Source organism: Pongo pygmaeus, chromosome 10 (assembly GCF_028885625.2).
Source record: "Pongo pygmaeus isolate AG05252 chromosome 10, NHGRI_mPonPyg2-v2.0_pri, whole genome shotgun sequence".
Lineage (NCBI taxonomy): Eukaryota > Metazoa > Chordata > Mammalia > Primates > Hominidae > Pongo > Pongo pygmaeus.
The window spans coordinates 126,707,929-126,780,017 of record NC_072383.2 but is presented as its reverse complement, the minus strand read 5'-3'; the positions used below and the strand labels follow the sequence as shown (position 1 = coordinate 126,780,017).

The following is a 72,089-nucleotide window of genomic DNA, read 5'->3' as shown; positions in this document are numbered from 1 at the left end:
TGCATCAGCATGACCTGGATGTGAGATATGGAGTCAAAGGTCATTTTTGAGCCTTAAGATTTGACTGCCCCACTGGATTTTAGACTTGCATGGGGCTGTAGCCCCTTTGTTTTGGCCATTTGGAATGGCTATGTTTATCCAATGCCTGTATCCTCATTGTATCTAAAAAGTAACTAATTTGCTTTTGATTTTACAGGCTCATAGGCAGAAGGGACTTACCTTATCTCAGATGAAACTTTGGACTGTGGACTTTTGAGTTAATGCTGAAATGAGTTAAGACCTTGGGGCACTGTTGGGAAGCCATGATTGGTTTTCAAATGTGAGGGCATGAGATTTGGGAGGGGCTGGGGCAGAATGATGTGATTTGGCTGTGTCCCCACCCAAATCTCATCTTGAATTCTCATGTGTTGTGGGAGGGACCCGGTGGGAGGTAATTGAATCATGGGGGCAGGTCTTTCCCATGCTGTTCTCATGATAGTGAATAAGTCTCATGAGATCTGACAGTATTATAAGGGGGAGTTTCCCTGCCCAATCTCTCTCTTTGCCTGCTGCCATCTATGTAAGATGTGACTTGCTCTTCCTGCCTTCCGCCATGTTTGTGAGGCTTCCCCAGCCACGTGGAACTGTAAATGCCCAGTAAATTGCCCAGTCTTGGGTATATGTTTATCAGCAGCATGAAAACAGACAAATATACTCAGTCTAGAGCTAATTCTTTCCTACTATTGAAGCAAGACCTTCTTGAGCACTCTACTCAATGCCCCATGGATTATGAAGTTTTCTGATCTGAGTGTTGGAAACAGGTACTATTTTCACCCTTGAGTGAACACCAGGCACTGCTCCCCCTCATCCTTTTGAATAGTTCTTTCTCCAGGTACAGGAAGGTTCTCCACACACGTGCAGACCAGCAATCCACTCAACATTCCAGGAAGCCCTTTCCAGATCTTCAGGGTCCTCTCCTTGCTTCGTACCCTTTCCCATCAGCTCCAGATTCCTCATGTTTCCTCAGCCACCAGCTCTGTCTCTTCAGCTCAGAGACTCTTCCAGATTCTACCTCAGTTTCCCCTCACATGCTGCAAACTGGGGACACTCTAAAGGCAGCAAGCTGGGGCAATCGCAGGGCTCATATGTTTGTTTCCATATCTCAGGGATCATTGTTTATTACCTGATGCCCAGTGTCTTTCCAGCTGTTGTTTCATAATTTTAAATGGTAGATCCCTCTTAGTTCATCTTGTCCAGAAGCAGAACTTCTTCATTATTTTTAAATGGTGCTGAAATGGCAAACACTCACTGAGACCAGCAGTTCTTCTTGTGCATCTTTCTTTCTTATCGTACTTTATTACCTTTTGGTAGCTGACTGATATTTGCCAGCATTTATTCAACCTTGTCTTCTAATTATGACATGCTGATTTTAATGAATATATGCATTCAGTATTAATCCTATGTGTTTTTATTTTTATTTTTTTCAATCAGACACTCAAACATTTATTAAATATCTGCTCCAGGACAGCCACTGTGCTAATGATAAACTTTTTTAGTGGATAAAACGTTGTATAATACAGCACTCTTTCCTTCCTGGATCATGCAACGTATTTGTGAAATAAATAAGTATAAAATGAGAGTAGGAAGTAGAGAAGATAAAGGAACATTTTTAAAAACACCCTCATTTATTAAAATCAATATTTGAGATAGTGTCTAAACTTACTTGAAATAAAATTCAGTCTGTACAAAAATTAAGAATTTTAATTCTTTATCTTAAGATCCTAGAAGCATCTCTAATTTCATAATTCAAGGCCTATGGAAGACAATTTGGATTGAGCACACCAGAATTTATTTTTTCTTTCCTCTTTTCTCCTATTATAGAGGTTGAAAAGCCAAAAACGTAAACAACATGAAAACAAAATGCTTCACAGGTTTTCTTGTAACTGTGAGTCACCATATGATTCACTTTGAGCCAGTGACCCCCAATGACAGCAAAGTGGAAATACTTAGAACAGATATCTGTCCTCTCTGTACCCTGCAAAACAACAACAACAACAACAAAACCCAAAAACCTTTTTGTGTAAAGTGTTTTTTTTTTTTTTTAATATACCACCCTTTTTCTTTCTTGGGATATAGCTGTGATGCCTGGAGAGAGAGGTGCCATTTTGTGGCCATGAGGGCAAAACATCACATGCTGATATTGATTGAGGCTAAAGAGAGCTGAATACTGGCCTCTTGATGGCGACATTGAGCCACATCAACAGCCAGAAACTGCCTCATCTGATAAGACAGAACTCCTCCACATATTTATGCCGCTGATATAGAGATTGATGTTATTTTCAACCAAACACAATACCTCATACTATTATGTATTCACTTACAAAATATTTCCTTTGTCTTAACTGTCAGTAAAGCAACTCTTAAAACTCACACCTTTTTTTTCCCCTATGTACTTTTCACATCTTTAAGGAAAGGATTCTACTTCCTACTGGTAAAAATAGAGGCAGTGGGGTATAATGGGAAAACAATGGGTTTTAGAGTCCGATAAATGCAGGGGACTCCTGGATCAGTGACTTTTAGTTGAAGCAGAGCTTCTTTGGTTCCCTTGGAGCGTCTGTCAACCTCGTGTAGGTTACTTCATTTCTCTTTTGATTTCTGTCTCTGAAATCACATTCGTTATGGAAATCAAGAATAATTAAAAAGCCTAGTTCACAAAACATGCAATTGTGGTCTTCTAGTCCTCAGAAATGACATAAGAGAATCTTCATACCATGTGGTTCTCTTACATGACTCTGCTCAGGTGAGATGAGCATAAAGGTGAAGGAAACACATTTTCAGGTAGACTCTAGTCTATCGTCCATTGCTGGGGCTCTTTGTTCTTGTTCTTGGAGCATTTACTGGAAATTAGAGGAAGGAAGATTCTTAGGTGGAAGCCAGTAACACTCTACAGCTGCATGTGAAACTCTGGTATGTGGATACTAGTCTCAGAGATGGTCTATGATTAAGAAGTTAAGAAAACAACCATGCAAATTTCACTCATCTGAGCCCCAGCAAAATTATGGCTTTGCAAAATAGCATTAAACTGTCATAGCCCAATCGTCCCCATGATTATGTAAAATACTTGAGCTATGTTTGTCTAAACCAGTAAAATAAACTTGTTATGTGAAAACTGTATTGATTAATGAAAGATGAGCATTTTTAATTCAGCTGTCTTTGCCCATCTACATCCCAGTAACTTTTATTTCTCTTATTCATACAAAGCTTTTTTAAATTTTAGTTTTTCAAATATAATTATGATTTAGTGCGGTCATAGACAGTTAGTGAAGAGAGATGCTGATCATGTTTTTTTCCAGTTATGATTTTTAAAAGCCATTTCATTAAAATCCGTTTTGCACCAGGGTTCACCCAGTGACTCGAATCTTTGACAACAGAATAATGTGCCACTTGCTCATAGCATAGTTTTTGGGTTTTTTTGTTTCTTGTTTGTTTGTTTTGAGATGGAGTCTCGCTTTGTCGCCCAGGCTGGAGTGTACTGGAGCGATCTCGGCTCACTGCAAGCTCCGCCTCCCGGGTTCACGCCATTCTCCTGCCTCAGCCTCCCGAGTAGCTGGGACTACAGGCGCCTGCCACCACGCCCGGCTAATTTTTTGTATTTTTAGTAGAGACGGGGTTTCACCATGTTGGCCAGGATAGTCTCGATCTCTTGACCTTGTGATCCACCCGCCTCGGCCTCCCTAAGAGCTGGGATTACAGGCGTGAGCCACCGCGCCAGGCCAGCATAGTTTTTTGAACTCCTTGTACATAGTATCAATTACTGTTTCTGGAAAACATCATGGTTTTCCAAATGCAGAAACAACTTCAGCACAGAAAGTGCACATAGTTCTTTTTAAGAGCTCTTTAAACCTTCTGATTTATACTGAGAAAAATAATGAAACCCTCGGCATCCCAGCAATGGCTTGGGTAAAAGAAAATGGCCTCTGAAGAACTCTTTTTTGAGGTCTTTTGTTGAAACTTCGGTCATTTGGCCTGATGCAATGTACCGAAACAGCCCCATCTTCACCAGCTTCTCCTCGTGAACATGGCAGGAGAAAGTACTGGGAAGCCCCTGGGGAGAGGGCACTGTGAGTTATGAAACAAACATCGTTTACAATGAATAAAAGTCCTTGTGGAGGCAGGTGGTTTATCTGTGGCATCTTACAATGTGCACCGCATACACTTAAATGGAGTGAGGGAACCATAACATAACATTCAATTTCCCTCTAGTTAAAAAATCACTTGCAATAAATTCTTTCTGTAGACTCTCTCTGACTTTATATTCCCAGTACAACATTTTATGCAAAAAGCTCAACAAAGAGGTTGCACTCTTGAGCACTCTTTTCCGTGGTTCACATTTGAAGTTTTCTCCGAAGTATTATTGCATCCCTGTAACTAGCAGCCCCTGGTGAGTAGAAAGTGACAATGGGAACTGCAAGATGCAGGATGGTGTTGTCTTCTCTGTGTAAAGAGAATCATGGAGAAAACACACACTTGTATTGCTTTTTGGAAATGAGTGGGCTGGGTTTGCAAGGGACTTATCTTTGAGCTACAGGGGGGAAAGTCACAACAGTGAGTTGTGTTGCTTCCTGCCTTGTAAGTGAAGTCAGATAACTTCTGCAATATTGGAGTTACAGAGCAAACTCAGGGAGGTCACAGGCTGCCAGTTAATGATCACAATGTTGAAGGTTAAGCCAGTTTCTCATGGAGCATGCATTATTTCATAAGGGATCAAATGTATTTTTTAATAGAAGGCATCTTCACAAACACAGTGAACATTCATAGTCTCAATATTATAAGGCAGTGATCCTGCAGCTATTAATACAAACCTTTTCATATCCAGGAAACCTCTTTGCCCTTCTCCATAAATGATATACATTAATCTCAATTTTATTATGTATATGTATGATATATACATCAGGTCAAGATTCAACTTAAATGTCTTGATAGCTGGTATATAAATCTTCACTAGCATACTCCTTATCTGTATATCATGATGGGAAGTATTCTTCCCACCAAGCACTTGAGTCCACAGGTCCCTTAATAAAACGATTAACTGAAACTTCTTGCTGTTGGCTTCAGCGCTACTTTCTAGCCAACACCGAATTTAAGGAAATGGAGCAAGGCTTGTAATTTTCAGTTTTCCCAAAACTAAAGTATCACCGAACAAGATTTTATAGACTTATCTCTCTGAAAATGTCACTTTCATTTTTGCATAATGCCTGAGATTTCTCCCCTCATTGAACAGATGCTTCCGTCTTCATATTAGAGCGTTCCTATTAGAGCGTAGACACACACATAGATGTGTGTGTCACAAAAACCCTTGTCCCAACCAGTCTCCACCATGTGGCCCTGGTCAGTCACTAAACATCTTTAACACCTATTTTCCCATCAATAAAATTATAGTAATAACTATGCGGTAGGGTGAGAAGATTAAATAAGGAGACGTGAAAATTCTTAGCGGAAGTCCTGGTAATTGGTCATGTTTAATATATGTGAGTTGTGTATGGAAGTTTTTGTCTTATCCTCACATTCCACAGAAAACACTTGGTGGGTCAGGTGCAGTGGCGGTCGCCTATAATACCAGCGTTTTGGGAGGCTGAGGCAAGAGGATTGCTTGAGGCCAGGAATTCGAGACCAGCCTGGGCAACATAGGGAGATGCTGTCTCTACAAAAAATAAGAAAACAAAGAAAATTAGCTGGGTGTTGCAGCTGCACCTGGAATTCTAGCTATTTAGGGGCTGAGGCAGAATTACCTGAGCCCAGGGGTTTGAGGCTGCAGTGAGCTGATCCTGCTTCTGCACTCCAGCCTAAGTGACAGGATAGCATCCTGTATTTTCAAATAAAGTAAAGAAAATGCTTGACTAAGTTTAACAACCTGGATGACCTGAAGTACAGGTGCCTTGGCCTTCTCAGACATGTGGGTTGAACATAAGACAGAAAGGAGCTGCTTTTTGACAACCAAAAATAGATTAAATGTGACTGTTTATATATAGATTTTTAAAAAGCACTATTTCCTCTTTTATTGTGGCAAGAACACTTAAAATGAGATCTACCCTCTTAATAGATTTTAGGTGTAAAATACAGCATCATTATCTATAGGCACGGCACGGTGCTGTGTATTAGAGCCTGGGATGGATTCTTCCCACAGAACTGAATTGGAACCTCAAAGAGATGCTAGCATCCCCGTGTTATTGCAGCATTATTCACAGTAGGCAAGATGTGGGAACAACCTGGATCCTGAATCCACAGATGAGTAGATAAAGAAAGTGCTTGTGTGTGTGTGTGTGTGTGTGTATAAAACTTTCCAACTTTTGAAATGACAGACATGTTCAGGAAAATGGGCTTTCAGGGACACTCTTGAACCTGAGCGTGGTAATGAGTGGTGGTCATATGAACACAGTCCACTGCCTGGACAGGTCTCCTGTGCGGAGCAGTTTGAGGACAGCTGCCCCAAGAACCAACTCCAACACTAGAAGGAGGCAGATGATATCCTCGGTCAAACGTGGTCCCTCGTTATCAATATGGTGAAGAGAACACAATCTCTGCTATTAAAATGACCTCAATTCATACTTTGGCCTCATGACTCACTACATGTGTGACTGACAAATGCATTCAGCTCTCAGCCTCTGATTCCTCATCTATAAAATGGTTTGACCCCGCCTAATCCTTAGAGGTGCTTGTGTGGACTAAACTTAACTGTCACACATTGGAGCAAGAGTTTGATCATTTTCTCTCACCCCTTGCTCCTTTACCTATCATCTCCGCCATCCCTGAGTGATCCTGTCTCTGCCTCAGTTGGTCTCAAACACAGGGTAATGTTACCACCTCCTAGACTTGGGTCCTTAAAACCCAGTGACCTCCTGCTTGTCCTCATCCCAGCTCCACTCTCCTGTCCCGCCCTAGTCTATGGCCATCCGGGTGCCTGCATGTGACCTCTTTCCCACCCACTTCCCAGCAGCAAAGCCAAGGACAACACTGACAAATGCCAGGAAACTTAGACTTTTAAATGTGAACAGACTTCAGTTTTTATTTTTTGTTTGTCTTCTAAGCAGATTCTCCAGAAGTAACAGCTGCCCATAGGACCACGATAAATCAGATATAAGTACAGATATTATCACTCATTTAAATAGCTAGCTAATGAAACAATTTCTTAGGACATATATTTGACAAAAATTGACACAAAATGTCACTCCATTACTAATTTGAATCCTCGATCACAGTAGTTTTATTCCTAAATTTATGCTTTATTTGGAATACTCCAGGAAAGATGGATTACTGTGACCTATCTTGCTAAGTGAAAATTATTGGCCAATGAAGATGGGTTTCTTAGAATTCTATTCCTTTCTTGCATCAGATAGGATTAGTTTGGCTTCCTATTAATAGACAGATTTAAAACAAAGAGTGGTTTAAATAAGATAAAAGTGTATTTGGTTCTAATATAGTAGAAGTCCGGATGGATGCTGCACAGGTCTGGTATGACAGCCTAAAGGACATCAGGGATCAGGCTCCTTCAGACATCCTCCCTCCCTAACACTAGACAGAGCTCTGCCTTCCCTTGTCCACGACAGTGGCTGGAAGTAACCATCACACCTGTTTCAGGTTAGCTAGAGGAGAAAGGTAGGCGAAAGAAGACAGAAAGGGGAGATGTCAAAGGCTTTTAAGAAAAGTTCCTTGCAGCTCTCATATTTGGTTTCCCTGAAATATATGGTTGGAATTCTTCTGGAGACACAGTGGGCAGATTTGCATGAGGACCAAGGAGCATCCAGGAGTGAAGAAATAAAAAATTTAATCCCTTTCCTTTGGAGTTCTTGGAGGAAGTCAGACACCATGAGGGATAGGACAATCTATAGAGAGGATGTGGTAGGCAGAATAATAGTCCCTCAAACTTGCCTGGATCTAACTCTTCAGAAAATGAATATATATTGTCTTACCTGTCAAAAGGAACTCTGCAGATGTTATTAAGGTTCAGAACCTTATGATAGGGAAATGATCCTGCTTATTCAGGTGAGTGCAATGTAGTCACATGAGTTTTTTGTTTTGTTTTGTTTTTTCTTGACGGAGTCTTGCTCTGTCGCCCAGGCTGGAGTGCAATGGCACAATCTCCGCTCACTGCAACCTCCACTTCCCGGGTTCAAGCAATTATCCTGTCTCAGCCACCCAAGTAGCTGGGATTACAAACGCCTACCACCATGCCCGGCTAGTTTTTTGTATTTTTAGTAGAGATGGGGTTTCACTATGTTGGCTAGGCTGGTCTTGAACTCCTGACCTCGTGATCCACCTGCCTCAGCCACCCAGTTTTTAAACTGAAGAACATTTTCAGCTGTGCATGGAGGGAACTGTGAGTGCAGAAGGCTAATGTGAGAGATGGCCACATAGGGAGGCCTCATGTTCCTTCTCCACTCCCGCTGCTTCACTTGACCAGCCTTAAAAAAAAAAAAAAAAAAAAAAGCAGTACTTATGTTAATTTACAGTTGCTGACTTTTGAAGATGGAGGAGGAGGGCCAGAGGCCAATGAATGTGGGTGACCTCTAGATGCTAGAAAAGGCAAGGAATTGGATTCTGCCTTAGAATCCACAAGTTAAACTGCATCCCTGCCAGCTCCTTGATTTTAGCCCAGTGAGACCTATGTTGGACTTCTAACCTACTGTGAGATAATAAGTGTGCAATATTTTTAACTGCTACATTTGGGATAATTTGGTATAGTAGCAATAGAAAATTATTACAGGCACTGATGCCCATCAGAGATGCAAGCTGTCATATGGAGTTCATAGTAGTGTCCTAGGGTCATCTCAACAAAGTGCAACAAACAGAGTGGCTTAAAACAACATAAGGTCATTCTTTTATAGTTCTGGAGGCCAGAAGTCTGAAATCAAGGTATCAACAGGGCTGTGCACCCTCTGCATGATCTAAGGGAGAATCTGTTTCATGCCCTTCTCTTAGCTTCTGGTGCTGTCAGTAGTGCTTGGTATTCCTTGCCTAGGAGATGTATCACTCAAATCTCTGCCTCTGTCATCACTCGGCCTTGTCCCCATGTGTCTCTATTCACATCATTTTCCTCCTGTGCATGCCTGTCTCTGAGTCTTCTTGTTCCCAAGAGGACACCAGACATATTAGATCAAGGACTCACCTTACTGCAATATAACACGTTTTAACTAATTAGATCTGTAATGACCTAATGACCTTATTTCCAAATAAAAGTCACATCCTCAAGTTCCAGGAAGAATGTGAATTCTTGGGGGACACTCTTCAACTCTACATAGGTGGGTGAGATGCTTCTAAGCACATCATGATATGGCTGTCCCATGAGAAGTTCTTGCTATGTGTGCAAATCGAAAGAAACGTATTGCCAAAGAGCAGCAATGAACAAGTTTTGTTTTTTTTTTCAACTACCCAATACTCTAAGAAAACCCTGCCAGGCTGGCATCTGTGGGGTATGGCTCTGTCCACACAGTATTTCCTCCCAGGGACAAAGATGTGTGGGACTTCTAGGCCCACTGGTTTTAGTAGAAATACACTTGCACATCATGATGCTATTCAGCCAGAATTGCTACTTATCCACTCACCTTGTAGGAATTTATTTAGAAATACAAATGTGACATTCATTTGCTGTGCATCAGTGCTCATAAATATGTGTGCCAGTGATCAGCGTAGATCTTTGGTAAAGGACCTAATAGTAAATATTGTAGGTTTGCAGACCGTGTGGTCTCTGATGCAAATGCTAAGCTTTGCTACTGCATTGCAGTCATAGATGATATGTAAACGAGTGAGTGTGTCTGTGTTCCAACGAAAACTGAATTAACAAAAATAGGTAGCAGGCAAGATTTAGCCTAGGCACCGTAATTTACTGAGCTCTGAAGTAGGCTGATGACTAAACTCTGAAGCTGTCTAGATCATTCCTCAGGGAGCAAATTCTAACCCACATTCCTTGTGCCGGAGCATGGTTTTAATCCTGCTTGTCTCTTGGGAAGGCTAAAAAAATCTATTAAACAGATGCTGCATTAAAAAGTACAGTGTTAATTAAGATACAAAAAAGGATTATTTATTCCTTTTGATATGAAAAGAGGTTATTTGAGTCTTTTTACCTCTTAAACCCATCTACTTTGCTGGGTGGTTTGTTTTACTTGTACCCGTATAGGTACACACAGAACTCAGGGACAAGGTACTCCTTATCCCCGTCTGGACACTCACTGCTGGATAGTTCTGTTTAGAAGGAAAAGGCCATTTTAACTGCAGACTCAGCACCTGCAGCAGGAAAGGGTCAAGACTACCATCACCAAGAACGTGAAGGAGCTCCAACCTTTAGAAAAACCCCTGAAAAAGGACCCAGCTCTCATCCACTCTTGCTGTATTTCACAGCCCTTGTTTCTTATAGTCTTCTCTTGTCCAACATGGTTCAACACTTCCAAGACAAATCTAGTGAATATTCAGATTCTTCTTCTTCTTCTTCTTCCTTTTTTTTTTTTTTTTTTTTTTGAGACAGGGTCTCACTCTGTCACCCAGGTTGGAGTGCAGTGGTGTGATCATGGCTGACTACAGCTTTGACCTTCTGGGCTCAAGTGATCCTCCCACCTCAGCCTTCCGAGTAGCTGGGACTACAGTTGCACACCACTACAACACCCAGGTAATTTTTGAATTTTTTTTTAATAGAGACCGGGTCTTGCCTTGTTGCTAAGGCTCATCTCAAACACCTGGGCTCAAGTGATTCTCCCACCTCGGCCTCCCAAAGTGCTGAGAGCTCTACTTTTTTCAGAGACTATTTTATCTTCTATATTCAAGTTTTAGGTTTAAAAAAATGAATTTCAATCCAGGGATTGATCCATAGCAACATAATATCTAAAGTTTAGGATGTACCAAAGTTTCTTCACATGTCAAATAAAATTAATTGTGAGAAATTATAGAAAATTACTATGGAGTTGCAAAAATAAATATCAATTCAAGCTCAGAACACATTACAAATGATTCACTTGCAACCATAAAATCGCACAATTAACCCAAAAGAAACTAAAAGTTGATCTATGTCAGCCCACACTCTCCTTTGTGGGTAACAGGACTGAGGATCAGAGAGGACAGTAATCGGCTTAGGGTCCCACATCCAGATATTGGCAAGATTTTCCTTTTGCTTTATTATCATGATATTGCTTTTATCACTGTAGGCTTCTAGTATATGCAAATCAGCAGGTGATGGTGAAATGGGAAGGTTAATGTAATCTAACTAAAGGAAATAGTGGAAAAGGCTGTCTATTGTCTTATTCATCTCTACAATAATCAATTTAGAGGCATCTGATCATGTCCAGCCCTTTAAGGACTTCAACATTTACAATCTTTTTTCTTCTTTGGTAGGGATATAAGAAGACTCAAATTTCTTTGGTCCTGTAGAGGTACAAATGTCAATCTACAAGCTCAAGTATAGAGAAAAGATACATTTCTTTTTTTATTTCAGTAACTTATATTACTCTTTTTTTTTTTTTGAGACGGAATCTCACTCTGTGGCCCAGGCTGGAGTGCAGTGGCACGATCTCAGCTCACTGTAAACTCCGCCTCCCGGGTTCACGCCATTCTCCTGCCTCAGCCTCCCGAGTAGCTGGGACTACAGGCACCTGCCACCACGCCCAGCTAATTTTTTGTATTTTTATTTGAGACGGCGTTTCACTATGTTAGCCAGGATAGTCTCCATCTCCTGACCTCATGATCGGCCTGCCTTGGCCTCCGAAAGTGCTGGGATTACAGGCGCGAGCCACCGCGCCCGGCCTTATATTACTTTTTATAAGTACCCTTGCTATTAGATACCTGAATGTTACTCTCCATCAATTCAGAAATCCCACCCGCAGTAACTTCCAAAGTCAAGACTGAGGCAAAGGTTAGATGTAACTAACCCTTCCCACCAGAGCCTCAGTTTCTTTCAGGTCCTCTTTTTTCTTTGTATCTTGCCTGGTCTTGAAGACAGAAAACCTTCCTCGACTTTATCAATTTTTAAATGATATGTTCTGAGTTATTTTAGAATTCAGAATTTTAAAATCCAGGAGGCTTTCCTTTGACATATCACGTCTTCTCCAATGCCATGAATGCTAGGTGAGTTGACCTCACAAATGTGAAAAAGAGTGAAGAGTAAGAAGAAATACCAAGGAAAAATCAGTTAATGTTTCAAAACATGAATTCCCCACAAATCCATTTTTAATGTCATGCTTTTATCTGGATCAGAAATACAAGTAACAGGCATAGGTGGAAGGGCATTGTTATAATCTCTTCCTCCCAGTGGAAGGAAGAAAACCTCCCAGCAGTTCTCTTCCAGTTTGCAATGGACATCCATGTACTCAGGGCACTTAGAATGAGACTGGAGTCTTCTCTGACCCATCCACTCCTTTTAAGCTGGGACTCAGTTTTTGCCTTGATAAAATGTGATAGCTGAAGAACATGATTTTTAAATAACAGGTGCTGGTGAGATTGCAGAGACAGAAGAACACTTAAACACTGTTGGTGGGAGTGTAAATTACTTCAACCATTGTGGAAAACAGGGTGGTAATTCCTCAAAAACCTAAACACAGAACTACCATTCTACCCAGCAGTCCCATTGCTGAGTATATACCCAGAGGAATATAAATTATTCTAATCTTAAAGACACACACATGCTAATGTTCATTGCAGCACTACTCACAATAGCAAAGACATGGAATCAACCGAGATGCCCATCAGTGGTAGACTAGATAAAGAAATGTACATATATACCATGCAGTACCATGCAGCCATAAAAAAGAGCAGGATCATGTCCTTTGCAGGAACACGGATGGAGCTGCAGGCCATTATCCTTAGCAAACTAACACAGAAACAAAACCAAATACAGTATGTTCTCACTTATAAATGGGAGCTAAATAATGAGAACACATGGACACATAGAGGGAAACAACAGCCACAGGGTCCTACTAGGGTGGGTGCAGGGTGGAAGGGGGGAGAGGACCAAGAAGAATAACTAATGGGTGCTAGGGTTAATACCTGGGTGAAACAGGCATACCTAGATGAAATAATCTGTACAACCAACTCCTGTGACACAGGTTTACCTATATAATAAACTTGCACATGTACCGCTGAACTTAAAATAAAAGTTAAAAAAAAGAATGAAAAAAATTTAAAAATACTTTATTTTTAGGGCCATTTTAAATTCAGAGCCCATTGAGGAGAATGGACAGAAAACTCCTGCATACCTCCTGCCCCAACCCATGTTCGGATACGGCCTCCTGGACTATCAACGTCCCTATAATTGTTTGTTACGATTGTGGTACATTTGTTACAATTGATGAACCAGCACTGATACATCCTTATCACCCAAAGCCACAGCTTACATCAGTAACCCTTGGTGGTGTTCATTCTGCGGGTTTTGACAAGTATATAATGACTTGTACCCTCCATTATATTATCATACAGAGTAGTTTCACTGCTCTAAAAATCTTCTGTGCTCCATATACTTACCTGTACATTTTCCCAGTCTCTAGAAACCACTTATCTTTTTAATTTGCCTTTTCTAGAAAGTTACATAGTGGGAATCATATGGATTGTAGCCTTGTGTGATTGGCTTCTTTAAATACACATTTAAAGTTCTTTAGTAGCTTTTCAGGGCTTGATAGCTCATGTCTTTGTAAAGCTGAATAATATCCTATTGTCCGGATATATCTGTTTACGTATCCATTACTTATTGAAAGACATTCCAAATTTTGTTAATTATGAATAAAGCTGCTATAAACATTCACGAGTAGGTTTTTGTGTGGACACAGGTTTTCAATTTCTTTGGGTAAATGCTAAGGAGCGTGAATTCTAGATTTTATGGTAAGCATACATTTAGTTTTTTGAGACTGCAAAACTGTCTTCCAAGGTGAATATACTATTTTGCATTCCCATCAACAATGAAGGAGACTTCCTGTTTCTCCACCTCCTTGGCAGCATTTGGTGGTTTCAGCGTTTTGGATTTTTGCAAGGCTTATTTTTTGGTACTTTTCTTTTATGTTGCTATTGTTTGGCTTCAAGTAGAATCTCTAGGTTTTCTTGTTTTGAGTGAAATCAAGAAACAAGAATGAGCTGGCACGGTCAATCTGGTTGGCTTATAAGAACTGGAAAACAGGAGACTAGAAGATAGAACCCAAAATTGTGACAATAATCCTATACACACTTTGGTTACTTATCCACCAACTGTTGTCCTGAATTATGATTTGGTTAAGACAAATCATAATTTGTATGTAGAAAGACTCTTTCTACATACAGCATGCACCCCAGGAGAATCTGAATTCACTCCAACTTGAGGGATAAGCTAATTCTATCCTCATTTCCAGTGAGGGTGGAAATGGTTATGTGACCCAATTTTGGCCAATGTCAAGGAAGTTCTGTTTGTGGGTACCCAGGAGAGAAATGTCCAGATTCCTAAGAAAGAGACAGAGGATGAAATGGTCATTTCTTGTGCCTGCTGTTACGTCTGAATGAGACTCTTGGGATTGCTACAGCCATTTGCAGCCCTTGTGAGGACAAAGTCATCACCAAGAATGAAGGATCGGGGAGATGGAACTTGGGGCCTTGGGTACAATATTTAGCCCTTGGATCAACTTCCCCCAAAGCCATTCCTATTTAACTTCTTGTTAGGTGAAAAAAGATGTATCTTTATGGTTAAGTTGAATTAGAGCTCTGTCATTTATGTTGGGAGTTTTCTTCACTTATAAATACTCATGCTTGCTATTTTCTTTGTATGGAGAGTAAAATAATTTAGAAGACTTGAATACTTAATATGGGTCATGAGTAGCAGCGCCAGGGAGAAGGAATTGACTTTCATGGTTCTGGATTTATGTTTAGTGAAGGGCAGAGAGGAAGAAAATTAGGAGAAATATTCTTATATTGGAAGGTTGCTGATAACTAAGAATTGCATTATTTTCTGGTAACAATTAAAAATTGGATTAATAACATTCTAACTTTTATTAGCTTTAAGTCATTCTCTATTCCAGCTATTAGACTCACTTCAAAGACGAAGGTACATTGAAAGATGGGATCCCATCTCTTTGTCTTTTTTATTCTTCTGAGACCAGAAGTCAACTTCCGCTTATCCCCAGCCCATTCTTTCCTGACATCTCTGATTATTCACTAGTCCTAAGGGACTGAGGTCACTGAGTCCCATGCAGACACACAGATTGGATATAGGTCATAGAAGTGTATTTTATGTTGCTGTTATGACAGTGTTTAAAAAACAAGATTTGTTTTCACTTTTCCCTACATATTGAAAGATGTCACAAAAAAGAAGCCTCTGAAGTTGTGTCCCGGGTGCCCCACATTAGGCAGAGCAGAAGCTCCCTTGTTTGCCACAGTCCTCACCACTCCCTATTGCCTTATGATCAACCTCCCAGACCCACTCACACTGCTTTCCTTGACACCTATTAAATTTGAGTTTATTGCCTCTATAATCATTCTAAGCTGGCATCCAGCTTGCTCTCTCATTGGAAGGATTTCCATCACCAAATATTCTACAGGGTAATGTTTTCATTCCAGGCACATAAACATTTGTAAGAAAGAACAAAACAGTGGTGACTGGAAAATTCAAACTTTAATGAGAAAACGAGCCAAAACATTCACTTTATTTTTATAACTATAAGGAAAAATTTAAAAAGAAGAAATAATTGGAGCTAATTTATTTATTTTAGAGTGGACTTTTTGATTTAATTTATTTAACATTTTTTAAAAGTTGACATTTATCTCTGAGAATTATCTCACAGTTAAATATATAATATCTGAAAGGGATCAAAATAATTATCATTTTTAATCATTTTTAATTTCCTGAAAAGAATTACTATGAATGTTGCAAACATCCATTTTTTAATAACTGAACTTGATTACTCTAAAAGTTTGTAAAGAAAGGGTCATCTGCAATTTTTTCTTCTTAATATATTCATTTACAAAAGCAGTAAGAAATTGATATAACATGTCAAAACCCGTTAGATATAGCTAAGGCTCATCCAGCTCTATCTGTAACCAAATCCAGACTCATGGAATATTATGCAGCCATAAAAAAGAATGAGTTCATGTCTTTTGCAGGGACATGGATGAAGCTGGAAGCCATCATTCTCAGCAAACTAACACAGGAACAGAAAATCAAACACCACATGTTCTCACTCATAAGTGGGAGTTGAACAATGAGAACACATGGACACAGGGAGGGGAACATCACACACTGGGCCCTGTCAGGGGTTGCGGGGCAAGATGAGGGAGAGCATTAGGTCAAATACCTAATGCATGTGGGGCTTAAAACCTAGGTGACGGTTTGACAGGTGCAGCAAACCACCATGGCACATGTATACATATGGAACAAACCTGCATGTTCTACACATGTATACCAGAACTTAAAGTAAAATAAATTTTTTTAAAAATGAACTTTTGCACTGTTACATTTTAATATGGAGCTTGAATCACAAGTCATTTAAACCCTATCAACCACCACGAACCTCCACCACCTCAAAGATGCTGGAAATTTAAAATGTGTTTGGATAGAAGTATCTTTAAACCTCTCTCTTGTAATGAATGGATATTCAGTCTATGATTTGTGGGGCTTGCTCCAGAATCTGCCTTAGTAATAGAGTAAACTATAGTAAACTCTTTACCATAGAGTTGGGAGGCTGATTGAGTGAATGAATGTGAACAGAATAATGGGTAAAGACTAAGTATGCCTTACACACAGAAATTAAGGAAGGTTTGGAGCACATAGGATGTGCCAATTAGGCATTCCATCCAGTTGCAGGTAACATAGATCTCTTCTAAAATATGAGTTTATTTCTCCCTCACATATCATGAAGTCCAGAGGTTTAGTAGTAGAACTTGTGCAATAGAAACTTAGTTCCATCAATATCCACCTACATCCTGTCTTTCTCTCTCTTCTCTGCCATCTGTAATCGCTGACTTTTATTCTCATGTTTATCTCAACATCACAACAGAGCATCTGTATACCAGCCATCACTTCAGCATCCCAGACAGGACAAGAAGGAAGGTGAGAAAGACAAAAGAACAATTGCCACCAGAGTCACCACCTCATCTAAGTATTCCTTGTAGATGCCATCCAATAACTTCGTAGCCTTTATTTCCATCTTATTGGCTGCTGTTGAGTCACAAGGTGATGTCTACCTGTAAGAGAAATTGATCCATGCAGTTTTTGTTTGTGTGTGTGTTTAGGTGTATTTATTTTTCCACTTCCAAGAAAACTACAGCACTTTTAGAAAGAAAGGTGAATACACAGTAGACAGAGAGGTCCAATATTAAGATGACAAGGGTCCTGACACACCAGCATGCAGGATCCCATGAATATCACTGACTTATGCACTACCAGCAAATATTGCCACTCCTGAGTTCTGCCTATGCTGTTTCTCAGTATTTGTCTATAAATGGACACACTGTTGTGTTTAAATTCATCTACTTAAAAATGAACCTTTTCTTGAACTCTAAGTGAAAAAAATCACTACATCTTGCCATAAAAATAAATATAATAAAGTTGAACAATTTTAGAGTGCTCTACCTACATAATCATACCTCCAAAATTCTGAACATGGATTTGCTGTTTTAAATAGGAGCTCAGAAAGTGTAAAAAAATGCTATTACAAAAAAAGATGATCATTTTGTATCACCAGAAGGATAAAAGATGCTAATGGGAAATGATTCCTCATAATATTATTTAACATTTTTTTTTTTGAGACGGAGTCTCGCTCTGTTGCCCAGGCTGGAGTGCAGTGGCGTGACCTCGGCTCACTGCAACCACCACCTCCCGGGTTCAAGCGATTCTCCTGTCTCAGCCTCCCGAGTAGCTGGGATTACAGACGTGCTCTAATTTTTGTATTTTTAGTAGAGATGAGGTTTCACCATGTTAGCCAGGATGGTCTGGACCTCTTGACCTCATGATCCACCCACCTTGGCCTACCAAAGTGCTGGGATTACAGGTGTGAGCCACCGCGCCGGGCCATATTATTTAACATTAAGAGTGATGACACCTAAAATTATCTCACATTCCAGTCAAAGCACATGTCTTCTGTACTGACTTTGTCTAACAGTTTCATTTACAGATGAGATAATGAAACCCAAGAAAGGCGTATTTTTTTCCTGAGATTTACCGCAGACAAGGGGCTAGGACATATGTTACCAACCTCTAAGTTTACGATCATTCTACTTCACCTCATCACCTTTTATCAACACCAATACATTCAGGAATTCCGAAGTTCCTGGAACACAAACTTCACTGCTTCAACACTACGTGGATTGGAGCACCTGTGTCTGGTCTTCTGCAAAGCAATGGGTAGACACTGGTTTATAAAACATGTATGCTGCCTGCCCCTGTGGTGCGCAAAACTGAATGCATGATTTATTAGCAAAACAGATGAAAACAAAATGAATTCCAATGCAAAGCAAATGGCTGAGATTATCTTCAAATAAAATAAAAGCCAACTGATAGCTAAAAATGCTTTTTGTGGGTTTTGATTCACAGTTCTCATTCACTAAAATGACCCTGGCTGGAAATCAAGACCATCCTGGCTAACACAGTGAAACCCCGTCTCTACTAAAAATACGAAAAATAGCCAGGCATGCCTGGGACTATACTGCATGTACTATAGGCACGTGTCTGTAGTCCCAGCTACTCGGGAGGCTGAGGCAGGAGAATCGCTTGAACCTGGGAGGCAGAGGTTGCAGTGAGCCAAAATCACACCACTGCACTCCAGCCTGGGTGACAGAGTGAGACTCTGTCTCAAAAAAAAAAAAAAAAAAAAAAAAAAAAAAAAAAGACCCTGGCTGTGAATTTGACTCAGTCCCTTCATCATCAGAGTGCATTTGTTCTTTTCTCTATACATGTTAGCATTTAATTTAACATAAAGTGCAAAGAAATGTTCAGTTGCTTTATTTCTTCATATAGAAAAAAAAGACTCATCTTTAAGTTAAGCTTGATTTTTATTCTGTTATATCATTTAACACATTTCCATGAGTCTATTTAAAGATATGGGCTAGCACATGAAATATTAGCATGTGGCCAGACTGTGAACATTTAGTCTGGACCCCAGGACTTCATTTGCAAGTGTAGATTTCATTAGGTTAATGGGAACAGTGACCACACAACAGCAAGGGAGCCTGTCTCCAGGGGGAAGGACGTTCAGAGGAACTATTACAATCACATTTTCTTACTTTTTTTTTCCTTCTTGAATTCATAAGTCAAAGTTAAGATTTGCTTAAAATGTCACAGAGTTGAGACATTTGTTGAGGGTGAAAATAACTCCATTGTCTTAGATTGACAATTTCTGAATGTGTGGAGATGCTTACCAGACACGTTCTTCTTGCCCATTGCACAGACAAAACCAATTTTCTGAGACTGTGGTATTGCAGTAAAGAAAGAGTTTAACTGACACTAGGCCAGCCATCTAGGGAACAGAATCAGTCTCCCCAAAGGCTTAGATGTTAGGATTTTTCAAAGATGCTTTGGCAAGCAGGAGGCTAGAAAGTGGATGCTGTTGATTGGTTGGATATGAAATCATAGAGGTGTGGAAAATGATACTTGTGTGCTGAGTTTATCCCCAGGTGGGGCCACAGGACCGGTTCAGTCATGACTCACAAGTCCAGATGAGGTCAGTTGATTGCCAGAATGCAAAGGTCTGAAAAACATCTCAAGAGACCAATCTTAGGTTCTACAGTAGTGATGTTATCCATAGGAGCAATTGGGGAAGGCTCAAATCTTGTGACCTCTGGCCACATGACTCCTGAGTAGTAAGGATGATAGAAACTGCCTATATTTTAGCAGAATTCAGACTCCTCCCATGAACCTCATCTTGAGGCCTTTCATTAGTTTTTGGTCCCTGAGCAAGGAGGAATAAGTTTTAGGAAGGGACTATTGTCATTCTTGCTCTAAGTTAAACTCTAAGTTCCTCCCATGGTTAGCTTGGCCTGTGCTCCGGAATGAGTGAAGATAGCTGGCTTGTGAGGCTTGAGGCAAGATGGAGTCAGCCATGCAAGACTTCTCTCACTGCCCTGATTTTTGCAAAGGCAGTTTCAGTGTTTTGTGTGATGTGCCTTCTACTCAACTATCCAGGTTCATTCTTCCACACTTCTAGGCTGAGACATAGGTCCATGACTTAAGTAGCAAAAGATGGTCCCGCTGGGCAGGGTGGCTCATGCCTGTAATCCCAGCACTTTGGGAGGCTGAGATGAGTGGATCACAAGGTCAGGAGATCGAGACCATCCTGGCTCACATGGTGAAACCCTGTCTCTACTAAAAATACAAAAAAAATTAGCCGGGCGTGTTGGTGGGTGGCTGTAGTCCCAGCTACTCGGGAGGCTGAGGCAGGAGAATGGGGTGAACCCAGGAGGCGGAGCTTGCAGTGAGCCAAGATTGCGTCACTGCACTCCAGCCTGGGTGACAGAGCAAGACACTGTCTCAAAAAAAAAAAAAAAAAGATGGTTCCTCTGGCCTTGAATTAGGAGGACAGTAAAAATATTCAGGACCAACAACTGTCACCCCATCAGGCAGAACTCACCACTCACCTGGAACAATTCAATGCAGCTCAAATTCGAAATCAAATCTAGGTTCTTAATGTGCTACTTGGAGCCTGTGCTTGCCCCCAGAGACTTGTTTCTTACCTGCTTTCCCCCTTACACGCTGGCCTGCAAAGAAATGAGGAAAAAAAAATTGGTTGTTTGCTGACATTTAAAAATAAAAGGATCTAAGTCCAGGTGTAATGGCCCAAGCCTGTAATCCCAGCACTTTGGAAGGCTGAGGTAGGTGGATTGCTGAGCTCAGGACTTTAAGACCAGCCTGGGCAACATGGTGAAATCCCCTCTCTACCAAAAATACAAAAAATTAGCCTGGTGTGGTGGGGAGTGCCTGTTCTCAGACACTCAGGAGGCTGAGGTGGGAGCATCACTTGAGCCTGGGAGGCGGAGATTGCAGTGAGCTGAGATCCTGCCACTGCACTGCAGCCTGGTTGACGGAGTGAGACTCTGTCTCAAAATAAATAAATAAATAATAAAATATAAAAAATAAAAATTAAGAATTTAAAAAATGAAATTAAAAATAAAAGGATCTAACAGCAAATGACAGATTTCTGGCACTTTCTGGCAAATCTAAGGGATCTACTACCACATTTCTTTAGAGTAACAACCATGGAGCTTTTAGATGGGTGCCTTCATTTCCTGAGGCAGACACAACAAACTTAACGGCTGGAAACAATACAGGTTGATTCTGTCACGGTACAGGAAGCCAGAAGTTTCGCAGGCAGAGTCACACTCCCTCTGAAGGCTCTAGGAGAGGATCTTCCCTTGCCTGTGCTGCCTCCAGGTCTTCCTTCCTCTGCTGGTGGCAGCTTCACTCTCATCTCCGCCTCTCTCTTCACAGGCCTCCTTCCCTGTGTCTCATATCTTCCCCTCCTTTATTTTATAAGGACACCACTATTTGGATTTAGGGCCCTCCTAAATCAAGGATGGTATGATCTCAAGATCCTTAACTCAATTACACCTGCAAAAATCCTAGTTCCAAAATAAGGCTCACAGGTGCCAGGAGTTGGATGTTAGATGTAATTTTGCGGGGACACTATTCACTCCCCTAGTGGGGTCTCCACTTTCCAGCATCTTCCCCATTCCATCTTGTATATAGCCAAATTCTCCTTGCCTATCTCATTCACCCATGCATTAGAGTTTCTAAACCTGATTTCAGCGTATCTTCCAGCGCACGGTCTTGAATGGAACTGTCAGAACCAAATTGCACTGGGCAGAGTTAAAGAAGGCTTCGTTCAAAGCTACTGAAATACGGTAAAGAGACCAGAACTCAGTTTGAGCACAGCTCCTCTGAAGAAAGTGCATATGTGTGTGTGTGTGTGTGTGTGTGTGTGTGTGTGTGTGTGTGTGTGCGCGCGCGCGAAGACCTGGGGTCAGGGAATTGTAGGCCATCCGTCTTGGTGAATCGGCTTTCCCCCCCAAAAAAGTGAACTTTCTCGTATCTTTACGACAAGAGGGAGTTTTAACATTTGGAGCAAGACTCCCGCTGAAGTTAGGCTCCTTCCCTCCCACAGAGATGGGGAGATAGGGCAGACCATGTTCCTGGATGTCTACATTTCAAATGAATGTCTCCCAGGTCCTTGAGAAAGACAGGTCAGGTTTTTAGCACTGGCAGGAGGATTTGGAGCAGGTTTGCCTCTCCAAGGGGCAGAGAAAGAGCCGCAATGGCAAGTCTTCTAAAGTAAATGCTCTAAGAATAGGGAAACCAGGGACCTGGAGGCAGCAAGAAGAGTTAAGCTGAGAGGAACATTAGGGCTGTCTTGGTCTGTACCCATGCATCTTACCTGAGTCCTTACATTTATTCAAGCAGTTGATTTTCACTTCCCAATGGCAAGCTCAAGAACTATTCTAAGTCAGTTTGTTCACCTGTCGAAGAGGAAAATAAAGTCACCGCTTTGTAGGGTTGATATGAAGAGCAAATGAGACCAACTATTTAAAACACCATGGTGACAGGGGCATATGGACCCGGAGAGCCGGATCCCACATGTGCAGCTCAGCTTCGGAACACAGCCCTCAAATCTCGCCCGCATTGTTGCCAATGCAGAAAATCTTTCCCATCAAGGTCATGCCCTTTTAGGGGTGGCTCATAGCCAATAATAGTAATAATCGTGAAACAGCCTTTGCAAAATTACGACTGAGACCTAACTTAATCGACTCTATCTTGCTTCTAACCTCCAAGCTGTTCTTGTTCATTCCTAGGCTTAGGCTGAACTAACCTTGGGAGAAACTTAGTTTATAGTTTAAACAAAGTTTATAGTTTTATATAGTTTAAACAAAGTTTATAGTGTAAACAAAGATCGTAACAGCCCTTTCTCAAAGCAGACCTCCTTCTTGCCTGGGGACTAGTTGCCTTTGTAGGACTAACATTAGCCACAGGATTAGAAATTATGGTTTAGGAGTCACACAGCTGGAGGCTACAAGATTCTGACCCTCCCTAAGCTGCCCCTAAGATCAGTGCTTGAGATATTTTGCAAACCCTGCACTTGATGGATCAGCTGGCACCACCCAGATAGATAAACTGGCCCATCTGATCTTGTGACCCCCACCCAGGAACTGACTCTGTGCAAGAAGACAGCTTCGACTCCCTGTGATTTTATCTCTGACCAATCAGCACTCCTGGCTCACTGACTTCCCCCAACCCACAAAGTTGTCCTTAAAAACTCTACTCCCTGAATGCTCGGGGAGACTGATTTGAGTAATAGTAAAACTCCGGTCTCCCGCACAGCTGGGTCTGCGTGAATTATTCTTTCTTTGTTGCAATTCCCCTGTCTTGATGAATCCACTCTGTTTAGGCAGAGGGCAAGGTGAACCCCTTGGGTGGTTACCATTGCTAAGGAGTAAATGCCTGACCCGATGGAGCACAGCTCTGACAGGCCATGTGGGTTCCTGAGCACCAACAGAATGGGCTGAGGCCGCCGGGACCACCTCCAAGCTCAACATCCTCTCTGCCAGCTTTCTCCCCTTTCTCCTATAGATGTTTATATCAAGGACACTCCCAAATAAATGTCTTACATGCCAAACTCAATTTCAGAATCTCCTTCCCCCCGAAAACCAAACTGCAATGTATACTCAGCACAGAACTTGGAGAGGGATGCCTCTCAGCCACCCATGGTGACGTCCACCACTGCCAGGGCTTCCGCTGCTGTCACTGTTGACCTCAGCAGCCTTTCCCATGTCAGGCGCTGGGTGAAACCATCCCCCTAGGATTGATAAGAATTGTATACAAGGTTTTGGACAGAAATAGAGTTACGGTTAAGGATGCATCAGGCTGCACTCTGGCCCCTACCTTGTTGCTAGAAACCTAGTAGCACCAGGTCTACACCAGGTGCTTCCCTGTTGTTCCTACAGACAGGATTTAGGACACAGGGTCATGAGACTGTTGAAGGATTGACTTGCATTCCCATTGCTCCTGTCGACAGGACCTCTGACAATCAGCTCATGGGGCTTCTGTTTAAGGATTGCTTAGGATGTTTTTCAGACCCCAAATTCTAGCAACTAGTGTGTAGACCCCCATAGGGGAATGAGATTGTCATGAGAATACAGCTTCTTCCTCTCCCTGGCCCATGACTTTGCCCTGAACTCCAACTGATCAACAATTCCCACCCTTCAGCCCACTCCAAATCTCTTCAAACCTTAGCCCTGAATTCCTGGCAGAGATGGATTTGAGGTTTCCTCCCATGTCCTCCTTCGGTGGCCTTATGATTAAAGCTCTTTCTCTGCTGCAACCCCATGCCTCCAGGTGTTGACTTGCTGCATATGTTGGGTAAGGGATCTATTATGGTTACACAGGGAGGCAGTGGCCCCCTACCATCCTCTTCGCATTCTGCTGCTGAACAGATGCTTCTTACACGGCTGGTAATGTGGGCCCTCCTGTTTCAAGGTCCCCAATTCAGAAGTCTCATTTTCCCAGAGTGTGCTGTCATGGGGCCATGTTCTTCCCTTTGCTCTTGGAGAATAGACAAAGCTACTCAGCCCAGCCACAGCCTCAGAGTCTTGTCCTACCTCCCTCTCCAGCCTCAACTCATTCCAGGCTCCAGTTCAGTATCTGTCTCTAGCCACACTGATTTTCCTTGAGCTTCCTGTGTTTGCTGCTGTCTCTCCTGCCAGCAACATATCGGGGTGAGGCCATAGCTTCTTTATTTACTTCATTTTTTTGTATGTTTCTCATTTGCTTCAATTCGAACATCTTGTCTCAAATGGAATGCAGAAGGAGAGATGAGAATCCTGCTGTCTTCTATTAAAGAAAACATTATGCATAATTGCAAAAATATAGTACAATGCTGCTATCCTCAGAGTAATTTTCTTTTGAAAAGTATATTTTTTCATAAAAATATTTTATCTATATTCACCTTTAATAGGTTTGTTTTTGTTATTTTTAAATGAAATAAATATTTTAAATATCTCAATGTTTAATATTGTATTAATGTTATATATTAATATCACAATAATAATATTACATTATTGCAATAATGTATTAAATACAGATGCATCTGAGGCATAGAAACAAAACATCTTTGGGGTCCTCAGTAATTTCTACAGTGTAAGTCACCAGTGAGAATACCTGAAATGGACAAAACATGACAGATCCTATCAAGCTCAGATGTGGGTGTAGCTCTTTCCATCTCTAGCCTCATTCACCTCTGCCTCCTGCCCCAGTGAATGTCATTCTCCAACAAAGTATTTGAAAAGATATTTTTCTTTGAAAAAAGTACACAAATGGACAGTTAGCAAAGGAAGAGATGCTCAACATCGTTAGCCATTAGGGAAATGCAAATCAAAACCACAGTAAGGTTATACTTCACAACCACTAGGGTGGCTATAATTAAAAGACAAGTAATAACTAGTGTTGATGAGGATGTGGAGAAATGGAAAGCTTCATAATTCCTGGTGAGAATATAAAATAGTGCAACCCCTTTGGAAAACAGTTGGATGTTCTTCAAAAAGCTAAACATAGTTGCTAAATGACCCAGCAATTCCACACGTAGGTATATACTTAAGAAAGATGAAAATGTGTGCACACAAAAGCTTGTACAGGAATTTTCAGAGCAATATAGTCATAATAATCATGGAATGAAAACAACCCAAACGTCTCTGCACTTGAATGCATAAACAAACTATGGTCTATCTAGACAACAGCATAGCACTCATCCATTAAAAAAAATGAATTACTGATTCATGCTACAGCAAGGATGAACCTTAACAACATTATGGTAAATGAGAGGATCCTGTCCCAAGAGATCATCATATGTTATGTGATTGTATTTGTATGAAATGTCAAGAACAGGCAAAATTATAGAGATGAAATGTAAATTAGTCGTTACTTAGCACCCGGAGGGTGGAGATGGAGGGTCATGGGAGTGGCTGGCAATGGGCACAGGGTTTCTTCTTGCAGGGTGAAAATGTTCTAAAATCAGATTTTGCTGGTAGCTGTGAACCTAATAAAACCATTTAATTGTACCCTTTAAATGAACGGTTGTGTGGTCTATGAATTATATCCCAATTAATTTGTGAAGTTGCATTTTCAAACATTAGTAACAGTGAGTTATGTTTAAAATTGATATTTTGGGAAATTCAGAGAATGTCCTGGTTAAACTTTTGAAGTTCTTTACCTCAATATAGCTACCCAATAATACGCTACTAATGAAAACTTAAATCCCATTTGTAATTTATTCCTCCAGAGGAGAGCAACTTTATTAAACAACTTCCTTTTTGTGGGTGAAATAAAAGCATGAAGCAATTCTCTGTCTTCTTCATCTCAGTGTTTTCAATACCTAAATGTCTAAGACAAGTTCATATATATAAAACCTACTTTAGATATCATAGTACGGACATCTTGTCAAGTGATCATGTTTAAATGAAATTAAATCCTCTTTCCTTCTCACAGCCTTTGAGTATGCTCAGTGCGTGCCATCATGGGGCCATGTTCTTCCCCTTTGCTCTTGGAGAACAGACAAAGCTACGCAGCCCAGCCACAGCCTCATAATCTTGTTCTACCTCCCTCTCCAGCCTCAACTATTTCCAGGCTCCAGCTCAAGTCATACATCAGGTAAGTGGCATTCTGTAATAGCTGTCTATTTGATACCCAATCCCCTTTACTTCTCAAGCTTAAAATTGCCCGTTCTTTGTTCGGGCAGTGGTGAGGCTAACTCGAGGTGACTGACAGTCTTACTCCCCTTTTGTCAGGTCGTCTTTAAAGATAAGAGTGATTGTTTGACCTAAGTTAAATTACAAGTCTACATATAAATCACTGTGAGGCATTTCTTGCCAAACTTTTGTTTATGGATAATAGGAGAGATATGGCTGGCATCATCTCTTTCAGATATTTTTGTGTTGATTAGGATGTGATGGCTTGAGATACAGTGGTCATTTTTCAATGATAAGGAAAAAACCAAAGGATTCCAAAACATTCTCTTGATGCCTCTAAACTGCTGTACTAACTCCAGTAACCTCTAGAAATGCTGTCACATGAGGAAAAACAATCTCTAATGTTTAATCCATTACGATTAATTTCACCGTTACTTGTAGATAAACTCAATTCTGCTTGATAGAAAATAAATATCATAATGGTCTTCCTATTTCCTGTTTTTCCATGGATTATACCTTGTGTGTACATCTGCCTCTTCTACTATATTTAAAGCTATCTAGGGATAGATTCAAATCTTATTCACCTTTATGGTCTTCAGAGTGCAAAGCAGAGAAAATTGCTATAGTATACTTGAAGAGGTGGCCTTAAGAATACCACGAGTTATCCCAAAATGTAATGAAAACAAAACTAAACAAAACAACTTCACAAGGACTCACTGTGCCTGGTTCTGAGCATCATTAAATCACAAAATACAATCTCTGCCCTCAAGAATTTCATGGTCTTCTGAGGAGAAAATGAATTTTTCTAATACAGTTAATTTTCTGTAAAACATGGCCATTTACAAATAAGTTGTATCATTTCAATGTTTTCAACTGTAGCTACAGAAAATCCTGGCTCATCAGACTTCTGCAATGAAGGGTCTTATTCTCTCTCTTAGAAAGCCCAAAGATCCAGTGGCAGGGAGTGGGGGTGCTGAGTTGGCAAAGTCAACAGCTCAGCCATGTCAACTTGTCCCAGGTTCCATTCATCTCTCTGCATGGCCATCCTCCTCAGAATGGCTTCTCTCTTAGACTAGTGGTAAGGTAGCACCTGAAATTCCAAGTGCCATCAAATGAGGTAGGAAGCTCCTCATAAAGAAGACAGCAGGTAGCTTCCTACATCTTTTTTTTTAGAAGAGCAAAGCTTTTTACTAGAATTCCCCTAGTAAAATTCTCCTTATAGCTTGTTCGTCTGAGTAAGTTCATAGGTTTACACACTCCTGAACCAATGACTGCAAGGGAACTAGAATACTCCAGGGTCAAGCAGACCTGCCTTGTCCGAGGTTGTGATGGTGAGAAGTGAATCCCTGGAAAATAGTATGGCTTAGCTAGGCAGGCCTCAGCAGGCAGTAAATTCTAGGTGTGTGATCAACACTTTTCACAGAAGACGTAACAAACAATTCTAGAGTCAGCCACAAGTTAAGTCATTCATGAACATTTCAGAACATTTGAGCACACATTATACTGGATCTCTTCAAAAATTACAGAGAAATCCGTTACTTGTATGCCAGACGTGTCCAAGGCTGACCCTTTGATTCACAGAACACATGTGCATTTGTGTGACCTGTAATGGAAAAAAATAGAAGAATATTTGATATTTTTAATGCATAAAGCCCTTGGAACTGAAATACGGATTATTTCAGGAAAATTCAGCTTTCCTCTGAAAGAGGTTTATAAACCTCTTTCCACATTTATTTAACAGAATTTTATTGATTTTCCAGTATGTGTCAGGCACATATCTTCCTTTCAAAATGGAAACATGAAGACTCACATTGCTAGCCATTTCCTCTACATGGAAAATTTGAAAAATCCATGCCATCTGAAACACCACCTCATCCAATACACAGCTATTTGCCATATTCTTATCATTTGACTTTCAGGAGCATCGACATATTTGAGAAATAGACCTCAGTATGAACAAACATGAGGGGTGAAAACCGAAAATAAAATTCTAAGCCCCTCAACCAACTGGAAGGGCTCCCTCTTGGTCAAGGGGATTCTGAAGAAACCCGCAAAACTAGTTTAGGCCATGACTGGGAGGCGGTGGGTTGGACATACCTCGTTATACCGTCCTCCCTTTGAAGTTCAGATACAATTGACCAGCATTAACATTAAAACAGAGATCTCAAGACTGACAGAGCAGAGTCTCTGTAACAATAAGTTACCAGATTCCAACAGGACTTTCATATATCACATGACAGATAGCAGGCTCTGAGGGAAATCAAAGTATTTTACCCCAAAATGTATTTATTTGACATGTTTTAGAATGGCCCTGCACAGTTGTCTCTTGTGAGGGATATTTGCATTCTGTAGCAAATTCTTTCTTTACTAAGTCTTTTCCAGAGAGTCCGGAACATTTTAAAGGTCTGGATAGGAAACATTTGCCATCTATTGCCTCAAAGCATAGCTACCTATGAGACTTCATCTGTGTAATAAGAACCTTGGTCTCCACAACCCCATATCTTCAGTCAGACACTCTTGTATTAATTCCAGGTCTTTAGATAATAACTGTTTCAACCAGTTGCCAATCAGAAAATCTTTGAATCCACCTATGACCCTCAGGTCCCCACTTTGAGTTGTCCTGCGTTTCTGGACCAAACCGATGTAAACTGTACAAGTAGTGACTAATGTCTTATGTCTCCCTAAAATATATAAAACGAAGCTATAACCCAATCACCTTGGGCACATATTCTCCGGAACTCTTGATACCATGCCTTGAGCCAGCCATGGTCACTCATATTTGGCTCAGAATTAACGTCTTTAAATATTTTACAGAGTTTGACTTTTTCCATCAATAATGGTGAACATACATTTGCCCTGAGAGAGGGGAACTTTTTAAGTAAAGGTGTAGTGATTGAAGACCCAGTTTATGGGGAAAACTGAGTATTTAGAATTTAGGAAATTGAGAAGTATTGATCGTACAGAGCTGGAAGGAAGGTTGACGAAGATACTTAACTGCCACTGTCTCAGACAAAATTGCCAGACTATGCCATGTTCAGTTTCCAACAGGGACCTCACCCACACTTAGCACAACTCCAGGGGGCTCCATTTACATAGAATTCATGGGAATGGACTGCTGCAGATGTGAGTGAGGCTGCCCTGGCCCTGCATCTGCACACTTGGCAGCCCTGAGCTCACACCTCTGGGCTGGAAATCCTTTAGGTCCCACTCATCTAGAAGCTGTCAGTCACCAGATTTGCTGTCTGTCCTGGTTAGACCCTGTTACAGCCATTCCAGAGAGGGCCTCCCTGACCAAGACCTCACCCTAGACTTCTTCTGCCCTCCTGTTGAAATGCTCACCCTCTAACCTGAAGTTAAGCTTTCTTTCTGCTACATTAGAACACTCCTATCCTTTTGTGAGCAGGTAGTGGAAATGAGCTTGGTGTTCCAGGAGCAGGCACTTAGTCGGTGGCTTCAACTGCACACTGAATTGCTGATTCTTTTCGTAGTCTGCCTCCACCTCCTCATCTCTTGAATTTAATTAGATCTACATTTCACTCTGTTCTAACTGAGGTCATTTCTAGAATTTTGAGAAATTTCTAGAAAATACATAGGGTTATCTTTCATTCTGGTTTGAAAAAGTGGAGGAAAGTCTGAGCTCATTCTATCTCACAATGTAGTTCAGTGGAAAATGCATTATTTCAGAGGTTGGGTCCCCTTGCCCGTCTCTGGGTGTCTGGAGAGAGCTCACAATAACATAGGCAATTTCTATTCCATCTCCTGCCAAAGAGGAACAACTCTAGGCAAGACTGTGGTTGTCTCTATTTATTTTTACTAAAATACTTATTCAAATTTAATTTAAATGTAAATGAGTCCCTTTCCACTTGGCTTCTGGATATCCATGAAGGCAGCATATTGTTAGCAGGACCTGGAATTTCTGGTTGGACAATGAATAATTCCAGACTTAAACAGGATCTGCCCAGAGATTTCTCTTCTCACAGGCCTGATCCATCTGATCACTTTCTCAAAACATAATGATGCTGAATCTAATGCACCATTATCTTCATGACAGCTCAGTACTCCATGTCAAACCACTAAATCTAACATGTGTCTTTCTCATTTAACCCCAGATTGTGTCCTGTGGACTCCATACCTGGTGCTTCTGGACACACAAGGGAAAGGCATGCTTCCATAGTTATCTATTTCAGTTAGGTCTTTCCAAATATTGGTTACATTTTCTGTTCTTCAAGCGATAAAACAATAATATAATAAATAGTAGCAGATTCGTAGAAGGAGGCTTTCTGAGCCAGCAGTAAGGAGGGTACGGTGGCATGCTTAGATGAGCCTTTGTGTGGCTGTTGACCAGTAGACATTGTCAGTCATGTATAGTAAATTGCAGCTCTTCTCAGTAACCCCCCATGCTCAGTTCCCATCCCCAACAAATCTAGCGGGACATAAATGTCTTCATTTATTACTTAACTTTTCAAAATAATTGAAACCAAATATTTAAAAATAAATATTTGTAATAAATACAATAACATAAGCACATAGTTTAGAGATTTAAAAAATATTGTGGAATATCTGACTTCCTTACTTTCTAAAACCAACAATAAAGTATTCAAAAATGTTTTAGGCATTTCCCAGTAAGACAGCATACAGCCAAATCGCAGCCCAAAACTTACTTGCTCCTAATTTCATGAATTACGGAGACAAACAAAAATAGTAAGCTTTTGAATATACTGAGCTTTTGTTTAGTGCCAACTGATTCGCCCACATTATTTTATCGTAATCTAATTACACTGTACAATATGTTCAACGCCTCTTTTATAGATGAGGAAATTGAATAGTTAGGAGGTAACATGAATTGTATGAATTTATTTATTTATTTTGAGACAGAGTCTCGCTCTCTTGCCCATGCTGGAGTGCAGTGGCGCAATCTCATCTTACTGCAACCTCCACCTCCCAGGTTCAAGCAATTCTAGTGCCTCAGCCACCCAAGTAGCTGGGATTACACGTGTGCACCACCATGCCCAGCTAATTTTTGTATTTTCAGTAAAGACAGGGTTTCACTATGTTGGCCAGGCTGGTCTTGAACTCCCAACCTCAAGTGGTTTGCCCGCCTCAGCCTCCTAAAGTCCTGGGATTACAGGCATGAGCCACCAGGACCTGCTGAATTTAGAAAGAGCTTAAGTAGTACAAGAGCTGATGTTTGAACTTAGGGCACTTTGACCTCAGAGGCTGTAATCTTAGCACCCCTCTACTAAGTCCCTAAAACAAGGTTAGCCCTTGATGAAGAAAGGACTGAGATGAGAATTCTTTGGTGCCCTCATGAAACAAAATCTAGTTCACGAGATAGGGAGTTAAAGGAGGGCAGGAGAACAACGTTTGGCTTCTTCTTCTCCTAATTAAATGGTTTCTTGGGAGGCCGAGGTGGGCAGATCACCTGAGGTCGGGAGTTCAAGACCAGCCTGACCAACATGGAGAAACCCCATCTCTACTAAAAATACAAAATTAACCAGGCATAGTGGCACATACCTGTAATCCCAGCTACTCGGGAGGCTGAGGCAGGAGAATGGCTTGAACCCGGGAGGCGGAGGTTGCAGTAAGCTGAGATTGCGCCATTGCACTCTGGCCTGGGCAACAAGAGCCAAACTCCGTCAAAAAAAAAAAAAAAAAAAGGCTTCTCAATGTGGGATTTGGTGAACCACTAGCGTAATTGTTCTATTTATTTGACAAGTGCCGTAATTGTTTTTAGTGTTTATGACTAAATCATGAAACTCTCTATACTTAAATGTATTCCAGAAAAAAAACATTCAAAATATGCTATTAGGATATTCAATAAAATATTTAAATATTCACAATATTTAGAAGAAGAATATGTACATTCTTCTGACTGCTCTGAAAGTTGATTTTCCATGTTGATCATGACAATGAAGTAGTTTGGAGAGTCCTCTGGCTGAAGGCAATTTAGAAAGTTCATCCTGAACTGCATGCTCTTTGCAGATGTTAATGAGTGGATTGTTGTTTTGGGTTATAATGATAATTTCTGGGAGTATGGCCAGAAATGGAATGCAGTGCTGAAGGGCTGGCCTTTTCCTCCTCTGGACCCTCCTTCATAAATTGGTTTATTGGAAATATTTCTAAAGCAAAATAGAGAAAAAGGGTAGGGGTATAGTATTCACAAACTGGTGAGATAAATCTTCGATGACTTACATGTAAACATTGATGTGTCAACTTGATGACCTCTGTAGTCTCTGGATATTCTCAGGTAGCCTTTGTAGGGAGAAAATACAATTCTTAATACTACGACCTGACTGTATATTTTTGCTAATTTCTCTTCTTTCCTCATTGAACACCAGGATGGCTTTTCTATGCAGATAACTTGAAACACAGAGCCCAACTTTGGTCCTGAATTCTGAGAACCACAGTTCAGAATAGACGCTAAAACGTTTCAATGTTAGCAGCCTTCCCCTATGACTTTATGAAGTGTAGCCCTACAGAACTCAGGAAGCCACATTTTCCATCTGTCACCTTCTGACTGTTGATCCTGTGGGTTCACAGGCCAGGGGGATGCTGGTGAGGACCCTTTTCACTGGGACCCCCAGGAGTTCCTGACAGAGGAGACAGACTTGGAGACACCAGTAGTCTAGTGAGAAAGGGGCTTAATGTCATGAAGTATTAAAAAATCTAATATATTCGAACATTTACGAGAGAATATTTTGGAAGGAAACGTCAAGAAATGTAGAAGAGAGGGAGAAGAAAGAATCTCTGAAAGTCACCTCTTTGGGTGGAATTTTCTCATTTCTGTATTTGTGGTCACCATTGTACACTGGTAACAAGATTTCCTGCCATAAAAATTTCTCAGATGGTGAAATTATTTACAATATGGATACATTTATTTCTTCCTGTGTGCCTTTGTTTGTTTAAACATTATTTTTGAGTACTTAATGTGAGTCAGTTTTACTCTAGATACCAGGATTGTAGAGTTGATCAAGACAGAGAGGACTCTCATCCCCTATTACTTAATTTTTCAATAGGATCAAAATAAAATACTTTTAAATAAATGTTTATAATAAATATAATGACATAAACACATAGTCTGGAGATTTAAGAAATATAATAGACTATCTGCCCATAAAAAAATATAGCTGATTTCTCTACTGCCTAAAATCAACAATAAAGCATATCCAAAATGTCCCAAGACTTTTTTAAAGAGTTATATTTTTGTGAAAGGAGACAGGCAGTAGATATATAGAAGATGATATAATTTTAGGTAGTGATAACTGCTATAAAAATAAAACTGGATGATATAATAGAAGATAATTAGGGAATTAGGGCTAGCTTAGATAAGGCTTTAAGGAAAATTCATACACTTCATTTATTAAACACAGATATATTCCAATTTTCTCCTTCTTGTATCAAATTCATTATATATTCTCAGTAGTTTTCTAGGAATTTGGCTATTACCTGAATTTTTTCTTTAAAAATAATATTGTTTATAATATAAATTTCTTATTTTAAATGTGCATGGGATCTTTAATGATGCCCTATCTTCATTGTCAATATTTGCAATTTATTCATTCTCTTACTTTCCTTTATCATTCTTCCTAGATTCAAATCAATTTCATTAGTCTTCTCAGTGAAATACCTTTTGCATTTGATGATTTTTTTCTATTGTATATTTTGTTTCTATTTCACATATTTCTGTCATTATTTTCTTCCTTCAGTATTTTCTACTTTCAAGAGAATTTACTTTCTGCGACTTGCTGGTTTTTGAAAATAACATCATGGCATGAATATTTAGTTCATTGATTATGGTGTCTTTCTTTTTTTCTGGATGAATATATTCATTCAAAGCTATTGTTCCACTTTCTGCATCCATTGTGCATTTATTTCTGGGCTAGGCCCCAAGTAGAGGCTGAAGGAAATAGAATATGAAGAAGGAGAACACCTTTGTTGCTCCTCAGGACCTCTCTGTCTGGCAGTGGACACAGGGCTTGTGAGTCCTGCATAATGAGATCATATAGGATGGTCTGCCCTGAGGATCAGACAGATACTTCACTCACATTTCTATGGCTCTTGAAGGAGAACTTCTAACTTGATGGATTTTATTACTGCCCTGGATTTGACAGGTCCCCTCTTGATGGGGAATCGAAAAGGAGCATTTCCTGCCTTTCCTAAGTTCCTCCACAGTCTATGGGCCCTATGCTCACACAGACCCCCATAGAAACCCACCCACAGTTTGCACTCCCCCGTTCCCAGCCGCACAGACAGATCAACGTGCAGAAACAGATGCACACAATGATGCCAAACTCAGGTTCCAACCAGGTATCAAGAAAGATGAGAAATTCTGAAATAGTATCCTGAATCTGCTATGCATGGGTTTTTCAAAAGAAATAATACTTTTTTTCACAATTATTGAAATCTTTTATTTGCTTTAAGACTTTAGAAGCTTTGAGGGGTGAGGAAGAAAGATTCTTGGAGGTGGATTATCTTTGAAAAATCAATTGTGCTGTTACCTCTATTCCCTCCAAAGGGAGAGAAAGTGCCCATCTTCTTATCCCAAACCCCCCAAAGGAAGAGGATCCAACAGGGATATTTGTAGGCATTAGGATGCAACCCCTATGATTGGGGGAGATGGTGGCCTGAGTATGATTTTCCAGGACAGTGAAAGGTAGATGTGCCTATAAAAGCTTAGCTCTTGGGAGCAGCCCTGGACTTTCAGATTTTCCCAAGGCCAGAAACACAGGTATGTTTTATCTCTAAGCAAGACAAGTGATACAATCTACAAAGACATTGGCACAAAAGTTGAAGACATTTTAATTTTTAGCTTCAAAGAACAAAATAAAACAAAGTGAAAAGCACATGAAAAGAATAGTCACCTTTTCTTTGGAAATGAAGCTGATGAGAATATCAGAAGGAAGATGCATTGTTCAGTAAGTTTTCCTGCAAAGGTTCCTAATCATCTCAACAAATCATAGTTCCATTAATTTGAAATTGATGTAAAGTTGGAGGAAGAATCAGGTCTAGGAATACGTGAGCGTGTGTTTACTTTTTCTTATAAATGCCTCCAGAAAGATACAGCTCAGCAGGACATCCAAGGTGATTGCTTATGTAAAAATTCTAATCCTAGTGGTATTAGGCCATTCTTGCATTGCTATAATGAAATACCCAAGATTTGGTAATTTATAAAGAAAAGAGGTTTAATTGTCTCACATTTCTGCAGGCTGTACAGGAAGCATAGCTCTGGCATTAGCATCTGTGGAGGCCTCAGGATGCTTGCAATCATGGCAGAAGGTGAAGTGGGAGCAGGGTTTCACGTGGTGAAAGCAGGAGCAAGAGACAGTTGGCAGGGGGAGGTGCCACACACTTTTAAATGAGCAGATCTCCTGAGAACTCGCTATCATGAAAACAGCACCAAGCCATGAGGGATCCACATCCATGACCCCAGAATCTCCCACCAGGCCCCACCTCCAGCACTGAGGATTACAATTCAACATGAGATCTGAGTGGGGACGAACATCCAAAGTATCTCACAATTATTGTATTCTGGGTCAAGTACAGTATATGAGGTTTACCAAGAGCAGTTTGTCTAAAAGTCTCAATATCTCACTAGATAAAAATCTCAGGCTCCAAGAGGTAGGGCGTTGAAAAGAAAAGCCTTATTAAGATATAATTCAGTCTCTACTAAGAATACAAAAATTAGCTGGGCGTGGTGGTGCATGCCTATAATCCCAGCTACTTGGGAGGCTGAGAGGCAGGAGAATCGTTTGAACCCAGGAGGCAGAGGCTGCAGTGAGCCAAGATCATGCCACTGCACTCCAGCCTGGGGTGACAGAGCCAGACTCTGTCTAAAGAAAAAATAAAAAGATATAATTCACATAACATGCAATTCACTGCAATGCAATTGGCTTTTAGTGTATCCACAGAGTTATGCATTTATCACATGACCAATTTTAGAACATTTCATTACCCTAAAATTAAACCCCACATCATTTAGCTGTTGATGCAGGATTTTTCTCTGCCCCCTTTGCCAGACTCGTGGAAGGGATGCCCATCTACTCAGTCTGCCATGCTCAACCGTCTGCAGAAGGGAACAAGTGAGTGAGCGAGCTTGGGATCTGGCTGGCTGCTTTGGGCATCAACACAGGAGCAAGCTCTGAGTGAGACCTGGGGCCAGTCCAGGCATGTCGCCTTGAGGGGAATGTGGCAGTGCCCAGGTGAGGGTGCCCATGACCCTGAAGCCCAAGAGGAGATGTTACAGAGCTCCTTTAGTTCAGCCATCCACAGCGTGTTAGCAGCTCAGTTGGCCCCTTGCCTCATCCATGGGGTGGTTGCCCTCTGCCAGCAAAGGCAAAGGGCTTATGTGACAGCCTTTCTGGGTACCCACACTCAGTGGGTCCTGAGCTCTTGTCTGACATCCAAGAAGAATGAAATCATGCAGACAATTGAAGGATGGTGGAGGTGGAGAATTTTATTGAGTGAAGAAAACAGCTCTCAGTGGAGAGGGGAGCTGGAGAAGGGACAGGAAGGGCAGGTCATCTTCCCTGAAGTCAGGTTATCCCTTCCCCAAAGTCAGGTTGTCTCTTCCCTAAAATCAGGCCATCTCCTTCCCTGAAGTCAGGCCATATTCTCCTCTACTGACTGAGTCTGGGGACTTTATAGGCACAGGATGGGGAGTGTGTGCTGATTGGTTTGTGAGTATGCAAAAAAGGTTAAAGTGAAGACACCATCCAAAGGCTGGCATGATAGTGTAGAAAACCAATTAGGCAAGGATAGCTATATGTAAAATAGGTGAAGGGTGGACGTGAATCAGAGGCAAGTGTGCCAAACAGGAAGACAACTTCTCAATCCAGTCCAAAGATTTAACTTGTAGCTTGGCTTTCAGGCTTTCAACTGTCTTCAGCTTGGAGATGGGGTCACGGGCTCCCACCCCTGTCTGTCTGGGCATTTGACTGCCTCCTGTTGCTATCACTGTCACTCCCAATCTTCTCATTCACTCATTGCTCCTGCCCTAAATAACCATTAATCTAAATTTTTCTCTAGATTTGCCTAATCTGGATCTTTCATACAAGTGGAATCATATAATAAGTAATTTTTTGTGACTGGCTTCTTTCCCTTAGTGTAATAATTTAAAGATTCTTTCCTGTAGCATAAATCAGTGCTTCATTCCTTTTTATTGCTAGGTAATATTTCACTGTATGGATATACGATTTTATGTATCTTTCAGCTGATAGGCATTTGGGCTATTTCCACACTTTGGCGATCATGAACAATTCTGCTATGAATATTTATATCTACAGTTTTGTGTGGATATATGTTTTCATTTCTATTGGGACTTTCGGGTCATAAGTAACTCTTTTAACTTCTTGAAGGACCTCCGGGCTTTTCCAAAGTAACTGCAGCTCAAAAACATGCAAGGCTTTGTTTTTGTCACTGCTGGATCCCCAGTGTCTAGAACAGAGCTTGACACATTACAAGCCTCACAACACATGACTTGTGTAAAACAAGTGAATTCCACATCTTGTATTCCTGAACACTAACATGTAATATCAACCTTTTTCATGCATTCTCTAGGAAATTTAAGCAAGAATTGCACAAGGGATTTTGAAAACTAAACACTTCTCATTTTAAAATGGAAATAAATACCTACCTTCCAATAGAGTTGTTACAAGGCTGAAATGTGGTTATATACATGAAAGCGACTTGAAAATTACCAAGTATTATAGAAATGCCAGTTGCTGTTACTATTTTTATTCAAGTTGTTTTTGTTAGGATTATCACTCTTCCTGTTCACAGTCCAGAACCAGACTCAAAGGCACTGAGTCACTTCCACAGTTATATTTGTTCCCTTAGTGTTTCTTGGCAGTGGGATATGCAGCTATATTGGTAATATTTGCTCAGTTTATTCATACTGATTGCATGCATAATATAGATTGCCCTAAGACCACTCTCCTTGGGGACTGCTATTTGCCAATCTCCCCTCCAGATCTATTCCTAACCCTAGTGCACCCTGCATTACTCTAACCTGTAGGCTGACCTTTTCATATCGCAGCACCTGGCTTTCTCTGCTCTCTGGCTTCTGGTTAGATTTTCTGATTGGAGACGCTGGGTTTTCAGGGTCAAAAGAAGAGAGAAGTCAAGAGATTTATCACCCTCCCTCTCTCCCTGCTCTCCATGACTTGGCATTGTCTGTGTTCCTTTTATGGAGGCCACAGCTTCCGTGGCTTCAGATGCCAAGGCCTTCTTAATGCCAAAGCTCCTGTATGGTGTGGCAACTATCCCCCCCTCTTGTTCCTTTGGTTGGGGTAGTGGTATGGAGTTAGTGTAATGGCTTCCCACTGTTGCTAGGTCCTGGGTGCAGTGCCATTTCCCATTTATTTAATGTTGTCCAATCTATTTAAGTACTATCTTTATTAAATTTATTAAATTCAATCCCATTTTGAGTGTACCATGTATTTCCTGTGAGGACCCAACTAATAAACTACTACTACTAATAATAATAACTAACACTTACTTTGCACTCTTTACATGCCAGGTTCTATGGGGTGCATTCACACAAGCTGGTTCACTTTGTCCTCACAGTGACTGAATGAGATAGGCACTCTTTCTGTAATTCTCATTTTGCAGATGAAGAAACTGATCCTCAGAGAGCACCCCTGACTCCCACCAGGTCACACAGCTAGTAGCTAGCAGAACCAGCATTTAAACCTCCTTGGCTTGCATATAGAATCCATGCTTCAGCCCATCTGTGGGGTTCCAAGTTCTGACATGAGAATGGCTCAGGCTGGTGACTTTCCTAAGCAAAATGTTGGCAGTGGGATCAATGACACTATTTAGCTTTTATTATTCATCATTAATTGTAAGAGTGCATGTTCAGTGTCACTAGCTGAGGTTCTCAAGCTTGCACAGTGAGACTTTCAATTAATCCACTAAAAAAGCTCTTTGTGCCACAACTAATGCATGCCTATTAATGTGTGATTACTGTAGAAGGCCCAGTGTTCTTTGTCTGAGACGATGTGAAACTGACCAGGAGCGGGGATGATTTAGACACAATCAGAGTGCATTACACAAGCTCATTTTCACGTTAATAGGAACAATAAAAGACTTCTCACTATATTTACACCCAGGCCTTCTCATATTTTAGAATAAAAGCAGGTTATAAAAGAAGTTGTTCTATACAGCACATTTACTATTTTCCAGAGCTATCTGCAGCTTCCTGCAGTGCTGGCAGAATGCAAATAGCCCCCATAATTTGTTAGGGATTTTTAAAATAAATGTGCAGTAAATTAGATTGATTAACAGCTTTATTAAATTGTATGAGTCACAATTTTAGGGTTTAATAACAACGCTCACATATTAAGAAATTGTTCTTTGCAAGGAACTGTTCTAACATGTGTATATATATATATATATATATATATATATATATATATGCCTTAACTACTTCCATCCCATAATAATCTTATCATGTAGGTCATATTTTCAGCCCCATTTCACAGACAAGGAAACTGAGGCACAAAGGTGTTATTTAGCTGGGATACAGATGTGCCACTAGGAGGTGAGCACAGGTTTATGAGACAGACTTCAACATCCAGGCTCCTACCCTTTATGCAAATCTCCCATTAGGGCTTCCACTCACTTTATAGGTGTCATTTTTTTTTCAATTTGGCTGCGCAAAAACTTCTGGACTCATGAGCCTGAAGGGTGAATTGAGCTGCGACCTCTCTCAAATGCGTAAGTGAAGTAACTCAGGAATGGAAAACCAAATATCATATGTTCTCACTTATAAGTGGGAGCTAAGCTATGAGGATGCAAAGGCATAAGGATGACATAAGGACTTTGGGGACTCAGGGAACATCGGGAGGTGGAGTGAGGGATACAAGACTACATATTGGGTGCTGTGTACACTGCTAGGGTGATGGGTGCACTAAAAGCTCAGAAATTACCACCAAAGAACTTATCCATGTAACTAAACAAAACAAAAAAAAATCTATCAGTTTTTTAGTCTTATGAGCCTGCTTCTAGCTGCAGTTTTGTTGCCTTGCTATAATTTGACATGCAGTGTCATTTTTGTTAATTCCTAAGTGGCTTGTAATTGGGATATTAATTATCACTTTAATCTGATGGTTATTTGCGTGTTTGGACATTTATTTTCCTTATCATTTCTACTTCTAGTTCATGAAAATTAGAGAATGCCTGGCCTTTTAATAGTTGAATTTTTTTATTCTTTCTTTGAGATAAACACTATAATAAAGTTTTCTAAATATTAAAAAAATCCAACACAGAGATACTGTCTCGAGTGAACATTCTCTGGCTCTCAGCATGTGGTGAACAGGCCAGGAGCACACTGGCCAGCAGATGTCAGGAGTTACTCATGGAAACCTAGGCTCTGGGCTCCGGACTGAATTCCCTGGGAGAGTAACAATAAACAGCAGGTCTGTGAAGCCGCTCTCCTCAAGGCCAAGTCTCCCTCACATGACCCCAAGATACGATCAGGTACTTGGAGTTCTAGAAACACAACTAAGTCTAACCAGATCAAAGACAGGGCCTACAGGAGTGATGGAAATACTAAATAGTGGTTATACTTTTGTATCTTCCATGACCTGCATCTGATGAGCCCTAAATGTCTCAGGGAGGATGGCTTATAAATGCTGGGTGAGACAAATGACTCTCATGCTTTGCTTTCATGACTAAATTATAGTAAAAACAATCGACTCTGCAGGACTCTAGTTCCTACTTTTTCCTATTTGACCATTGTTCTGTTTCGATTACGAAAAGGTTAATGATGATGGAGGTATGTGTGACGATGCCAGTTACCTTGTATTGAGTGCTTGCTAGGGGTTAATTGCATGTTGAACAAATATGAGTAGTTTCTTATTTAATCCTATAGCAGTTCCTCATGTATTTACTGTAAACAATTAAAAATACAGTGATATGGTTTGGCTCTGGGTTCTCACCCAAATGTCATCTCCAATTGTAATTCCCACGTGTCAAGGGAAGAAGGTGATTGGATCATGAGGCTGGTTTCCCCCATGCTGTTCTCGTGATAGTGAGTGAGTTCTCATGAGATCTAGTGGTTTTATAAATGGCGGTTTTCCTATACTCACACTTCTCTCTCCTGCCACCATGTGAAGAAAGTCCTTGCTTCCCCTTCGCTTTCCGCCATGAGTGTAAGTTTCCTGAGGCCTCCCCAGCCATGTGGAACTGTGAGTCACTTGAACCTCTTTCCTTTATAAATTACTCAGTCTCAGGTAGTATCTTGACAGCAGTATGAAAACGGACTAATAGAATTAAAAACATAAAGCAGAATACATATAGAAGCATATAATCAATGTCACCTAAAATAACCACCTTTTGAGGCTAAACCATTTAGATGCAAGCACATTGAGAATCATTGTCTTCTCAATGATTTTAAACTTTTATAAAGTCTCTTTATCTCTAGTTGTACATTTTATCTTAAAGACTAATTTGTCAGATATTTTTCTGGACACAAAATCTTTCTTCGGTATGGCTTGCATGGTCTAATTTTTTCAATCTTTCTCTGTCTCTGTTTTAAGTTAATCTCCTGTAAATATACTTTTATTTTAATCCAAAGAGATGCTTATTTTTGTTTTAATTGTTAGATTCAGTCTCCTTATATGTAATGCAATTCTTAATATATTTGGGCTGTCAGCTCACTCTGCTTTTGTTTTTCTGTTTGTCTTTCCTGTTTTGTCTTTTCTTACTCCAAATTAGAAAATGTTTATTTACATATTTTCCCTATGAATTAGGAAATTATAAATAATATTACTCTTTCTAAGTGATTATCATAATGACTGCAATATGGATAACTGACATATTAAAGATTACATTAATTGTGGCTTTTCTTCTTTTCCAGGAAAAAGCAAAAATCTTAGAATTGTTTAACTTTATTTATGCACTTTTTGAATTAAATGCCATTTTGCCATGCATGTTAATTCTGTTTATGTGTGCATTAAATTTCTCACATGATTATTTGTATTTGTGTTATTGTTTTATGTGGTCATTATTCATTCTGCATATTCACCCTTTGTGATGATTTAATTCCTTCTTGGTTTTTTGTTATTGTTATTGTTTTGGGGTTTGGTGTGTGTGTGTGTATGTGTGTGTGTGCACGTGTGTGTGTGTGTGTGTGTTTTGGCCAAGATTTGGGATTATTTCATTCTTCCTGAATAACAACACTTGATATTTTCTTTAATGTGGGTCTTCTGGTAACAAAGACAGTTTCTCTTTGTCTGAAATGTCTTTATTTCACTATCATTCTTAAAGAATATTTTTGCTGAGATACTTTCAATTATGTTGGTTGAGAAATTGCCTGTCAGTCTACACATTTTTTCCCTCTAACTGGAAAGATAACAATGAATTTTAAAGAGCTAGACTCTAGTTCTGGAGGGACATGGCTGAGAATCCTGGCTCTGCTGACTGCCTCAAGCTTTTACACCTGTGAAATGGGGCTAACAATATCTCCCTTGCTGTGATTTTGTAAAGATTGGAGATAAATTATTACTATTTTTTAGACATGTGGCCTAATGGGCACTTAATAACAATATTATTATAAATGTTAATAAGTTAATAACTTTCTTATAAATCCTTCTTGTTCAGAAAAACAAACTTCTGTTTAGCCCCTGCACATAAGAGCAAATGGACCAAATTTGATATTGTAAAAAATGATCAGATTGGATATTTTAAAAATTATTCTTACTACTAAATTCTTTTCATTCAAGTCTTGCTAACCCCTTTCTCTTCAATCTTTATCGCCACCATAAAAGCTCTCCTCCTGTTAATACATAAAGGGCGGAGTGTGGGCACCAGAGCACATGCAGATTCACGTGAGCACAGGAAGGTCACAAAGAAGGGGAAGGCCACACACAACCTGATTTGGTTGCAAGACAAATTTTCTAACAGAAACTCATTAGTAGGCTGAATGTGGTGGCTCATGTCTGTAATCCCAGCGCTTTGGGAGGCTAAGGTGGATGGATCACCTGAGGTAAGGAGCTCAAGACCAGCCTGGTCAACATGGTGAAACCCCGTCTGTACTAAAAATACAAAAATTAGCCGGGCATGGTGGCAGGTGCCTGTGGTCTCAGCTACTCATAAGGCTGAGGCAAGAAAATTGCTTGAACCCGGGAGGCAGAGGTAGCAGTGAGCTAAGATCACGCCATTGTACTCCAGCCTAGGCAACAAGAGCGAAACTCTGTCTCAAAAAAAAAAAAAAGAAAAAAGGAAACTCATTAATGCTGGCTCAGAAGTTCTGACAACATTACCTTTGTTTTTATGGGTTCTTTCAGTAGAGATAAGTTTGCAAAGGCCAGTGTTTGCATATTTTTCTAACAATTAATTCCTTTCCTAATATCAGATGTGATCTCAATCATTCCATAATGCCACACATTTTATTAGCTTTGTCTCTCATATAGGGATTACTTATTTGTTTTTTAGAAGGGCTGAATGAAATTGAAGTTTAATTCCTTCCCACATGCCCTGCAAAAGAGTCACCATTCTTACTGAAGCTGAGCAGGAAGTTCAAGAACGAGGAGGAAAACTATCTCTGATCTTCTCCAAAGACGATAATTTATTTACAGCTGTCTCTTCTCTTGTCTTTACCTTTATTATTAAACACACATAGGCACACACACGCACACACACATGCACACCCACATATACACACATGCACACCACACACACATACGCACACACACATACACACACACGGTTTCTTTTGGTCAATCATGCAAATGGTTTCACTGTCCTTGGTTTCTTCGAAGATTCCGTGTTGGTTTTACTGGTTCTCTCAATTGCCCCTGTGATTTCCTTCGAACTAACTTCTCTATTTCTAATTCTTTTCTTTTTTCTACTCACTGTTGCTCTTCTGTTCTATTTTTTAAAATTCTCACTTCCAGAATGCACGTATGGTGATGTGTCCTCTACACACCATTTCAGTGCCTGTCCCAGGATCTATCAGCCTTGTTTTCATTGTGGTTCAACTCTAAATGTTTCTCATTTGTATTATAGTTTCCTGTTTTATATAAATTCCAAATCTATGAAGGTTTGGTTTACTTTTAATATTTTCTGATTTAAAAATGTGTTTTCAGCACTTTGGGAGGTTTGAGGCAGGGGGATCACTTGAGCCTGGGAGTTCGAGAGCAGCTTGGGCAATATAGCAAAACCCCATCACTACAAAAATTACAGAATTAGCCAGGTGTGATAGCGTGGCCCTGTAATCCCAGCCACTTGGGAGGCTGAGGTGGGAGGATCACCTGAGCCCAGGAGAGTGAGGCTGCAGTGAGCCAATGTGGTACCACTGCACTCCAGCCTGAGTGACAGAGTAAGACCCTGTCTCAAATAGAAAAAAAAAAAAGTCTTCATAGAGGGGAACAATGCACTCTGGCCTACCAAAGGGTGAAGGATGGGAGGAGAGAGGGAGTCAGGCAAAACAACGAATGGCTATTAGGCTTAATACCTGTGTGATTATAAAATAGTCTATACAACAAACCCCCATGATACAAGTTTACTTATATAATAAACCTGCACATGCAACCCTGAACTTAAAATAAAAGTTAGATAAATAAATAAATAAATAAAAAGAATATTTATATGGATGAAATCAACTGCTCAAAAAAGTGTTTTGCTTTATATTAATTGTTTAAAGATTTTTTATAACATTAGAAATGATATTTTGTGTTTAGAGGAAATACATATTCTTTGATTTAAGGGAATGGGTTCTATATAAGTCCTTTAGTTAAAATTTGCTCAACTAGTGCTTATTCTTACTCATTTACATCTGTTTGGCACATCACCTTCCAAGTAAGGTATGATAAACCTTCCTGCTCTTACAATTGTTTGTCAAATTCACCTAATATTTCGGACAATACATATAGCAACTTACATTTAAATTATGTTCTTAGTTCCTTACAATTTTAAATTTCTCACAAACTTGTAGGTTGTTTCTTACTCATTTAGTATTCTATTTGTATCCAGAACATTTTTGCCTAGAATACTATTTTCTCTGATATTTAATAAAACTTTATCAGCTTTTCCCTGGTTGGCATTTATTGTACATACTTTTTCCATTAGTTTTCTGGTATTCTGTCTATATCATTGTATTTTTTTCTTCAACTTTTATTTTAAGTTCCAGGGTACATGTGCAGGACGTGCAGGTTTGTTACATAGGTAAACATGTGCCATGGTGGTTTGCCACCCAGATCATCCCATCACCGAGGTATGAAGCCCAGCATCCATTAGCTATTCTTCCTGATGCTCTCCCTCCGGCTAATCTCCCCCTCCAACAAGCCTCCGTGTGTGTTGTTCTTCCTCATGTGTCTATGTGTTCTCATCATTTCAGCTCCCACTTTATAAGTGAAAACATGCGGTGTCTGGTTTTCTGTTTCTGCATTAGTTTGCTGAGATAATGGCTTCCAACTCCATCCATGTCCCTGAAAAGGACATTTATAACTGTATCTTTAAATGACTTTTGTACTATGCTTGATTTTTTAAATCTAAATATTAGGACACTGTAACCTAATTTCAAATTATATGTACTTAACCACCATAAACTTAAAATACACAATGCCAAATTGTTAGAATTATATATTATTATTATTACTTGGAATTTTAGCATCACTTGATTTTTAATATTTGTAAATTTAATTATCATTAAATTTATCATAATTCTTATTATTTTCTCACACACACACACACACATATATATATACACACATATATATATATATTTTTTTTTTGAGACAGAGTCTCGCCCTGTTGCCCAGGCTGGAGTGCAGTGGCACAATCTTGGCTCACTGCAACCTCTGCGTCTTGGATTCAAGCAATTCTCCTGCCTCAGCCTCCCAAGTAGCTGGCACAGGCCACCATTCCTGGCTAAGTTTTTGTATTTTTAGTAGAGATGGGGTTTCACCATGCTGGCCGGGCTGGTCTCAAACTCCTGACCTCATGATCTGCCTGCTTCAGCCTCCCAAAGTGCTGGGATTACAGGTGTGAGCCACCACACCTGGCCACTATTTTATATTTTTAAAGCTTGCTTGAATTTACTCATCAAGTGCTATCTAGACACGGGCTTAGAAAAATTCTGCTTGGGGTTTTGATGTAAATTTTTGAATCTGAAGGTGCATTTAAAAAAATGAACTTTAGATCAGGCTTTAGATTCAGCTCTTCAAATGCTGCTTCTCTTCGTCCTTCTTCTCTCTCCTTATGGAACACCTGCCTATTTTATCCTTTATGTCTCTTAACTTCTGTGGAATATTTTTCAGGGCTTTGTCTCTCTGTGTTCTGGGCAATTTCCTTAAATCTATGTTCCAGTTTGTTAGTTCTGTTTTCTCCTAAGTCGTTGCTCTTTAAAGAGGAAAAATACATCTCTGTGTCTGTCTATGTACACCCCGTACCTATATCCACCTACACCTACTCCTGCATCTAAATGTGTATATTCACATAGAGATACATGTATGGGTATACAGTCATTCCCCATTATCTGCAGAAGATACAACCCAAGACCCTCAGTGTATGCATGAAACTGCAGATAGTATAAACCTTACATATAGTATGTTTTTTCCTATACATATATAACTATGATAAAGCTTAATTTATAAATTAGGAAGTTGGATATGGTGGCTCTTGTCTGCGATTCCAGTGCTTTGGGAAGCAGAGGCAAGAAGATTGCTTGAGGCCAGGAGTTCGAGACCAGCCTGGGCAACATAGTGAGACCCTATCTCTACAAAAAATTAAAATTGTAAAAGTATAAATTAAGCACAATAACAGACTAGCACTAACAATTAATAGTAAAATAGAACAATTATAACAATATACTGTAACACAAGTTTTATGAATGTGGCTTCTCTCTATCTCAAAATACCTTACTATTTTTGAACTGTGGTAACTAAAACCAATGAAAGCTAAGCCCCAAATAAGGGGGCCCTACTGTGTACATATAGGAATAATTCAGTAATTTAAAATAACATCATTACTAGCAATAATTACAGTGGTTAACACACAGCTTGGGAGTCCCACTGTCTGAGCCATTCTATAAATGTAATAGTAGCATTATTATTACTTAAAATTTTCTAGGGCCAATTATGTGTCTTGCACACGTTATGCAAAACACTCATTGATTTCCTTACAAAACAATTCTGAGGGCGATGCCACTGTAGCGCTTATTTTAGAGCGGAGAAAACTGAAGTGCAAAGGAGCTGTAATTCATCCCAGCTCACCCAGGTAGCAAAAAACAGGGCTGAAATTTGAACTGAGCGCGGCCAGAATGCACAGCCTGCCATGCCAGAGTCCTGCACCCAGTAGATCATCAGTGGAAGCTGGCTTGATTAATGAAACAATGAATGAATCATTACTAGTCACATCTGCCATTTCCTGGGAACCTGCAGTCAAGCAATTGCAGGACTTCAGGGGAGCCATCATACACTCACAATACTGATAGGCAGATTGGATCGTTCCCTTTTATGAAGATTAAAAAAATGGAGGACTTGGGGGGCTGGAAAGACTTTGGCCACAGCCAGGTATCAGTAGAACCAGATTTTGGAGCCCAGATTTTCCTGAAGGAGGCAGAAGAGAGAAATAATTTCTGTGATTGTCTCCCTTCTTGGCCACACCCCAACTGAGTTGCTTCTGGAATATACAGAAAGAGCAAGGTCTGTAGAAATATAATTCTGGGGAGGGGAGGACAGGCTGTGTCCACAGCAGTGACATCATGGGAGGCATGCACCAACAGCAACAGCACAGAACACAGGGGTGTGTGGAGGAGACAATCGCTTGTGAGCAGACCTCATGGAATGTGCTCAAAACAGACTTAGTGTGTTAAGCCATTTTTACATTACTAAAAAGGAATATCTGAGACTGGATAATTTATAACAAAAAGATGTTTATTTGCCTCACAGTTTTGCAGGCTGTACACAAAGTATAGTGCCAGTATTTGCTTCTGATGAGGACCTCAGGAAGCTAACAATCATGGCAGAAGGCTAAAGGGAGCCAGTGCATCACACAGGGAGGGTGGGAGCAAGAGAGAGAATGAGCGAGGCAGTGAGAGAGTGAGAGGAGACCAGGCTCTTTTCAGCAATCAGCTCTTCTGTCAACTCACTCATCGCCAAGGGAATGGTGCTAAGCCATTCATGAGGGATCTGCCGCCATGATACAAACAGCTCCCTCCAGACCCCACCTCCAACACCTGGGCTCCCATTTCAACATGAGACTTGGGGAAAATGTTCAAACTATAATTACCCAGGATGGCATAGGCTACGCCTTCCTTGCCAGGGTTCAGGTGTCAAAGAGGAAACAGGGAAAACACAGGCAGTGGTGTCCAATGGCTAGGCCTACAGTGTGTTTGTGCAGGGGGAAAGGACAAGGGCAGGCAGGAGGGGCAAGATGTAGGGAAGGAGATGCAGAAAAGCCCTTTCTTCTATCAGAACCTCTCTGGGAAAAAATAATGTATTGATTCTGGGATTCCCATTTCTGTGCTTTATATGTGTGTGTGTGTGTGTGTGTGTGTGCGTGCGTGCATGTGGTCTTCTCATATCGCCTTTGATTTCTCTTTGCAAAGGAAAACTGAAGTCTAATGGTGCAAACGCACTGGACTTTGCAGAGTTTTAAAGAACAATGATGTTGATGATTCTCTTGTTAGCCCAACATTATCTTTGTTCGGATTTCAATTCATGAGGCATGTATCCCAGGGGCCCAACCCAAACAAAAGAAAAGCTTCACAATTAAAGTCTTATTAAGAGAAATCAAAATAGGCCAATGAGGTTTTTTTCTTTAGACCCTTGAAAGTGAAAGACTGACAATGCACTCTGAAATGGTGCTCTCTCTGCTTGCATAATTTTCAAAAGCATAGTCACCCCATCTGCAATGATACTTCATCTGCAAACCGTTAAGTATGTATCTCATTTTGTTCCATAATAAGAAACCAAAGACATACTTAAAGTTGCTTGGAAATAAGGATAAGTACTTCAGGAGCCCTAAGTGGACAGAGATAAATAGAGTTGATATTTCTCACACTTCTTGCCGAAGAAGAATAAAGAATGCACACCATTCCTTGTACAAAGACAACCATTGATGTAGCAGTTTTCCAAGGGCTAAAAACCATTACTTTAATCCATATATAGTGAGTCTTTTCTCTGTGTCAGGTGCTGTTTTAAGGTCTGAGATGCAGAGGGGGCACGGTTTTAATCCCCTTTGAGACTACTGTCACACAGCGGACATGCACCCTCTGCACAATGGGGGCCTAGAAGATGAGTCTGTGTTTGATGGAACAGATTATTTCTTTCTCATTGAGTTGATGCCTGTATTAGCTCCTTTTGCTGCTGCAACAAATTACCACTAGCACAGTCTTACAACAACACACATGTATTACCCTCCAGTTCAGAAATCTAAAATGGGTCTTACTGGATTTGCAGGTGAAGTATCACTGCAGATGGGGTGACTATGCTTTTGAAAATTACGCAAGCAGAGAGAGCACCGTTTCAGAGTGCATTGTCAGTCTTTTCAATTTCAGGCGTTTAAAGAAAAATCCTCGTTGGCCTATTTTGATTTCTCTTAATAAGACTTTAACTATGAAGCTTTTCTTTTGTGTGGGTTGGGCCCCTGGGATACGTGCCTCATGAATTGAAATCTGAACAAAGATAATTTTGGACTAACAAAACAATCATCAACATCATTATCCCTTAAAGGTGTCTTCAAGGCTCAATTTCTTCTGAGGCTCTCAGGTAGAATCTATCTCCTGGCCGTTTTCCATTTCCAGAAGCTTCCAGTGTTCCTTTGCTCATGTCCACATCACTCCTATCTCTGCTGCCTTCATCACAGATCCTCTCACTCTGACCCTCCTGCCTCCTTCTAATTCCAATGGGTCTGCCAGGATAGTCCAGGACAAGCTCCCAGTCTCTCCATTAGATTAACCCTCATCTCAGTCACATCTTCATAGTCTCTTTTGCCATGTAAGGTAGCCTATTCATAGGTTCCAAAGATTAGAACATCTTTGAAATGTCTGGAGAACAATTATTCTGCCTACGTATTGGGGGCATCTTTGAGGGAATCAATTATTCTGCCTCTCACAGTGATCAATATTTAAATACCAGAACATTTACCATTTATACTTTTGGTTAAAATATGGGCTTTAGTTAATAATAACAAATACACCATACTAATAATATACCATACTAACATGTAGTAATTATTGCTAATACTAATGCCAATGTATAATACTATACAATATGTATTATTAGTATGTATTATTATACATACTAATATATAATAATTATTAGTAACACGCATAGTAATGAATAATGTATGTCACACATACTATGCATATGTATAACACTATACTAATGTATAATACTATACTAATATATAATAATTAATAATAATGTACCATACTAATGTAAGATGTCAATAATAGGGGCACTGGGTATCCCCATTGGGTTTACAGGAACTCTGTACTATCTTTGCAGTAATTCTGTAAAGCCAAAAATAAAAGTATTAAAAATGACATTTCCTGCTGCCTTGAAAATGTGGGAAATCAATTAACAGTGGGGCATGCCGGCATGGAGACAGTTGACTGTGTGAGTCTTTGTTGGGACACACCCCTTTCCGTTAACTGAAGTCCCTAAAATGACCTGCTTCATTCATTGATGCCATTTCTCTAGTGGCTTATGGAATTTGAGATTGTGACTCTTGAATAAAGTAATTGAACAGACAATTATGTAATTACCTCTGCGCTCTGCACCATGGAGAAAGAGGTCCGTAAGTTCCCAGTGTGTCCTTGAAGGGGACTCTTGCCTCTTCTTAGGCTCAGGTTGGTCCCTCAGAGTCCCTCCAAGTCAGATGGAGAGTCAACGACCGATGTGCAGGCAGGTGAAATTTCTTCTTCTCGCTGTACTTTAAGGATTATAGTAATTTCAAGCTCTATTAAATGAGGATGCATCTTTGCTGGTTGATGTCCCTATTTCTCTGGTTAAGTGCATTTGTTTCCAGGAGCTGATGTGCTAAGAGAATTGTTGCCTAAGATCTAGACAAGTCATCCCAGTTATTGTGTGGGAGGGAAGGGGAAAAGGAGGTGGGTTGTTAAAAGCTGGTGAAAAATATGCCTGTGGCTAAGAATAATGTAAATCCTGGTATTATAACTTTAAGCCAGGTGCTGAGCCATTACAGTATTCAATTATTTTGATGCTTCAAGGCAAATGATTCCAGGTCTGAAATTCTAGTCTACTTGACATTCAACAAATGATGTTGTGTTTTCGTGGAAAGATGCCCATGTATGAAGGGAAGAATTCATGTCATTGAGCCTGTTCCCTGCCTGCCATCAGCACCCCCATTAATGTACCTGTTACTAATGTAAGGTAGTCACATTTAATGTTTTATAAAGGAGAAAGTCTACAGCCTTCTGTGGAGGTACTGAAAGGTCAGGGAAGGCCACGTCAGGAGAAAATCAGCCTTTCTTCCTATTCTATTTTGAACTAGGAATCTTGGAATGGTAACCAAATTCTGTCATTTTCCTTACCTTTATTCCTGCACATAGTTGCTTCTTAGCTAAGTTAACCTTACCTCTTAACCTTTCTTGATGAAAATTAAGAAGCAAGAACAGAGGGTCTGAAGATCTGAAAGCTGTATGTAATTTTCTAGGTTACATATAAAATATCTGCCTTATAATCATAACTATCATTCACCAAACATCTTTCACAGGCAAGATACTGTACCACACACTTTTCATATAGTATGCCACTAACTTCTCATCAAAATCCTTTGATGATATTAACTCACATTTATCTTGTGAAGCAGTCAGCAAACCACAATCCTGAGGTCAAATCTGCCCCACTGCTTGTTTTTGTAAATGAAGATTCATTGTAACACAACTGTGCCCATTAATTTCTGTATTTTGTATGGCTATTTTCCCATGAAAAGAAAAGAATTCAGTAACTCAGTGGCTGCAATTCTGTTCTGGTAGCCAAGAATGTTGAAAATATTTCAAAGTCTCACCTTTTACAGAAAAGAGCTGCGAACCCCTGATCTAGTACCATGTCTTGAGAAATACATGAAGACTAATGCATTTAATCCTCCCTCACAACTTGGCAAGCACATATTACTATTTTCGCAGTCTTGCAGATAAGACAATGAAAGATACAAAGAGTTAACTTGCACAAGGTCAAAGAGCTTACAAATAGTAGAGACAACAATCAAATCCAGCCCTCTACTCCATAGCTGGTTATCTTTATACCACAGAACATGACAATCACCTGCACTCAACAGCCCAATCTATTTTCCTCCTACCAAACTTTTTTATCAAATATGTGTGTTTATTCTTTCCAAAAGAGATCTAATGTGCTTGCAAAACCATCAGTCTGTAGGAATTCAATATATATGGGCCTGTATCAGCACACAGATGCATGCTTTGTGACATGAGGACATTATAACCTTAAAACTTCTGTTTCTGTCATTTTTATTCCTCTGAATAGTTTCTTTCCTAATTTGTTTCCCACACTTGCTCATTTAATAAACTTTGAAATCAACTCACTAATAACCATGCTTAATGAGAACAGCACAGGCTCCCCCAGGCTCCAAAGAGTTACGTTAGTTACTTTCCTTTCAAAGATATATCACATATTTCCAATAATTTTATTCTAGAGGGCAGTAGGATATGTTTCCAATAGAATAAAGCTTTTGGCTATCTGGAAGTGTCACAAGTGAGCTATGTGTTGTGGTACTTAAAAGCAGGGCTGGGGCTCGGCTGCTGGGGTTTGAATTCACACTTCATTATTTAGTGTCTCTGTGATTTAAGAAAGTTAGTTAATTTCTCTGAGCTTCATTTTCTTTGTCTGAAATGAGCACCGTCAAATGCTAGATAACAATGCCTGTTACATATTAAGAACCGTGTATTGGCCGGGCACAGTGGCTCACGCCTGTAATCCCAGCACTCTGGGAGGCCGAGGTGGGTGGATCACGAGGTCAGGAGATTGAGACCATCCTGGCTAACATGGTGAAACCCTGTCTCTACTAAAAATACAAAAAATTAGCTGGGCACGGTGGCGGGCGCCTGTAGTCCCAGCTTCTTGGGAGGCTGAGGCAGGAGAATGGCGTGAACCTGGGAGGCGGAGCTTGCAGTGAGTAGAGATCGCACCACTGCACTCCAGCCTGGGCGACAGAGCGAGACTCTGTCTCCAAAAAAACAAAACAAAACAAAACAAAAAACCACGTATGAGACCACTAATATGTGAGGGAGATAGAACTGTGCTTAAACATATTACTGTATTCCTTGACTCCATCAACTACAAGGATTATCAATCTCCTCAGGGCATCTGAGCATTGTAATTATGAACATGTTTCTTGACAGCGTGGTGAAATTTGTAGATAAACATAAGACCTGCTGCTTTCTGTAGAGCTATTTGCTCCTACATTTAATGGCCCAAATGGAGATGTTCTTGGAGGTCCTGTGCCTGCTGTGTTTGCATTATTTTCCAGAGTTTTCTTACTGCCCATTGTCATTTCTTGTATACTTTGCTCTGTTTCATTTTGTAATTTGCTATTTCTGATCCGCTGTGGTTTTGTAAACCAGAAAACCAAACTCAGAAGATTCATGTGCAGAACAAGTTGTTAGTTTTTCATGGATGAGCTTTCGAGTTTGCATGAGGTATTTTCATTTCGACTTTTCCTCCATTGTTCTGGATAGTTGGGGGACCACAGGTTTCCTAGGCTCTTAAAGACATTTAGCACCCCCCAAAACCTGGGCAGCCAAAACAGAACACTGACTCATTTGACCCTCAATCTCCAGGGGATGGAAAACATTCTTTGCACTCGCATCTTTTCGTGGTAGCGCACTCAGGATCCCCTCAGAGTGTATGGGCCCGACGCTGTCCAAGAAAACCCATGACTGCCAACCCTCCTCCCAGCCAGGGAAATTGTGCTGGATTCTTCATGAACCAGCACATTTCATTTATGACACCCAGTGATTAATCTCACCACCTCACTATGAGTGCCATCATTGCCAAATTAAAGCATACTTGGAGTCCTAATTACGTTCATTGATTCAATTTTAGTGTGACTGAGTTATTGACGTGGATGTGAATTAACTTATTTGTCGGCAGCCAAAGGCCAGTAATAGAATTTAGAGAGAAATTATGTCTAGATAACACTCAGCATGGGTGAGAGTGTCTGATTTCAGTGACTTAACACAACAAGGAGAGGTCTCCTGGGGCTTGCCAGTAGGCAGAGGTTCTCTGGCATATTATCCCTAGCTATCATCAGCCCCTTGGATGCACTGTCTATCAGGGTAGCAGAAACTGCAAAAGAAGTAAGAAACAAAGCATGTGAATTTTTTGCATGGGTAGAACTACTTAGAATTCTAGGAAAGGAATCTATTTTATATCAACAAAATCAAACACTTGCTTTATTCCTCAGGCCAAGGTTCCATATATTAAATATGACAAAATACAACTGGTTCAAATATCATGCTAAGTGAAATACGCCATTCACAAAAGACAAATACTGTATAATTCTTCTTATACGAGGTACCTACAATGGTCAAATCCATAGAGACAAAAAGGAGAATGGTGCTTGCTGGGGGCAGGGGAAATAGGAATAGCGTTTGGTTTTGCAAGGTGAAAATAGTTCTGGAGATGAATTGCACAACAGTGTGAATGTGCTGTACACTTACCAATGATTAAGAGAGTAAATTTTTATATTATGTATATTTTACCACAATTTAAGAAATCTCACAAAGTTTAGTAGCTTAATTAAAAGACAAAACCAGCCAACCAAATATGAAAACACTAACTGATTTAGACAATAAATCTGAAGTCACTAGATGCTTTTAGCAGGGATTGTTTCATGTAGAGCATTAAAGGTTGACTCAACAAAGGAAGGACTGAGCAGGCAAAGTCAGAAAGGCTGATATAAATCTTGCAAATTATGTTGGCACCCAAGTGGCTGATGCCCAGGAGGAAGTCAGGAAACTGTGGCACCGCTTCATGCTCACCATCCACCAAGGCCCACATGCATTTCTGCACCTGCCACTGGAGACCAGTGCCTTCTCTGCTTTTTACCTTTTAAACCTCGTGCACCTGACGCTCACTTGGAGACAAAAATTAGGACTTTACTAGCAAGGCAGCCTAGATCATCCTTAGGTAGAGTTTTCGAAGCACAGAGGTAACATTAAGGCTTAATAAACAATCAGGTACAATCTTCACTGGATTTTTTTTTTTTTTTTTTTTTTTGAGATGCAGTTTCGCTCTTTTGCCCAGGCTGGCATGCAATGTCTTGGTCTCAGTTCACTGCAACCTCTGCCTCCCAGGTTCAAGTGATACTCCTGCCTCAGCCTCCCTAGTAGCTGAGATTACATGCACTCACCACCATGCCTGGCTAATTTTTGTATTTTTAGTAGAGACAGGGTTTCACCATGTTGGCCAGGCTGGTCTCAAACTCATGACCTCAGATGATCCGCCTGCCTCAGCCTCCCGAAGTGTTGGGATTGCAGGCTTGAGCAACCACATCTGGCCATCCACTGGAATATTAAGAAGTGAAAATTAAGAAGCAAACCCATGTTTTTTGAAATTACCACCATATTTAGAGAAAATATAGCAAGTGTGAGGTAAGAGAGGAAGATAAATGAGATGGAGACAGGCACTTCACTATGGACATTAAGCTCTGACTGTGTTCCACAAAGAACATCAAACTGGTAATACAAAGATGATTTTTAGGAAATAGAGTAGACTATGAAAAAATAGGAATTTATTTTAATGATTATTGAAGATCATACAATTAGCACAGAAAACTGTGATTTCAAAGATGTTATTGATGATGGCTGCTAAATTTGGTAGTAACGAGTTCATGTATCTTCCACAGACAACAACATATTTTAATTTCAGGGCCCAGGAAGGAAACAAATAAGCTTCCTCTCTCACCAACAAAAGAAATATAAAAGAAGATTTCCAAAGTTTGGGGAACCACAACATTGGTGACTCACAGCTGTTTGCAAATACTTTTCTGTTACATCTTGTTTGTTTGTTTGTTTGTTTGTTAACAGAAAAAGTGGCAAATAAATTGTGGACAAGTATTTTTTAGCAGCTTTATTGAAGTATAATTAACATACACTAAACTGTGCACATTGAAAGTGTGCAGTTTCCTAAGTTTTGCTATATGTATGCACCTGTGAAAAACTCCCTTCAATCAAGACAATGAGCCCATCCATCTTCTCAGAAAGATTTTTTTTTTTTTGAGATGGAGTTTTTCTCTTGTTGCCCAGGCTGGGGTGCGATGGTGCGATCTCGGCTCACTGCAACCTCCGCCTCTTGGGTTCAAGCGATTCACCTGCCTCGGCCTCCCTAGTAGCTGAGATTACAGGCATGCACCATCACGTCTGGCTAATTTTTGTATTTTTAGTAGAGACGGGGTCAGAGAGATTTTTCACCTTGATTTGTAATCCTTCCCTCACATCCCTCCACACCACCCTCCTCAGACAACCCCTCCTCTGCCTCCTGTGACTATAAATGGGGTTGCATTTTTCTCAAACATCATTTAAAGAAATCAGAATGCATACAATTTTTTTGGTCTGGATTTCTTTTTTTTTTTTCATACAGGATCTTGCTGTATTGCCCAGGCTGGAGTGCAGTGGTGCAATCACAGCTCACTGCAGTCTCGAACTCCTGGGCTCAAGTGATCCACCCACCTCAGCCTCCCGAGTAGCTTGGACTGAAGGTGTGTGCCACCACAGCCAGCTAATTTTAAATTTTTTTGTAGAGACAGAGTCTCACTATGTTGCTGAGGCTGGTCTCAAACTCCTAGCCTCAAGCCATCCTCCTGCCTTGACTTCCCAAAGCACTGGGATTACAGGGGTGAACCACTGCACCCAGCCTGGATTCTCTTACTCAGCATGGCTATTTTACACTTCATCCATTTTATTCCTAATATTTAATAAAATATTATTCAATATTAAAATATTGAATAATATTTTGTTTCTTTTTATTGTTGATTAGTATTCATTGTATGAAGATACCACTCTCTGTGAATCCATTAACCTGTTAAGGGACACTTGGCTGGCTTCCAATTTGGGGCTATCCACAAATAAGGCTGCAGTGAAAATCCATGTGCCGGCTTCTATGGATATACCTTTTCATTTATTTTGGGCAAATACCTAGGATGGTTGGATCATATGATAGGCATATGTTTAACTTGAAGAAATTGCCAAAGTACTTGCATTCCAAAGTCGTTGTGGAGTATTTCTTTCACATTCCTGACATTAGTCTTTTTATTTTTATTTTTTTTTGAGATGGAATCTCACTCTGTGGCCCAGGGTGAAGTACAGTGGCATGATCTGGGCTCACTGCAACTTCCGCCTCCTGGATTCAAGCACTTCTCCTGTCTCAGCTTCCTGAGTAGCTGGGATTGCAGGTGCCCACCACAATGCCCGGCTAATTTTTATATTTTTAGTAGAGACAGGGTTTTGCCATGTTGGCCAGGCTGGTCTCGAACTCCTGACCTTAGGTGATCCACCTGCCTCAGCCTCCCAAAGTGTTGGGATTACAGGCGTGAGACACTGTGCCTGGCCCCATTCATCTTTTTAATTTTAGCTATTTAAATAGATGTGTAGTAATCTCTCTCTATGTAGTAACCTCTATATGTAGTAATCTCTTATTTTTCTAATGGTTAATGGTGCAGAATACCTATTTGTGTGCCTGCTTTCCATATATCTGTGTTATTGAAGCACCTGTTCAAATTTTCCTCCCATTTTTCATTCATGTCATTTTTTTTCTTCTTGAACTTTGAGAATTCTTTATATTCTAGATACAAACTTCTTGTCAAATTTATGATTGCAAATGTTTTCACCCAGTCTGTGGCTTGCATTTTTATTCTTTTTAGTTGTGTTTTATATAAAAAGCATGTTATGATTTTGATTCATGCTAATTTTGTTCTTTTTTTTTCAGCATTGTTGTGGCTATTCTAGGTCTTTTGCCTTTCCATATAAATTTTAAAATCAGTTTGTCAATTTCTATTTAAAGGGTCTTCATGGATTTTGATTGGGATTTCATTGAATCATAAATTGATTTGGGAAAAATCAACATGTTAACAATATTGAGAGTTCTCATCTACGAACATGATAGATCTCTTTATAATTCTGCTAGCAAAATCTTATAGTTTTCAATGTAGGTCTTTCCCATTTTTATTATTTATCCCTAAGTATTTTATATTTTTGATGCATTATAAATGGAATTTCAATTTGGATGTCTGACTGTTCTTTGGAAGTATGTAGTATCTTTGAATTTCAATTTGGATGTCTGATTGTTCTTTGAAAGGATTTTTGTAGTTTGATTTTGCTGAATCTTGTGCTTGGACCCTGCAAGTGTTTTAAGCAGTTCCAGTAGGTTTATGATAGAGCTGATTGGGTTTCCTACATGGAGTTTTTCCACTCTGTATATGGTGTATAAATAAAGACAGTTTTCCTAATCCCATTCCATCTGGGCGCCTTTTATTTCTTTTAATTGCTTTATTGCACTGGCTAGAACTTCCAGTACAATGTTGAATACAAGTGATCTAAACAGGCATTTTTGTCTTGTTCTTGATTTCATGGGGAAAGCATTCAGACTTTACCAGTAAGAACGATGCCAACTATTGGTTTTTCAGTAGATGCCTCTTACAGATTGCAAGGATCTTCCTTGATGATTAGTTTCGTTAGAAGTTTATTTATTTATATTTTAATCAGGAATGAATGCTGAATTTTGCCAAATGCTTTTTAACATCTAGTGAGATTATCTTATGACTTTGCATTTTAAGTCTGTTAATATGAAGTAAATAATTGATGAATATATAAATTTTAAATCAACTAGGCAATCCTAAGATGAACAACACTGGATCTGGAGGTGTTATGATTTTTTACACTGTTAGAGTCAGTTTGCTAAAATTTTATTTACAATTGTTATGTTTATGTTCATGAAGGATATCAGTCCTTAGGTTTATTTTCTTGTAAAGTTTTGTCTGGTTTTTGTATTCTGGCCATGTTGGCCTCATAGTTTCTTTTTTCAATGTTTTAAGTAAATTTATAAAATTAGTATTGTGTCTTTCTTAAATATTTGGTAGAATTCAACGGTGAAACCATCTGGAACTGAAATTTTCTTTAAAGAACTTTTAAAACTAATAATGCAAATTCCTTATTAGATATAGGGCTGTTGAAGTTAGCTCTTTGTTCTTAACTTGAGCTTCAATAGTTTTGTTTTTCAAGATTTTTTTTTCTATATATGTTTTCAAATTTACTGCTACATAACTGTTCGTAATGTTGTTAGCAGCATTTTAGCATCTTTAGAATGTGTGGTGATGCCATCTCTCTGCTCCCTGGTATTATGAATTTGTGTGCCTTTTTTTCTTGATCAGTGTGAAAGGTATTTATCAATACTTTTTATATTCTTTAAAAACAAGCTTTGAGATTAATCTCTCTCTTTTTTTTTCTATTTTCCATTTCATTGACATCCACTCTGAGCTCTTTTAAAAAACCTATTCTTTCTTCTGCCTACTTTGAGTTTTATCTGTTTTTTCTAGTTTCTTAAGATGGAAGCTGAAGTCATCGAAGGGCTTTTCTTCTTTCCTGATCCAGGCATTTAAACTTCCCCCTCCCAACTTCTGGGTCATTGACATCCTGCAGATTTTGATATTGTGTTAAGATTTTCATTCATTTCAAAATTCTTCATAATTTTCCTTTTAATGTCTTCTTTGACCCATAGAAATCTAAAACTGCATATTTAATTTCTGAAAAATTTGAAAATTTTCCTGCAATCTCTCTGTTATTGTTTACAATTTTTAATTCCTGTGTGGTCACAACATATATTTTGTATCACTGAAATGCTTTTATATTGACTGAAACTTGTTTTTTTTTTCCCCAAGGTCACTGATATATATATATTATATTATTATATATATATTATACTTTAAGTTCTAGGTTGCACAGGATGTGGTTTAACTTGGTGATTATTCAATGTGCAGTTGAAAAAGCTGTATTCTGCTCTTCTTGGGTGGATTGTTCTATAAAGGTCAGTTAGGTCAGGTTCATTGTTAGTATTGTTCAAGTATATTATATTCTCACAGATTTTTCCATTAGCCCTATCAATTCTGGGGAGGAACACTGAAATCTCTGATTATAATTGCGGGTTTGTCTACTTCTAGCAGTTCTATCAGCTTTTGCTTCATATATTTTCAAGTTCTGTTAATAGGAGCATAAATATTGAGGGTTATTATAGCCTCTCAATGCATTGACTATTTTATGATTTTGAAATAAACTTTTTTATCTGTGATGATATTCTTTGCTCTAAAATTTATTTCATGAGATATTAATGTATCAATTTTACTTTTCCTCCAGTGTTAGCAGGAATTTTTTCCATTATTTTAATGTTAACCTATATGTTTCTTTATACTAAAGTGGGTTTCATAGTTGAGTCTTCCTTTATATTCAAAATAAAAATATCTGCCTTTTTAGTTGGAGTATTTTTACATTTATATGTAATATAATTACTGATATGTTTAGAATTAAATCTATCATCTTACTATTTATATTATAGTTTCCTCAAATGTTCTTTCTTCCTCTTTTCCTCTTCTGCCTTCTTTTGGATTAATTGAATATTTTTATGATCCTATTTTATATTCTATGTTTGCTGATTAAATCTTTGTCTTGTCATTATGATGCATTCTTAAGAGTTTAAATTATACAACTGTAACTTATCACAGTATAGTTTTTTTCAATAGATTTAAGGGGTATAAGTGCAGTTTTGTTACATAGGTATATTGCCCAGTGGCAAAGTGTGGGCTTTTAGTGTAGCCATCACTTGAATAGTGTACATTATACCCATTAAGTAATTTATCATCCCTCATTCCCCTCCCAGCCTCCCTTCCCTTTGGATTCTCCAGTGTCCATTTTTCCACTCTGTATGTCCATGTGCACACATTGTTTAGCTCTCACCTGTAAGTGAGAACATGCCGTATTTGACTCTCCATTTCTGAGTTATTTCACTTAATATGATGATCTACAGTTATACCCATGGTGTGGCAAAGGACGATCACAGTATACTTTAAAGTGATTTATACTACTTTGCATAAGTATAAGAAACTAAAATAGTGTACTTCTATTTCTTCCCCTAAACCTTTTGCAATTGTTGCCATACTTTTACATAAAACTCACATTACATTGTTTTTGTATTTGTTTCAATAGTCAATTATCTTTTAAAGAGATTTATAATGAGAAATGAGAAAAAAGATCTTAGGTACTTATCCATGCAATTATCATTTCTAGTATTGTTTATTTCTTTGTGGGCATCCATATTTCCTTCTGAAATCATTTTATTTTTGCCTAAAGGAGTTCTGTTAATATTCCTTGTAGTGTGGGTCTGTTGCTGATAAATTCTTTTATCAATCCATTATGTAAAGAAATCTTTATTTTGCCTTTGCTTTTAAAATGTTTTTCTGGAGAGAGACAATTGTCTAATACACGATCCATTTTTTTTCAGTTTTTAAAATATGCTATCTGACTCTCCTCTTGCTTGTCTTGTTTCTGACAAGAAATGGTTCTCATCATTATTTTGTTACTCTGTATCAAATACTTCTTTTCTCTGACTGCTCTTAAGATTTTATCCCTGGGTTTGGCTGATTTGATTATGATGTGCTTTTGTGTATTTTTCTTCATGCTTGTGCTTTGGGTTGGGTTCATGGAGCCTGTTGGATCTCTAGTTTTGATAAAACTAGGTGAAAAAAAATTTAGTCACTATATCCTCAAATCTATTTTTTTCTGCCACCCCCTCTTCATCTTCTCCTTTTGGAACTTCAGTTACTCAAATATTAGGTGACTGGGATTGTTTTGCAGCTCACTGATGCTCTTCTCATTTCTCTGTTTTCTCTTTTTTTTTCTTTGTTTCATTTTGGATAATTTCATTCTACTGTTACAGTTTTATGTTCACAGTTCTTATTCTGTGATGCTTAGTCTGTTGTTATTCCTCCCCAGGGTATTTTCCATCTCAGACATTGTGGTTTTTATCTCTAGAAGTTTTAATTGGGAGAGATAGGATTTTCTACGTGTTAAAACACTTGTATCTATTCATCACATATGTAGATATGTAGATTTTTGTCATATATGCATATAAGTATATACAAATGCATGTACATATACAGACAGTTTTGGACTTACAGTGTTTCAGCTTAGGATTTTTTTTAACTGAACTATGGTGCAAAAGCAATATTTATGCAGTGGAAACCATACTTTGAATACTCATACAACAATACAGTTTTCCACTTTCAGTGTGGTATTCAATAAATTACATGAGATATTGAACACTATATTATAAAATAGGCTTTGTGTGAGATAATCTTGCCCACTTGAAGGCTAAAGTAAGTGTTATGAGTGTGTATGAAGTAGACTAACCTAAGCTATGATGTTCCATAGGCTGGATGTATTAAATGCATTTTTCACTTATAACTTATGTTGAGTTTATCTGGGCATAACTCTGTTGTAAGTTGAGGAGTATTTGTGTCTGTATGTGTGTGAGCGTGTCAGTGTTTATGTGAGGGAGAGAGGGAAAGAGAGGAAATAGCTTTATTTACCTCTTGGAACATATGAAATGCAGTTATAACAACTTCATTCATGTACTTGTCTAATAATTCTAATGTCTGTGTCAGTTCTCTTTTATTTCTGACTGATTGGTTTTCCTCTCTATTATGGTCGTATTGGTGTGCTTACTTCCATGCGTAATAAATCTGGATCAGATGCCAGACACTGTAGAGTTTACCTAGTTGGGTGAGGGTTTTTTGTTTTTGTTTTTGTTTTTTGGCATTACTACAAATAATCCTGGCTTTTGTTCTGGGATGCCATTATATTTTATGAAAATAGTTTTTCAGTTTTAGAACTTACTTTTACAATGTTTTAGTTGCAACTTGAACAGTGCTCATTGTAAGTCTAATAATTCGCCCCTTCTTGAGTGAGATCCATTCTGCACTCTGTGTAATACTCCATGAAGCATGAGGCTTTCCGTTCTTGCTGGCGAGAACAACAACTACACTTGGCCCTGAATACGGTTATCACAAATTATTTCAAATATTTTTTCCTCTGGCTTCAGGGAGTTCTTCACATTCCTCTGCTGACCGGAATTCTGTTTCATGTTCATTGAGGCTCCTCTGAAGAATGTGGGAGTTCTTTCTCTCTCTCAAGAGAGTGCTGCTCTCTCTCTTCTTCAGTATGATGTCCTCTTGATTCTGGTCTGCTGGTCTCTCAAAGTCCTCAAATCAAAGAGCTTTCTTTTTCCCTGTACCACAAGAATACTCTCTTGAGGCCGTGAACTAGAAGCATTGTAGTATCCATCTAGTTTGTCTTCCATCCCTCAGGGATTAGCATCCCTTGTTGGCTAATGTCCAATGTCTTAAAATCTATTGTTTCAAATATTTTTATTTCCTGGCTTTTTTTTTTGTCTGTGTCATGTGGGTGGGTAAAACCTGCTCTCATTACTCCATACTGATTGAAAGTGGAAGTGTTCCTACTCTTTTGTAAAGTAAAATTTAAATAAATGATTTTAAATGGAATTATATATACAGTTGATATAAAGAAAAAGGCACAAATCATACATGTAGAACTCAACAATTTTTTTACAGTTAACATGCTTGTATAACCACCACCAAAATTAAGACTTACTATACTACTGGCCCTCAAGAAAGACCCCTTTTCAACCCTGTTAAGTCACCACCACACCCAGAATTAACTAACTGCTATACTGACTTTCAGTGATCATTTGGATGTGTTTTTTTTCTTTGTAGGAAATGCTTGTTCCAAAATTTCCCAGCATTTCTATTGAATCTCCTCTTTTTAAAAAATATATTTATAGTGTTTCTACAGCTTGCCTTTTCCTACTGGTATTTTTGTTCCAACAGTTATATTGAGGTATTATCGACAAACAAAAACTGATATTTTTTATGTGTGCAGCTTGATATTTTGATATTCATGTGCATTGTGAAATGACCATAGTCAAGCTAATTATTGGTGTTTGTTTGTTAAGTAAAACTCTCCAATTTAATGTAGCTAAATTGATTTTTTCCTTGAAGGTTTTTACTTTCCATGAACTAATTAGAAAATATTTTCCTGACCCAATGTCATAAAGAGATTCTCCTATACTCCTTTCTAGAAGGATTATCATTATATCTGTAACTTCTAGAAGTGCAGGCAATTTAGAGTTTTGTGTGTAACTTTTAGATAAGTCTCAAGAATCATTTTTTGTCTGTATGAATATTCATTTGATCTAGCACCATACATCCAAAGAATGATTCTTTCCGCCACTGTACTATGGTGTCACTCTTGTCATAAATCAAGACAACCATTAACTGTAATTTTCATCTCCCCAAAACCATGCGACTGCTGAAAGCTATGTTTAGCTTTTCAGTCGTTTAATGAGGTTTCTCTGCAGGTTCTTTGCTTCTTTCACTGTGCAAATAAGGCATTCTCAAATGCCTTGAGTTGAGAAGAATCTCTGAGTTCATTTCTGTTTTTCCCATTTCTCTTAGATCTTAGTCTTTAAAGTTCTAGCTACCTTGATGACCATGAACTCCAATTTTTATTTCCTTGCCCTTGAGAGGCTGCTGAGAATGCTACCTTGCTTCTGTTTTATGCTAGGATTTCTACTGAGATTCGCAGTCCCCCATCCCATCACACTTAGGCTGGTAAGTGCCTAATGGATAAAGGTTGTGCAAAACAGTAGCTGACACCAACCGGACTCCTTTATACTGAGGTCTTTGTCGCTCATGGCCTCCTCCCCTTAGGGCTCTCCAATGTCTTGAAAAAGGTAGCTTAGGCCGGACATGGTGGCTCACGCCTGTAATCCTAGCACTTTGGGAGGCCGAGGCAGGCGAATCACAAGGTCAGGAGCTGGAGACCATTCTGGCCAACATGGTGAAACCCTGTCTCTACTAAAAATACAAAAACTAGCTGGGTGTGGTGGTGTGTGCCTGTAGTCCCAGCTACTCGAGAGGCTGAGGCAGGAGAACTGCCTGAACCCAGGAGGCAGAGGTTGCAGTGAGCTGAGACCGCACCATTGCACTCCAGCCTGGCAACAGAGTGAGACTCTGTCAAAAAAAAAAAAAAAAAAAAAAAAAAAAAGCTTGAAAATATTTTGGCTATATGCTTTTAGTTTCTCTTGTTGGGAGATTTGGTTGGCTGCAATCTTGAAGGCACACCCTGGAGCAATTCACTTTTCATATTTTCCTTTATGTAATCTTTTACTCACTTTCATTTCGTATCATATACTGCCACCATTTTTGGCTTAGATACAATCACGAACCTCTGAATCTCCCCGAATGTAATCATGGAGCAGTGGTCTATACAACTCATCTCAGACAATGTATTTGAAGACTGAAACCAAATTCACATTTATCTGAGTACAGCCGTAAAGTGAGTACCATTAGGATAAACATCATGTCTTCCAGCATTCACCTGGAGGTGTAGACAGTGAAACCCAATGAGTCCATTTGTTGGTTCCTAAAGAAGAGTTGTTATGATTATCTGAAAGAAATCTTTGATTGGCACAGAAAATAAGCTTTAAACAAGGGCTGATTGGAAGGCAGGGAATGGGGAATTCAATAGTGATTAACACAATCCAAATATTTCCTGTGACAATATTTCTGGGGTGTAGGGAGATGCCATTTCAGTTCTCAAGGGTTTATTTCTGCCAGCTTCCAAATGGCATATGAGCCACAATATGAAAATAGTAGTATTATAGGTCATGGTGCCCACATCCCATTAAAGAGTCATCTTTGAGGATCTGTGCACATGACCTCACATCTTAATGGGAGAGCAGCAACGACAGGTCCACTTCTCTGGAGGGTGAGCAGCCCCCATTAGGATTTGCCTGTGCTTCACACGCCGAGTGATCAGTGTTTGCCAACCATATTACACACAGGCATCCATTAAGTTTTCTACAGTGTCATTGTGTTTAAACTATGGGTCTTTTTCTTTTTACATATGTCCCTTGTAGATAGGCCAAAAGAAGTAACAAAAAGATCACTCATAAACCCATTACATTCTTGAATATTTGAAGTATTCCTTTCCAACATTTCTTTCTATCCATGAATGATAATGTATTTTTTTGCATGCATGTAATATATTTTTCTTTACTTATTCTTCAGTGATATATTCTCATGAAAATAAACAAACATAAATCATGCTTTGCTTCCTTACTGAGGTGGAAAGGAACCAAGAAGACGGCTCCTTCCTTGCCTCCACCTCAGTTCCATCTCGTACTGTTCTCCTGTTACTCACAACATGCCAGCCGCACAGGAACTGGTTGGTTCCCTGAGTGCATGAGGACTTTCTCGTGCTATGCATGGCTGGTTCCTCCTTTTTTTTTAAGTCTCAGAGTCAATGCCTCCTCTGAGAGACCTTCCCTGATGACCCCTATGGAAAATAGGCTTTCTCTTTTCTACTTCTTATCACAGCTCCCTTTTCTTTATAGAGTTACTATAGTTTGTAATTATTTAGCTTATTGACTTGTTTATTATCCACCTGTCCCACTGGAAAGCAAGTATCAGTTACTCAGAGGCGAGGTAGGCATTTTTTTAAACCATTGTCTTCCAGGGCCAGCTTGGGAATCTGGGAACGGGGCACAAAAAATATTTGTTAAGTGAATGAATTAAATGAACTTGGTTTTAATAACTGTATAATAAACTACTGGATGTGCTGGGAGTTGTGGCTCATGCCTATAATCCCAGCACTTTGGGAGGCTGAGGCGGGTGGATCACTTGAGGTCAGGAGTTCGAGACCAGCCAGGCCAACATGGTAAAACCCCATTTCTACTAAAAATACAAAATTAGCCAGGCATGGTGGTGCAAGCCTGTAATCCCAGCTACTCGAGAGGCTGAGGCAGGAGAATCGCTTGAACCCAAAACACAGAGGTTGCAGTGAGCTGAGATTGTGCCACGGCACTCCAGCCTGGGCAACAAGAGTGAAACTCCATCTCATAAAAAAACTTCTTATTAAATCTATTGTTGGCCATTTATGCTGATGCTATTTTCTATCATTGTAAATATAAACAGGTTTCCTGGCTGGATATAGCTGAGCCTCACATAGGTTATGTTACAGATTTGGTAACACACATTCACTTCACAGGGAGGTAGACTTAGGGGGATATTGTGAAATGCCATCCCAAGATATAAAGGGGCTGTTGATCCCCTGGACCTACAGAAAAACTGACCCTAGGATGTAAAATCTCAAGGCATCTCAGAGAAATTTAAGGTGATTAAGGTGACACCCATAAGCCCCTTTAGGAGTTCTGGGAAATGCATGGGTGGACCAACCTACACAAGACTAAACTTCTTGCTCATTAAATGCATGGCATCTAAGAGCATCTCTCTGTAACAGTGACCCCATTTGTTGTAGGACTTTCTTTTTAGTTCAGCTAAAAGCCGGGTTCTTGTCATACGACCGTGAAAGATTAGGCTCGGAGACACCTTGAAGGGTGAGAAAAATAAAATTTATTGGGCGAAAAGAAAAAATAAAAAAGGAAAACAGGGACTCTCAGCAAAGCGAGAATTCTGCTAGCCGGTTGCCTGCCTCACAGGTGGAATCCCCAGTTACACCCCGGAACAGGAGAGGCCAGGCTCCTCCCTCCTGCAAATGACGCGAACTTCCCGAGGCAGCACCCCAGTGCGCACTCCTCCCAGTGCGCAGGCTGGACGGAGGTTCTTCCGGGAGCCCTTTTTACTTGGCTGTCTCAGGTTCATCCTCACCAGCTAGCGAAATACAAAATACACACAATACAGAGCAAATTGTGAGATGAGTATCAGTGAATAAACTGCTGTGCAGACATCTCTTGTATTTGAAATGTTTATTTGTTATGAACCCAATTCAAGCTGGCTTAAGCTAGAAAACAAACACACCCACACAACAAGAATGTGTTAAATGTCATAACTGGAAAGGAGTACGTTGGCTTAAGAAATGGCTTCGTTGAGGTACTCAAGGGGCCTCATCAGGATTTTGTTCCCCAAAGTCTTTATCCCACAGACATTTATGAGCATCTCCCAAGTGACATTCTTGGTAGCAGAGACACAGTGATGCACATAGAAGGTCTGTCTTCCTCAAGCCAAGATTCTAGTTGACGGTGAGAGAGGCCAGGAGTCCATCCTAGGTTCACATGCTCAGCGCTACTATATTCTGTGACAGATAAATTTTTAGCTAGGTTCTCTCCATGTGGTGGTACCCTACCTTTCCAAGCTCATATCCTTCCAGCAATACATGTAATTAAAAAGAGACCTTATTTCCACAGTTCTATTAACGTTCTGGGACATCCCTGGCTAGGATTTAACTGATTCTTATTCTCAGCTTTGAACAGATTACAATGCAAAATGATGAAATTCACTAATTCCTTAGACCTGACACTGGGGCTGCTCTCTGAACAGAGGAAGGCCAATTGGCCCCACCTAAACACATGGATGGAGAGTGGGCAAGAGAGGCATTCCCAAAGGGAATCGAGGCGCCAGTAGCAGAAGGAACAGTTTCTGGGGCAGGCAGAAGCAATAGTTAACTGCAGCATTGAAATTATTTCCTTAGGATATATTCTTAGCAGTGAAATATGAATTAATAGTGTAAATATATTTTAAGACTTCTGATAAAATTGCTAATTGTCTTCTGTGATGTGTCTGTTTTTTTTTACACTCACCCCATGCGTGTGTCTGTGTGGTTTAAGTGGTGTAAGATGTTAAAAGTACTTAGGGTATATTAAGTTGATTTCTGATCACTGAAGACTCTCTTTTTGTCTACAGGTGATAGACTAATACTATTAGTCCATCACTTCATGTTTCAATTACAGATAAAATGAGATGCTGGTATTAGCTTTCAGGCAGATACACACACACACACACACACACACACACACACACACACAGAGAGAGAGAGAGAGAGAGAGAGAGAGAGAGAGATCAGCTTTGAAGAAGACTGAATTCTCTCCCTGCACAAATGAAGCCTCAGTTGTTCATCCTGTGCTGCAATAGCATTAATAACTCTCAGGTAACATGGCCATGCTCTTCTGTTCTCCCTGGTAAAAAGATCAATACCAAATATTTGTGTTTTTTGGAAAAAAAAAAAGGCTTCTCAGGATTAATAATAAAACCAAATAGAAGGGAATTAAAATGAGAAAGAAATAGCAAAATCCAAGGTTAATGCTTCGATGTCAAGATGACCACCAGAAGAAATGACACAATGCATCTGTTATCAAAGTGGTAAACTCCTTCTGAATTTCCAAACCACATTTCCACCCAGCCTGCACTGCCTGTGCTTTGACATATCTCTGACTGTGATGACCGTGATCTCTTGTAAAGGATTTTGCAGCCAGCTCTCTCATTATGGTGTTATCTTGAGTATGGAGAAGAAGGGAAAACAAGCCGGTCCTCCTGACTGTGGTTCCGAATATTGACACAGAAGTTGATAGATCAGGAATTCCCCTGCTCCAGGACGGGGATCTCTGAGCGCAAACTCCAAAGTTTGATGAATGTGATGTTCAGCCCCTGCAGAACCTTGCTTGTTAGTGTTGCCTCTGCAGTCTCATTTACTGTCTGTCTTTTCCCTCGCCCTGACCTTGAAACTTCTGCACGGCCACTGAATTTGCATGTGTGCATCACCTGGTCTCCATGGCAACTGCAGAAAATCAGAGCAGAGACAAAGGATTCAGTGTCCACTTGTTAACAGTGCTTTCTACCTAAATCAGGGCATTTCAGCCTTCGATCCATTGACATTACAAGTCAGATGATTCTTTGTAGTAGGGTCTTTCTTGTGCACTGTAGGATTTTTAGCAACATCCCTGGTGTCTGCCAGCTAGACATCAGTACCATTCTCTAATTGGGATAACCTCAGTAGTTCCCATACATTGCCAAATGTCTTCTGTGGGAAGAAATCATTTCCAGCTGAGAAACACTTAGCTAGGTCATTGGAACACAGAACCAAATTGGATGGGGTGTCATATAATGTATAATTTTCTTTACATTTTAAAAATGACCTTATTCTGAAATTGGTTCTGGTTGCCACAGAGAAATGAGCAAATATCTTCTTAGCAGGCACATCATGAAGACCTAGAAGGATTTCCAAACCGCAACCTCAAATGTGTTATTAACTGAGACAGTATTTACACAATTTATAAAGTATTTTAATATTTTTCTTTTATGCCTCTTATAAATTATTTTTTTAAAAAAAACCTTTGAAATGTACAAAGTGGCTCATGCCTATAATCCCAGCAACCTTAGGAGGCCGAGGTGGGAGGATCGCTTGAGCCCAAGAGTTTGAGACTAGCCTGGGCAACATACTGAGACTTCGTCTCTAAAAAAAAAAAAACAAAATTAGCCAGGTGTGGTGGCATAAGCCTGTGGCTCCCAGCTACTTGGGAGGCTGAAGTGAGAGGATCACCTGAGCCTGGGAGGTGGAGGCTGCAGCCTGGGCCACACCACTGCACTGCAGCCTGGGTGACAGAGCAACACTCTGTTTCAAAATAAATAATTTTTTTTAAAAAAGTCAAAAATAAAAAACAATTCCTCCTCTACAAATTCTTCTAGCATGCTCATGCCTATGCTTCTGAGCTTTTTGTACAATTTAAAATTACACGTAGATGGCCGAAAGGCTTAGGACAGGTCTTGTCTGTTCCTTGAATACGCCAAGGAAGTGGCCTGTTTCTCTGCTATTTCTTCTGCCTCAAATGCTCTTTCTGCAGATACCTGTGGGGTCACTCTCTCCAATGAGAATATAATTATTCTGTCCTAGTAAACCTCCCTTCCTCAGAGATGGCTTCCCTGATACCTTAGAGGGTCACTGCCTACCTCTGTGCCATCTCTTTTTCTTTGCACTGCTTTTCTTTCCTTCTTAGTATCCAAAGTGACTACCTAAAATCGTATGTGTATTCAATTATTCATTTTATTATCTGTCTTTACTGTCTTCCCTGCATAGGAAAGTTCATTTGTCTTTTTTGTTCACTTCTGTATCTTCAGGAACTAGAACCCAGGCCTAGGCCACAGTGCTTTAGAGAAAGACTGCAGAGCACATACTTGGTGGCGTGTGTGCCATTATCTGATTCTGTGGCCATGGCAGACATTGCTAATCGTTCAACACGCTTCTCCGCTAGATTCACAAACAGTATCAGAGTTCTTCTTACTGGTGCTGCCACGGTTTTGGAGATAGCTGCTGCTCAATTTAAACACGATGTCACCCTCCTTACTCCAAGACCAACTGCCTATCACTTAAATAAATTGGATTTATGCAAATAGGATTATTAAACAAATTCCCATTCACCTCTCTTCTCCAGATGACCAGGTAAGAAACGTTGCCAATAGATCCAGGGAAACATAGGCTGCCTGTTTGTGTTTGAATTCTAGCTCCAGTTCTTCCTAAATGTGCAACCTTCAGGAAATTACTTTACCTTTCTGTGATTCAGTTTCCTCAATTGCAAAATGAGGATAATAATAATGCTGATTCCAAGGGGATT

The 72,089-nt window shown here is 39.7% G+C and overlaps 2 long non-coding RNA genes across 3 annotated transcripts in view; both read right to left on the bottom strand.

The window, feature by feature from the left end:
- Window positions 1-18,866: 18,866 nt before the first annotated feature.
- Window positions 18,867-51,598, bottom strand: LOC129010469 (uncharacterized). 2 transcript variants are annotated; one of them, XR_008493003.2, is made up of 4 exons: window positions 51,347-51,598; window positions 24,180-24,781; window positions 22,332-22,413; window positions 18,870-20,658 (listed from the first exon to the last, which is right to left on the bottom strand). It is a non-coding gene; the product is annotated as an uncharacterized LOC129010469 (long non-coding RNA). The 2 variants fall into 2 exon arrangements; XR_008493002.2 differs by having other exon boundaries at window positions 18,867-20,658; window positions 22,332-24,781.
- A 16,842-nt stretch (window positions 51,599-68,440) lies between these two features.
- Window positions 68,441-72,089, bottom strand: part of LOC129010468 (uncharacterized) — an 18,948-nt gene continuing 15,299 nt past the window's right edge. The window contains exon 3 of the long non-coding RNA XR_008493001.1: window positions 68,441-70,258. This is a non-coding gene — a long non-coding RNA (uncharacterized LOC129010468). The remainder of the gene's footprint in view (window positions 70,259-72,089) is intronic.